This window comes from Macaca fascicularis, chromosome 16 (genome assembly GCF_037993035.2).
Source record: "Macaca fascicularis isolate 582-1 chromosome 16, T2T-MFA8v1.1".
NCBI lineage: Eukaryota > Metazoa > Chordata > Mammalia > Primates > Cercopithecidae > Macaca > Macaca fascicularis.
The window spans coordinates 15,260,179-15,332,267 of record NC_088390.1 but is presented as its reverse complement, the minus strand read 5'-3'; the positions used below and the strand labels follow the sequence as shown (position 1 = coordinate 15,332,267).

Here is a 72,089-nt window from a genome sequence, read left to right as displayed (position 1 = left end):
GGTTTGAAGACTCAGTCACCATTTTAGACATGGTGTTTTGGAGAAGATGTCGGGTGAAAAGCGGAGAGAAAACATCATATTTATTCAAAAGGTTCTTTTTCCCAGCTGCCAGTGTATGTTAAGACAGAAATAGGTGCTGGTGACAGGTCTGGCCTCTGGAAAAAACTGGATGTCACCTCTGTCTAGGAAAAGGGCATCTTTTAGCCATTGGATGAAGGGCTTGTTTAAGGCCTTGGAGGGTTTTTCCTCCCAGGAGAGGCCTGTCTAAAGCTCCTGGCTACTTCAGATCATGTCAGCCCTGAAGAGGGAAGTGAGGTATTCTTATGAATCCAGAGGCTCTCCAATTTCATACAGGTTCTTTTAACCCAGAGTAATGTAATGAGTGAAGAGGATTGTGTAAGATGATAAATGGAAAATAAATGCCAGTTTCGGAGAGGCAGTAGGGTCTGTGGGTAGCTGGTAGAATAGAACACATATCTTGCTATGGTAGAGACAATGCTCACCAGATTCTGTGTGCTCACCCACATTTCCCTGTCTCCTTTGCAGTTGGCTTGGGTCCATTGGATTAGTTTTGGTCAACAGGTTCTGAAGAAAAATGACACTTCAGGGAATTAAGAGCACGTGTTCCTCCCTCTACCTTCTCTTTCTTCCCCCAGTGACCTTGGAGGCTACTTGTTGATAAGGTGAGTCACAAGAAGGAGGAATCCTGGATCCCTGAGTCACTGCTTGGATTATAGTGCTTACCAACCCTCACTGGACTTTGAGTGACTAAGAAATCATCTTTCCTTGGATTAAACCACTAAGATTTGGATTTTATTTGCTATTTTAGCAGAGTCCATTCTATCTTGACTAATATACTACCTAATAGTGAGCCATTACTCAGCTCCAAATGACTCCTGCCATACAGTCATGTACACATGGCATTGCCAAATAGCCCAGTTTTTCAAGAGAAGCCAGAAGCAGGGATTTTCATGTGACTCTAGGTTTAAAATGCTGAAAATGAATTCAGTTTTAAAACACTGTGACCCAATACTGTGTAGACCAAACATATCAGTGAGCTGAGTTCAGCCTATCAGCTGCCAGTTTCTAATCTGAGTTCCCTCTAGCCTACTTAAGTATTTTGCAAACTGTTAATGCTACAGTCTCTTTGTAATTTTAGACATATAAGCACCAATTATGTGAAACAGTGGTGTAGAAAGAAATGTCTCAGAAACTTCAGTGTAGTGTGTTATGAGGCCATGACTGACAAGGGACAGTCCATAATCCAAAGTGAAACCACTTCTTCATCTTTTCTGTCTTCTCTCCCTGCTCTCCTATTTGTTTCTTTCCTTTTCCACCACCGTCAAGAAAATATGTGAGGTGGTGCCTTATGTCAGGTTTCCCAGAAGCAGACTCTGCAACAAGGATTGACAAGCAAGTGACTTATCATGCCAGGGCTCCCAGGGCAGACTGGTGAAGTGGGAGGGGAAACAGAGCAGGCAAGGAGAAGAAGCCGTGCAAGGGTATCATCTCAGATAAAAACCACAGATGGTAGCTTCAGCCTGAACCCATGAGGAGCATTGGAAGGTAGGTTCCAGCCCATAATTATCCCATCCCAAAGCTAGCAACCTGAGTTCATTTTCCTCAATCTGACAGTCCGGTTAATGGCTGAGGTGGGGTGGGGGGCAGGCAGGTGGGCTCCCATGCATTCCCAGCTCTCTCTGCCTGCAGGTTAAGTGGCTCAGAAGCCCAAACAGGCTCCAGAGAAGAGCTGCAGGACTGGCTATTGGAAGCCGAGTGATGAGAGCAGCCCAGGGAGCAGATACACAGAAAAGATCAAATGGGATTTGACAGACTTTGGGTGGAGCTTCAACGCTGTCACTTTAGGTATAAAAAAAATTAAGGCAAAGGGAAAATATAAGCCATGTCTGAAATTGCATCATTAGTGAGTACAGTTCTTTATATACACAAGGTAACTGTGTGATTTTGGACATCTCACTGAAGTTCTCTGAGCCTAAGATAATTTGAGATTACAGTGATCCTTCAATATCTGCAGGGCATTGGTTCCAGGAACCCCTGAGGATACGAAAACCTGAGGATGCTCAAGTCCCTGATATAAAAAGGTGTAGTATTTGCATATATCCCGTGCACATCCTTGTGTGTACTTTAAATGATCTCTAGATTACTTGTGATTGCCTAATGCGATGCAAATGTTACGTAAATAGTTGTTATACTGCATTTTAAACATTTGTCTTTTTAAATTTTGTTGCACTGTTCATTTTTATTTATTTATTTTAAAATATTTTCAATTTGCAGTTGGTTGAATCTGAAGAACCCTCAGATGTGGAGGGCTGACTGTATATGGCTACTCTGAAGGATGTAAGAAACAATGTGTGATACACTTAGGGCTTGGCACATTTTGGTACTTACTAAATTTTCTCAGCATCTTCCTTCTACATGCTCCTGGTACCCCTTATCCAAGCACCAGCTGCCTTCTGCTCTCCCCAACCTGCTAGAACATACCTGGGTAGGAACCTGCACTGCCCCCAAGCAATGCCTCCTTCCAGCTTTCCAGCCTTCTCCCTCCACATCTCATCTTTATCCCAAAACTTTGGATAAACTGAATCATGCCTGTTTAGCATTCCCAATCTAAAAATGACTCTCCAGCAATGACATTGAGAAGTGTTAAAAATCTAGGTATTTCAGGGCTGGGTGCGGTTCACGCCAGTAATTCCACCTCGGGTGGATCACCTGAGGTCAGGAGTTCGAGACCAGCCTAACCAACATGGTGAAACCCCATCTCCACTAAAAATACAAAAATTAACCAGGAATGGTGGCACTTGCCTGTAATCCCAGCTACTTGGGAGGCTGAGGCAGGAGAATCGCTTGAACCTGGAAGGTGGAGGTTGCAGTGAGTTGAGATCACGCCACTGAACTCCAGCTTGGTCAACAGAGTGAGACTCGGTCTAAAACAACAACAAAAATAAAAACAAACAAACAAGCAAAAAAAAAAAAAAAAACCTTCAACTTGAACTGGAATTGTAAAATTGACCTAGCGACCTGAGGCTCTCTCCATCTTACTCACTTCCAGTCCTCTAGTTCCAGCTATGACAGACGTCAGCAGTCAGCCTGGGGTCCCCCATCCCATCTCAGTCAAGGGCTCCCTCTGTGTGAAGAACGGCTTTGCACAGGCTCCCAGGCACACAATCTCTTTCAGGTCAGGTGACAGGATTGTGATGTTTGCAGTTTTGTGGGACAAGAACACATGCAACAAAACTTTGGCCAAGGGTTTATGTCTGTGACATGCTGAGCCACTTACCTTCTGCCCAGAACTGTAAGGTTAAAATTTACTTTTATGATTTTGCAGCCATGTATGGAGCATGTGGTATGAGTCAGAAATGGTGTTTTTGCCCAATTTAGAGACTACTGTGGAGGACAGGCGAAGAAAAAGACAACTCAGGTCTAATACATTGTGCTTTTTGTGGGGAAGTGTGGGGTGCTGTAGGAATACAAGAGACAGGTTAGCAACAGTCCTCTCAGGGAGTTTAAGAACTTTACAAAAAATAACAACCTGAGACCTGGAGGACAAATGAGAGTCAGGGAGATAAAGAGCAGATGGAGGTCACAAGAGAATTTCCAGGGTTAGAATGCCAGTGCCAGGATCTGAAGGTAGAGAAACCATGAGTATAGTAACCCACCCATCACGTAGAAGAGAAAATGTACTAGGACATAGTTCAATGCACCATCATGCTACCTTTTGGGTTACAGGAATAAAGGATCTTAATTGGTTAAGAAACAGGCCATAAACAGGTTTTTATTTTGTTCTACTTTGTTGTTTTTATTGCATGACTTCTCAGACCCTTTAAAGTCCTTTTATATGTTTATCAACAAATCCTCCAATGGGCCTTTTTCCTCCCTGACAAGTACTTAGTGTGCCCCATGGAGCCCAGAGAGGGCACAGCCATACTGGTAAAAGGGCTCAGCTAGAGTACAGGGAACAAAGTGGATGAGAACTCCAGCCAGCACTGGGAGGTCGTTCCTGTGGCTCCTTGAGCAGCCCTCACCAGTACTCCTTGCACCAGCTTCCAGGGACGAACTGGCACTTAATCAACCTTGCCATCAAGACTGTGGCTCATGGATGGCTGTAGAACAATGCGTCCTACCTCAACTACTTTTTCTAGTCAATGAGGTGCTGAATGATGAGAGTTATTATTATTACTTAGTGCCCTAAGTGTTCTGTTCTTTATAAAAATTTTCCTGTTGATATGGTTTGGCTCTGTGTCCCCACCCAAATCTCATTTTGTAGCTCCCATAATTCCCATGTGTTATGGAAGGAACCCAGTGGGAGATGACTGAATCATGGGAGTGGGTCTTTCCCATGCTGTTCTCATGATAGTGAATGGATCCTCATGAGATCTGATGGTTTTAAAGATGAGAGTTTCCCTGCACAAGCTCTCTCTCTTTGCCTGCTGCCATCCATGTAAGATGTGACTTGCTCCTCCTTGCCTTCTGCCATGATTGTGAGGCCTCCCCAGACATGTGGAACTGTAAGTCCAATAAACCTCTTATTTTTGCAAATTTTCCAGTCTTGGTATGTCTTTAACAGCAGCATGAAAACAGGCTAATACACCTGTTATCTGATTTTCCATAGGCCTTGCATTGGGCACTAAAGAAATGCCATATTGTTTCAGTGTTCAAAGAAAAATGTTAATGGTCAAACTCATTTCACTTTTGGGAGTTTGTGGTTCTAGGCCTGGGGCTGTATACTTAGAGGGCCCACCTCAGCTCTTTCTACAGCAAAGCTACTGAAAGTGTTGTCCCCACATGGGACCAGTGCCAATTCACAAACTTTTAAAGGGCTGTGGTGAAGTGAGTACAGATAGTGAGAATAAAACTTTAGAACATTTGATAGAAATTTGATGTTGTCATGGCATCCAAGTGCATGATAGTGGGCATGTTCCATCTCCCATGGCCCGCCTGTAGGTCATGTCACTGACTGTGATGAATTAGAAATAAAGAACAAACAAACACGGTGCTTCACCCTAGTTGGTTTGAGAAGTCCTGTTTGACACTATACCTCAGAGCACTCCACAAATCCATGGGACTCTCTACAGATCCATAGCATTCTCCAGAGAACCACAAGACTCTCAGAAAATGCCTGAGAGTCTCCATAGAGTCAAGCGACTCCCATAGAACTCCAGGAATCTTCTCAACCTCCCTGGCCTTAACCACTCTCCTCCTCTAGAGATGCAACTGAGCCAACTATTACAGTCCACTTTCAGGTCCCAGACAACCAGTGGAACAAGTGGAAGTCAATTTGCTACTGCGAGGGATAATCACCTCTGCCCCTGCTGGCATAGAGACCTATTTGTAGATATAATGCATTTGGTGTCTAACCCCAAGTCCAGGATTGTTAATGTATTGGTTAGCATTTGCTGTGTAACAAGCCACCCAAAACTTAGTGTGTCTTATTACAACAAATTACTCCTTTTCACAATATTGAGGGGTAGTTAGGCTTTATTTGGCATCCATTCTGGTCTAGGTCAGGCAGAGCTATTCTCTGCTGTGGTGGCTCACGTGTCTAGGACCTGAGCTGGGATGGCACAGGCGGTTCAGATCTCTCTGTGTTGCCTCTCAATATCCAGTGGTTTGTCCGGGCTTGCTCAGATGATGGTGGAAGGGTCCCCAGCAGCAACAGAGCAAATCCCAATAAGAATGTTCTGTTAAAGCCTCTGCTTCATACTGTTAGTGTCCCATTTGCTAAAGAAGATCACATGGCCAGGTCCAGACTCAAAGAGTGGAGGAATCAGGCTTCACCTCTTGATGGAGGGAGCAGAAATGCCACACCACAAGGGGGCATGCATACAGGGATGGGGAGCATTAGGGGCTACTTCTGCATGCTAATGAAGACAGAAGAGGCTGAATGATGTTTGCTTTTAACCTGTAGCTGTTGCTCAATAAATATCTATTGAATGAATATTATTTTAAGAGGACTTCAGTTTTCCTTTCCTTCACATAGTTGAGGTCATGATGTCCAAAATACACTTCTCCCAGACTCTGATTCTGGCTGTGGGTGACTTCGGATGTGAAAAACACTTAGTCATCTTCTGTTTACTCTCTCATCATGGAAGAAACTGCAAAGGCCAGTGACCTTAGTAAAAGGGATTATATGACCTTTGTTTCCTTTGTACAAGAAACCGCTGACGTAGATGATGAACAGACACTTCAATGTGCGGTTATTAAGAAGAGACCTGCCAGATTGGGTTCTATTGAGGTATTCACACATAACATCGTGTGGAAAAGGTAAGGATTGCTCAGACACTGAAACTGTTGGGTGAAAAGGGGTCTCTCAGTCCTCTGAGTGGGAGCATACCACATGGGCTGCCACTAGGCTTATGCACGGGCTGAGGCACAAGGTTATTTGCTATAGCTCCAAGACCGAGCAGTCCGTGCATTCAGCCTCCTAACAGGTCTTTGCTCTCAGCTTGCTGGGGTGAAGGTTTTTTCACAAGGCCTTCCAGTTGGGAGTGTATCCCTGGCAATCTACATGAACCACTTTCCCCTGGGTTCTTTGGAAGAAACTCTTTCCTGGGTGATGTGAGGAAGCTGGGAAGGCCTTTGTAATGAGGCCACCAGAATGCTTCTATTTCTCTGGAGGATTTCCTGCCCCTCCCTTATGCACAGATCCTAGTGGCACTGCGGGGTTTCTGTGCCTAGCTGCAGGTTCCTCTGCATCCAGCCTTTCCCGGTCCATATGTGGAGATTTGTTCCAGGGACTTTGGGGTCTGATCAGAAAAAAAGACAAGAGGTGATAAAATACAACAAACTTTATTGGTGTGCCTTGGACAGGGTTTCAGGATGGGGAAAATCTTTCACAGCTGCAGATCTTCCGGGGTGGCCACTATCCGGAAAGTTAAAGAGAACAGGGAACTCCCTGGGCAGGGGGACATGGAGACAGGGCTTACTAGTCTAGGTGATATCAACGTCACTCAGCAGTGTGGTGAGGAGTATCTGGGTCAGAGAGCTCTGAAGGGCCATAGCAGCTTGGGGTCTTAGAGCCACAAGCCTCTATGGTATCCATGGCAGCCGATGCGAGTGAGGTTTCATGGGGCATGCAAAGCAGGCAGGTTCCAAATGGCTAAAAAGGCTGCTTGTTTGAGCTAATGTAAAAATAACTAGATGTGTAAAAATTTGAATTTGAAGCCAGTGGGCTTTTGAGCTGATGGTTCTCAGCCGGCTGTGAAGAAATAAACCACCTAGGGGTCAATACCCAGAGACCATCGTGGGCTCATTTATAGAACACCTTACCTGGGTTCTGGGCAGTTCTTCCAAAGACTGTGACAAGGTCACTCCCTGAATTGAATCACTGTGTTCTTCCCCAAATGGGAAATAAACATATGATGAGGGAGAGCCTGAGCCCCACTGGGAACGACGTCTCTCTGTGGAGAACCGCATGACCTCAGACCACATCCACCCAGTTCCTTACTCGGAATCACAGCAACACATTCCTTTAGGATTTCTTTTCAATGTTGGCTTCTGTGGATGTTTTCTGTTCCCTCTTCGCTGGCCTGGAGTCCTTAAGCCTTTACCTCCTGCCTTCAAATCTGCCTTTTCATATTCTGAAGTGACTGTCGTCAGCTCGCCTCCGTGGTTGGAGACTAGAATCGTGGAGCCCAGTGTTTCCAACAGTGAGGTCCGTGGAACCTAAATCTTGCAGGTAATCTGGGAATAAAAATTCCATGGTCCTATACATTTAGAAAATGCTTTGTAATCGAGTTCCCTCCTAGCGATTCACAAGACACAGTTGCTGGTTAAATGATCCAAGATTAGACAGGAGTGAAGCAGGAGAGCATGGGGACTGTCCCCTGGGGAGGATGGGTAGAAACGCTTTACTGGGATGAGGAATTCAAAAATGACCTTGGGTCTCCCAATAATCAAGGAGCTCACAAAATCACAGAATTCAGATAGCCAAGTGATTGCAGTTTCATTACGGTTTCACATTGTGAGGCTGGAACATGAGAGAGAGAGAGAGAGGGAAAAAAAATGGAAGGGGATAGAGAGAGGTAAAGGGAGGGAGGGGTAGGGAAAGCCAGAGAGAGAGGGATTCTGAGAAAGAAGGCAATGCGGTAGGTGATAGACCATTGGCAACCATGAGAGTTTTCTCCCTCGGTCAAATTGACCATAAATGTCAGTGCAGTTTTACTCATCTGAACCACATGTCTGACCATGCTCTTGCTGTGGGTTGGAGGGATTCTCATATTTAAAGTCACATACCTAAACCAATCAACTGTTGGCTCATTCAGGCTCCCTCAAGATCAAGAAAGTACAAAGCCACTTCTCTTTTTTCCTTTTATTTTTCTTAATCTCCCAATGCATTTAAATAGGTATAAGGTATAGTTATTAAACTCATGGTCTATATAAATGCCTACGTTTTACCATCAACATTGTAAGATGCACAGCTCATTCCAATACTGCTATACCACCTCTGTGCCTGGAGTGACCCCACTTGGGGTCAGTGCAAAAGATGAAGCAAGACCTGGCTCGTGGCCCTCCCAGTGCCTGCCTGGGGTTGACCCAGTGTGTGTTTCCTACACTGAAGTCACAGAGTCAGACTCCTTATGACGGAGGCACGAGGCTGAGATGTGCGATCGCTCTCCACAATGAATCCTGTTATGTGTTCAGTTCCATGCGGTTATTTCTCCCATTTAATGTTAGAACTTGGAAACACAGTGTTGAACAAATTCAGTCGTATTGCATTCTTCTGTCTTTGCATTCTTTCAGTTTTACTTTCATTTTTGTCACAGTGGTACTCAAAGGCTGTACATTTGATGGAATTTAGTGGTCAAGAACCTACGGTCTTGGCTTCAAGTGGTCAAAGTTTATATATCGGCTCCACCATTTTCTCGCTGTGTGGGTGTCTTGGGGGTCATGGCAGTTCTCCCCTCATGGGATTGTTGTAGGTATTTAATGAGACGGTTAGCACAGTGCCTGGCACATAGCCAGTGATTAACAAATTATAGGTGTGTTATTTTGTATCCATCATGAATGGCTCTTCATTTCATTAAACCTTCTTCTTGGATGTTATTTTTAATACTTACATAATATTTCATCTCATGACTGTACCAAAAGTTACTCAATCATTTCTCTAGTATTTGAGATTTAGGATGTTCACACTTTTCTTTGTTATAAAACATGCCACCTTTATTTGGCTATAAATACCATTGTAGCCACATTTTTGCACATCCATGACTTTTTAAAGAGACATTTCTATAATTTTAATTTCTCAGCCCAAAATTTAAAGTAAAACAATTACATGAGGCCCAGGCTTACCAGTGAAGTCTTCTGGATTAGATATTTCCTAGTCTAACAATGAAGAGTAAACATTCTTGAAGCTTTGCCCAGCTTTCCCTTGAACGTCTCAAAAGGATTTGACCTTTGTCTGTGAACTTCCCTGGTTTAGCTGAGGTTTCACACTTGATAAGTGGTTCAGGAACTCGGAGATGAAGAAAACATCTGCTCTCCAGTTCATTTTAAGTACAACTGGTGCTCCCTAGGCTCAGAAGTGCACACAGAATGGTGCATTGTGGGGACTATGATGCATCATGGGGCTTGACCTCCCAGGGTCCCATCCAGGACTGTTTGCGGTCACCTTGTCCTTGCTGGAGATTAATGCCCCATTTCTTGGTGTGGTTTCAACTGCCTGAAGCAGGCATTTCCTTGGGTTACAGTGGTCTTCCTGTGCACCTGTCTCAATAAGGACAATCTCTCACATCAAGCCAAGGCTTCTCTTCTAGACATTGCTATGCCTGGTCTGCAGTGACCTAGAAAATCCCTGCATTCCTCCCCATTCCGTCCATTCCCATGTGGCAAGATTGCTCAGCTTCCCCATCTGATTTGAACCTATGCCCTACTGGAGCAGAAGCATTTTCACTCAGGAGTAAGCAGTCTTAGAAGAGTTTTAGAGTTTGCAATCCCAAGTACACGTCCATTTCTGACTCTCGCTTACATTGCTCCCGAATCCTCTAGCTGCTAGCTCGTGAGATGTCAGAGAAAAGACTGCTTTCTCCCCACTACTTGCATCTGTGGAATCTGGCTTTCCTAAGCAACAATGCATTTGTGAACAGAGAGTCCTTTGTACTTGGTCTGGTCCCACTGCCACAACATAATAATTCTGTGACTTTTCTCTCCCACAGGTGAAGGAGCTAAAGATACAATTTACTCCAAGATACCTTTCTGTATTTTTAAAGATGTTGTTTAGGGAACAGTCCTGTGCCAATGTGAGTTTTTTGTGTGTCTTTATGTTGCTTTCTGACTGTGTCTGTCTTGTTCATAAAGAATATCTTCTAGGGATTGAGACCTGACATAATTTCAAACTTGCTTACTTGTAGAAAATTCCGTCATGGAAGTCAAACTGGCTCCTTCAGTTCCTTTTATTCTCCCTTCTCCTTCTCTTCCTTCCCCTCTTCCTATCCATAGCTCCCTCCATCTCTCCTTCCTTCCTTCCTTCCTTCCTTTCCTTCCTTCCTTCCTCCATCCCTCCCTCCCTTCCTTCTTTCCCTCCTTCATTCCCCTCTGCCTTCTTTCCCTGCCTTGCTTGTTCTTTCAACAAGCTGCTCTCACTCAACATCAAAACAATCTAGCTGAGTCTAGATGAGGCAGGATTGACTTTTGAGGACCCTTCCAGGCCAGCTGTGTCCAGGGCTGGCCAAGAACTCCCACACAGGCTGCTGGCTATGAGGACAGAGGAAAGACTTCATTCTTAGTGTAAACACTCTTCAGATATTGATTGAGCACCTGGTGGGATAGATGCTCCAACAACAACTTCATCACCGGGACAAACACCAAATTCAGACTTGCCTCTGGTTTTCTCTCTGGGGAGCCTGCATAGTGAAAAAATTACAGATTTGGGAGTCAGAGGAATTGACATTTTTAAGCCCGAGCACTGGCATTCACTAGCTAGTCCCTGGAGGAAACATTGTAAATTTTCCAAGTCTCAGTTTCTTCACATAGAAAATGACTATAATGGTTCCTCTTAAATAAGATACTGCTATATGTCAACAGCATTTTATTAGCTATAAAGTGCAGAAGGGCTTCCTCCCTCTTCAAGAGTCTGCTAGGATTCCACTGTCATGGACATTTCACTCTTATGAAATTAAATTGTCACCTACAAGCAGGATTCTGCCAGTGCTGGTGCTGTACAGATGTATGGAATGCAAATGTCCCCAGAGGAGCACACAGTCTTATTGACAGGATGAGACAGGATTCTTGAAAGCTGTACTAATGTGACTGGTGCTGAAAAAATGGATGTCTTAGGATATGTCCTTGCCTTTTTAATGGAAAAAAAACCATGAATGCATAAATGTGTATAAGTGAGAATATCTTTCATACAAATAGGACATTAAATGATAGCGTCTATGGAAGCATGGTGAGAAAATATGCTAGGAACGTGCTGGGCACAATTAGGGGCACGGTAGAATGTGAGATAGCCCAGGCTGTGAGTATGGGATCTGTAGCCAGAATGCCTGATTGGAATCCAGCCTATCATTTCTTTGCAGTGTGTCTGGAGAAAGTGACTGAACATCTCACTGTGCCTCAGTTTCTCCCTCTTCTAAAAGAGGATGATGGGGTGCCTATTTCATACAGTTGTGAGGATTAAGTGATTTGACACATATAAAATGTTGAAGATGGCGCCTGGCATATGCTAAACACGACGTAAATATAACCTATTATCATCATTATCAAGGACTTGCGGACGATTGATGCCACTGAGCCGATGAAGCGTGGTGTAGCAGAACAACTCAGGTGCTGGAAGTAGCCAGTCTCATTGACTCAACTGTGTTTCCTCAGATAATCTCGATTCTCATTTTTCCTCTTCATAACTGGAAGGGAGGACAGTAAATAATAATAAATGTTATTTGGCGACTATTCTATGTGTTTATTTTGCAAGAGGCTCAGTGGGATATTGCCTACAGCTTTGCAGAGACATTGTCCCATTTGGCTGACAACAGGGTTATTGGAAATGGGAGACAGGGGACCAGGAAGGAATTTTCCTCACTTGGCTCTGGGAAGGGAAGAGAGTCTGGCCCAGATGGGTAAAGACAAGTGTGTTGGCATTTGGTAGACAGGGCCGGTGGAACACAACAGTAACCAGCTCTGGTGCTGACAGCCAACAGGGACTCTAGGGTTTGGCTGCCAGAGGACCTGGACAAAAGAGACAGGAGGCCAAGGGAGCAGGTCTCAGAATGTGGAGCTCATGGAAGCAGAGAGGTAGGGCTGATCAGATTGGTCCTATGTAGCCAGAAACCATGCCCCACACTCACTAGGCCCTGCCCCTTTTCCTCGGAATCTTTAGCTCTTAGATCAGAAATAATCTTAGATGTCTTCAGGCTTGATCCTGGCCTGAGGGAGAGCAGCCTCTGTCATGTAGCCTTTGGACCTGAACATGGCAGTAACCAGGAAAAGGCTGTCTGGAGAGGCTGCAAAAACCCATGCTCACTGTTCCCGGTCCCTGTACAGACCATGTCAGAGGAGGATTGAGGGAGGCTCCTCTTTCTCTCTCTCTCTGTCTCTCTCTCTCTGTCTCTCTGTCTGTCTCTCTCTCTCTCTCTCTCTCTCTCTCACACACACACACACACACACACACACACCTGTTTTGCCTGGCAAAACTGACCTATAACTTGCATAATCCTGCAGCAGCCCACACTGCACCTCATCTCCATTTGGGTTCCACAACAGAAGGGAGCTGGAAGGAAATCAGGGACAATCTAACCCCACATGGCAACCTGGCTGGATAACCAAACATCCAGTGGGGAGAGAGACACTGGAAATTACCCATACCTGAGCCCCATCCCACACCACCTGAGTCAGCTTCTCTGAGCATGGCCCAGGCTAGGTCATTCACAAAGCTCTTGAGTGATTCTAAAGAACCACTGCTGGGAAAAATAAAAATGATTTCAGCCAAGAGAGAAAGGTGAAACTGTTTCATCGGCGCTGGCTGTGATGGTGACTGTGAGCAGATGCTGGCTGTGGGCAGAACAGGAGAGAGGGCCATTGAGAGGCCCTTGTGACCGGAGAGTCCAACCACACATAAAGTGTGTGACAGGGAGGGACTTCTCCAAACTCTGCAGGTCTCTCCAGACTGGGGATCCCTGACACAAGAGGAAGTCTTATGCCACGAGTACCAGAATTGCAGGAAACTCATGCAATGAAACCAGTCCCCTTGTGTTGGAGCTTGCAGCTAGAAGCGGTTCAAGGGATGGAGGACTCTCTGGGAGCTGGAGTGGGTACGCTTCAAAGAACCTAAAAATGCCATAACTTCCTTTACCTCCCTCTCCAAGAATTTCCAATTGCGCTTCCAGCCTATCCTGCCTGACAGGTTAGAAAGCTTTCAGTAGAGGTTCGTTTACTTACACTGAATTATCTCATGAAGGTCAGCTTGATGAGGGCACATTAAAGACAGAGTCGGAAGAACCCATTTCCCTAAGTTTTATTCTAATGTACAACACATGTGATCGTTTGCGATGGGGTCTAGGCAGACAGAGCAGGCAACAGAGAGTCTTTCCAACCAGGGATTGGAGCAAAGCAGGCTTGATTTGGTGACTCCTGAGACATTTGGCTCACTGCTGTGATGCTGTGAGAGATTAGCTGTGCAATGTTTGGGCCCCTTAAAATGATGTTTATTTAAAATAAAACTTACCTGCACATACGTAACACTGTAGACACAGATCCTTCACAGAGTATATTTAATCTCTGCAAAATTCACTGGGAGGGGAGGGGAGCCAGTGGGGCCTCTTGGGTATTACACAGGTTGGCACTTCCAGAGAGAACAGCCTTGGCATCACAGACTTCAGGCATACTCAAAGCTCTTCTCCCTTCTGATTCCAGTTTCCCCATGCCCTGCAGGGCCTCTTGGGATTACTGTATTCTGGAAAGCACACAAAGTTGGACACTGTCTCTTTAAATAATAGAGGCTGAGAACCTCTCAGGCCACCATGACATATCCCAGCATTGGACCAGCCCCTGAATAAACTGGAAAGACGCCTGGTCTGGCTTCAGTTACAGGGAGCACCACCAGGGAACATCTCAGGGAGCCTGGTTGGAAGCTGCAGGCTTAGTCTGTCGACTGCGGGTCTCTGGCTGTCCTGTGGGGAGGGCCTTGCCTCAGCATCCCTTGCATTTGACTGCAAAGAAATCCGCTTGGAAGAAGGGGTTACGCTGTTTGGCTGGGTGAGTTTTATTGGCAACCTGTGCCTCTGGGTGATGCATGCCTATGCTTTACAAGAATTGCCTAATTCCCCACCCCCTGCAAGCTGCAAATGAAAAGGATTGCAGGAGAGATGGTGCATTTGTGTTGGAATTGACTGGACATTCAGGGGGTTTTTTATATCCTTGGTTAAGAGGTGGATATACACTCTGGCTGGGGAGGTGGGGGGCCATCTGAGAGCATCTAGAAACCCTAATGCATCCAGATTGAAAGGAAGAAAGGAATCTAGATGCTTCTTCCCCCATGGAAAATAGCTGTTCACACACACCCGGCAGGCGGCCTTGGTAAGCAGGTTAGGGAGAAGCTGCCACCTGTGGCAGAGCCTTGACCAGCCGGGCTCTGGGTGTGGCAAGCCTGGTCAGCAGGCACTGAGTAGCATTTCCTCTCCCACCATTGAGAGCCAGGCAGGAGACCAGAGGCAGTGAGGGACAGATGGGTTGGGTTTACCTGTCTGGCAGCGTATGGTGTCGCTGTGACCTGGGTGGTTATTGATTAAACTATTGGGTTCAAAAGAAAGGAAGAAGCGACCTGTAACACCCAATATGTACACTTTTTTTTGTATGTGTATTAGACTTTATTAAAAAGTTTATTTGAAAATCACAAAGGAAGGGAAAGAAAATCCTGAGTTAGATTTGCTAATATTTGTAAAGTGCTTACTTAGAACTGTCCTGAGTATGTAGTAATCACAAAAATGTTGGTTAAATAAATAAATGTCCAAACAGCATAAAACAAAGTAATAATTTCTAGAGCAAATCTAACCTATAAAATGACCCATGGAGGAAAGAAAACACTTCCAGGTCTTTAGACATTTTTTTTCTACTTGCCTATGCACTTTCATTTATAAATATCTATCAATCTATCGATCTACCTGTCTATCGATCGATCGATCGACCTACCTATCAGAGTTACAAGCTACTTTCATGCAGAGGTGGTCAGGTCTTCCCTGAAGAGTTGATGTGAGAGTTAAATGTGATATAACAATAGTGGTGGCAATTTGGGCACTGGGCCCTTATTATGTTGCAGACACGATGTTAACTGCTTTGTACATATTGTCTCCTTCAATCATCACCATAAACCTTTAAAGCAGGCATTACTAGTTCCTTTTGCATCTGAGAAAACTGAAGCTCACTGAACTTCAGAAATTGTCCAAACTCACAACAAAAGTAAGCAAGGTGATTAGGTTTGTTGGAGCCCAGAGACAGAATGCCTAACCACTGCCTCTCACAGACCATGCATACAAAAGTCCAGGCAAAGTGCCTGGCGTGTAATGGGAACTGTAAATACAATTTACAAGTACACTTCATTTTAATCTGATAACATGAGAGTTTTAAAAAGATCACCGTTTGAAGACTTTTTCAAATTTATTTTTACTTACAGTAAGAATATACAATTAGCTAAAGTAGCAGCTCCTTTCAAATTGTAAATTAATATAGAATTATTTGAATCATTGAGAGGGATGAGCTTCTATGACACAGTACACTAGAGGTAGGGAAGTGTGTGTGTGTGTGTGCGCGCGCGAACTGCTGCATTTTCAGGCAAAGACCTTTAACATCCACATTCCTGCTCCCCGTCCTGTGCATCAAGGCTGGCCTGCGCACGGGAGTCTCAGTTGGGCGCGCCTCTGCCAAGCGGAGACTGAAGGGCTAGCCTCTCTCCCTGTAACGCTGGGCGGGTCACGTTAGGAGGCTATGAATCAGCTGATTTCCTTGGCTGCTCCAACCCCACCTCAAATGGCCACCTCGCACCCGCCCCCTAAACCCCATGGCCAGGACGCCAGCCAAGGCCGACAGCCAAGCCCGACTGCTGCAGGAACACTTTGCCTGAGCTTATTCGGTGGTAGTCTGGTTTTGCCCAGGCTAGGAGGAGCCCAATCCCAGACCACGCTATCCGGTAGTCGCCGGACTTTTCTTTCCCTAATTCGCACTCAAGCAGAGCCCGCTAGATCAATCCCTGCCAATCCTAGGAAGCCGGCATGCTTGGTAGGTGCAGACAGTAATAGCGGGGACCGACGAGGTGCAGGTGTGCCCGGCTAAGACGCCAGGACAGGGCAGGGGCTCCAGGACCCGAGAAGAGAGGGACTTCCTTCAGCGCTCAAGCGCCCGCTGCCCTCTGTTAATGGGAGTGGAATCCAACCTCAGCCCCGCGCGGCCGCGGTCGGCGTCGGCGCGCCCCGAAACCCATCCTTGGGCATCCGCTGAGCTACATTTGGCTGAGTCTTCCCAGGGTGGGCTGAGGAGCCAGTTTCTCGGTCAACACTAGGTTTCCATGATCTCCACGGGGCCGGGGGAGGAGGGAGGTGGGAGGTGAGAAAGCTCGGCCGCCTCTGGTTTCGAGTAAAAGTCGCCGCGATTTTGCAGAGACCGACTTTTCCCTGAGGCGCATTTAAGGCCAAGTTAACTGTCTCCTGCCCTCCCTCTCTCCTGCCCTCTCTCCTCCCTGAGTCCCGCCCTCCCGCACACGCTGACCCAGGGACACACCCTACTGCAGCGACGCAAACAGGGCGTTGTTCCCGTTAAAGGGGAACGCCGGGAGCCTCCCACTGCCCCCTTGCTTCGCGCGCGCGCAGCCCCGCAGCGCAGCTTTGACCGCGCCGGCAGCGGAGCCAACGCACCCGAGTTTGTACTTGAGGCCACCCTGAGGATCGGGACAGCTGTTCCTTTGGGCTGTAAGTGATTTGGTGGGGACAGTGAAGGAGATGGAGGAGAAATGTGGGCATCTTCCAGTGAGGGTGTCAGAAGGCGCAGAGCAGGCGCGGGGCTTTGGCCAGCTCCCTGGAGCTTCTGTTTAGGGGCACAGGGTCCCTTGTGTGTCCTGTTCCCTTCCAATGGGGCTTGGAGTAATACAACGAGGGGAGCCTTTATGGTCTGTAAGACCTTACAGGGCAAGGGTGATGGTGCTGGTGTCTGGATAGAGCATAAGGGCGTCTCAGTTTTCGCCTTGCTGAAGAGGCGTTGACTCCGGGACACAGTGGCAAAACAGCCCCTGTGGCGGACATCCCGAGAGTGCTGGACTCTTGTGGCTCCCCAGTTCCCAGCCTCATGCCATCTGTTTAATTCAAACCCTCTGGGAGTCATCAGAAATCCTTGTTTATTTCTTCCAGCGCATTCCAGTGTCTTTGAATGTGATGCTTGTGGAGAGAAACGGAGGGGCCTGAGATTGGGTACTTTCCAAACTGGGTTATTGAAACGTTGTTTCCCTGGCCCAAGACTCTGCCTGAAATGGTCCCCAGAGTCTCAGTCAGATCTTCCACAGCCATGCATGTCCTCTAACAAGTCATCCCAGCCTTCACTGCCCCCAAAGTCTAAAATGAGGGGCGAGGACCGCATTACTTGGGATAGATGGCCTGCCAGCTCTGACCGGCTGAAATTATCGGACTCGGCCTTTTACTCTGTCTCTCTTTCCCATCCGCTGGACATCTACTCCCTTCGGTCCAGGCTCCTGGGCTCCTGTCCCACCGCGCCCAGACCGGAGCTCAGTCTTGATGGGGTCCGTGTCCTGGCTTTGAGTGCCTGGGGTGCAGACTGGACCCCTAGGCGAGCATGCGGGTCTAGCGCAGGAGCAGAATGCCCCCTGCCCCCAGGAGTCTCAGTTGGGCGCGCCTGGGGAAGCGCGCGGTGGACGGGAAGCGCAGGGTCCGGGCAACCCTCCCGAGCCATTTTTCCTTTCCACACTCCTCTGGCTCTGCACCGCCTCTCCGGAGCCGCCAGAGTCTGCGCGAGGCTGAGCTGGGGCCAGGACGGTTCCTCTACGCTGGCAGGATTGGGTGGAAACTTGGAGACGAACGGAATGCGGAGAGCACTGGGGTCTGGGAAACCAGCCTCCTCGCTGCTGTCTCTCCCAGCGCATGTCACGGGTATCTCCAGGTCTATCACGGAAATCTGGGCGCCTACTCCCCTCACCCCTACCTCCACCCCGTAGGCGAATTCACAGTCTGAACTGGGGTCTCGGAGAACGGGACCTCTCCCCTTACAGGGCGGTCTCCGGGAGGCGCTCGGGGTGGGTGGAAGCGTGCAGTGGCCTCTGGTCATATTTTCTGGAAACCCCTCTATTCCCTGGGTGTTTTTAGACGTGCGAACCGCTTGTTTTGTTTCTAAAAGCAAAGATGTTCCGTTGCAGGCGGGTCCGGCTGGGCGCTGGACGCTGGGCGCTGGTCCTGCAGGAGGCTGCTGCCCCCTCTCGGCGGCAGGCGGCGCGAAGGCTCCTGACCCGCGCGGGCGGGCGGGCGGGCTGCGGGCGCTGGGCCAGGCCGGGCCTCACGCTAGTGCGCGGGACCCTCCCTCTGCGCGCGCCTCCCTCGTTCGGCCCAGTGCGTTCGGCCTCACGCCCAGCGCTCTCCCCACAGGCAGAAACTCCGCTGAGCAGAACTTGCCGCCAGAATGCTCCTCCTGTTGCTGGGTATCATCGTCCTCCACGTCGCGGTGCTGGTGCTGCTGTTCGTCTCCACGATCGTCAGCGTGAGTGCCTGGCTGGGAGGCTCCCTGCGCGGCCCGCTCTTCCCTATCTGGGTTCCCAGCCCTTGCTCCTTCTGGTTCAGGACTGTGTTATTTGCAGACAGTTGGAAGTCTCAGACGTCCCAGGGAAGTTTCTGGCAATCTGCCCCCTTCCAGTTGCTTTGAGAAAACGAGAGCAGATTCAGTGATAGGAACGAAGCGAGCGCTGGGCTGGGTTAGGTGCGCAGGTCTCTATTTAAGCCAAATAACTTCACAGCAGATCTAGGGGCCCCGACCTTCATTTGATAAGATTGTTTAACTTTTTTTTTTTTTTTCTTGATGCAGCCTCATTGAAGAAGAGGGGTATTTATGGATTTTTTAAAATCCAAACCGTAGTCAGATGGGTGAATTAATTTATAAAACACCCTTTTAGGACTTGAAATTGGAAAGTTAAAATGGGCTTTTCTGGAAAAGAGTTCACTGGTCCCATGTCGCCTTTACGGCATGAACACAACGCCTTGTTAGTAAAGCTTCCACTGATAGAAACAGGCCATCAGAGTAACTTATGTTACAAAACTGTCCAGCCCATGAGATCTTAAAGTTATTTTCTTGGCGATGAAGATGAGCAGACATTCAGGCAGTTTTCCTATGGTGGCTTTCACTTCTTAATTTAAGGCACATTGTAAGCCTGATTTTCTTTTTCTTTTTCTTTTTCTTTTTCTTTTCTTTTCTTTTTTTTTTTGAGACGGAGTCTCGCACTGTCGCCCAGGCTGGAGTGCAATGGCGTGATCTCAGCTCAGTGCAACCTCTGCCTTCCGGGTTCAAGCGATTCTCCTGCCTCAGCCTCCCGAGTAGCTGGGATTACAGGTGCCTGCCACCACACCTGGCTCATTTTTATTTTTATTTTTTTATTTTTAGTAGAGACGGGGTTTCACTATGTTGGCCAGGCTGGTCTCGAACTCCTGACCTCATGATCCGCCCGCCTCCGCCTCCCAAAGTGCTGGGATTACAGGCGTGAGCCACTGTGCCCGACCTGTCAGCATGATTTTGTAGTCTCTGTGAGAGATAATTATGTTGGGGATTTGTGACTTGGTTTAACATTTACAAGCATCTTCACAGTATCTCCATGGTGCCTGGTGATGATAACATCAGATTGATAGGAGCTATATACAAGGAACTAGACTCAGAGAGAGGGGCTTGGGGAATGATCCCCAGAGATGCTGGGAGGAGAGAAGGCTTGAATGCAGGTGTCTCAGGTTGAGTTCATGGCTCCTTCTACTATAGTAAACATCTCTGCACATAATCGTTTCCGTGTGCATGGAGAACTTTTCCATTTACAACGTGCTTTTAAGTCATAAAACGTTGGCTGTTACCATGCAGGGGTGGGCGGCGTAGCTAGGTGCATCAGGGTGCTTTTCGCCATCCCTGGGCCTTTCTCCTTCCCCTTTTCCTTCACTCCTCACTCCCTCCCTGACTCAGGATATCTATCTGATTCTCTCTAGCAATGGATCGTGGGGAATGGACATGCAACTGATCTCTGGCAGAACTGTAGCACCTCTTCCTCAGGAAATGTCCACCACTGTTTCTCATCATCACCAAACGGTGAGGCTGGTTTTGTGCTCCACGAGCTTGTCCTCGGATGCCTGTAACACATTTCTCAGTCCAGAGCTGGAAACGCTTATTGGAAGACACAAGCCAGAATGCTGTTGCTGGAGTGGGTTGGGATGTGACGGGAAGCCATGAGTCCAAGGCAAATGGGAGGGGTGGTGATCTCACTGGGGAAGCTGAGATCCTGGGCATGATTATGGTTCACTCTATCTAGAGACATGCCCTTAGCGCCCTCCTGATCACTTAGGATAATGCTTTTTGTGATTTAAAAAAAAAATGTCGACATGGGAGCTGTAAAGGTGGTATGATAGCTAAGCCTTAGGCAGACCCCCTTGGGACATTGGATCAAACGTGTATCTTTGGTTTGGTGGCTGTGCCTATTCAGAAATGTCCTTCCCTTTTCTGCTGCAGTGACAGTGGGACTGCCTCACTGCACCATCAGTCATATGGACACAAGACTGACTGCCTTTCCAGGTCTTGGACCTCACTGATGCCACCTAGCATCAAAACCTTTGAATATTTCCTTGTTGCAAGATGGGGACTTGAAGCTGTTTGCAAAACCCTAAGCTAAGCCTTGGAGTCCTTAATCCAGAAGATTGTATTTCTCCTCTGTCCTCAGCATCTTTGCTTGAGAGATGTGGAAGCCAGGCTTCATGAGGGTCAAATTAAGGGATAGTTGGCAGCAGAAGCACCAACTAGATACCCTAAGCACCCAGAGGGAAAGGAATGCCCAGCCAGGAGCCCTGCGTGTTTGGATGCAGACAGGCGGAGGTAAACAGGATGAGCTGTTTTGGTGACTGGGTAGGCCACAGCGATTGGTGTTAAAAGTTCGTGGACCTGGATCCACATGATCTTTTGTTCCAAAAGATGTGTCCTCAGGCTGGAAGGACCTATAGATATAGCAGAGCTTTCCTAACATCCTGGGTTTAAAAGGCCACAGAAATACAACTTTAAATGTTGCTGCAGCTACTCATAGATCCAGTATATATGTTCAAGATGCTACACCAGATGAGAGAAACCAATTTAGATCCAGTTCAATAAAACAGGCAGTGAAGTGGCCTTTGGTCCTGGCTTTGCATAATCCAATTTCTTTGCTAGACTTTCCCTCTTACGGCTCTGTACCTAGTAATACCCGAGCATGTCCCAAGCTGAAGCATTATTAACCAAATTCCTTGAACCACAGTACAAATAGAAACTGCTAAAATACTCATTTGGTAATTTATACAGAGAAGATAAGCAAGGAGTGGAAAACCCTGCTTTATGTTTTTACCTTCTGGATTGGGGAGGGAACGGAGAAAAGATCCCAGTCCTATTGAAGTGAGAACAGTGCTTAATCTTGTCTCTGAGTATGTGAAAGACGTTGAATTAAAGCCATCCCAGAAATTGCATGGTGGGTTTGCATGGTGAGTTGGCAACTGAGTAAATGAAATACTCACGAGTGCCTGAGAATGTGACCATAGCACTGCTTGTCCCCAAAGCCACAGCATCTGGTTTCTCCCCCTTCAGGGTCTGGCTAAATTTCCCTGAGCACTGTGGAGAGGAGTCTCCGTCCTCGCTACTGACACCTGGTGGTTACAAGTAGTGACTCAGCCCGAAAAGGGCAGGCTTTGGTGCTCACAGGCGCCATCCCCAAGTGGCATCTGGCCACACGACTTGGCACGGAATCCTGGACTCTTGGGCCCGGAAGGGGGCAGTTTTGGCAGGTGTGTTAAAACCCGGCTGAGCTTCAGCAGAAACGAGGTGGCAGAGGAGTTGCTAAGTTGTGTTTAAACCATCTGCAGGAAAGAAAGCGATATTGACCTGTAGCCTGTTACTGACTTGCATTTGGTGTCTTCTGCGGTTGGAAATAGCTGTCAGTTGGTGCTAGAAGCAGATCTCAGAGGCACTAGGGTTATTTTAATCAGGAAACTTCTTATCTCTCAACTTGTTCCTTCTGTGCCAAGCTCCTGTTCTTGGGTTCATTTACAACGCCTCCTTAGGGTGGGTTTCAAATCTGTCTCATTGCTTTCTGAGAGCACCCCAGAGTGTCTGTTCTCCACATCTCCCTTCTCAGCTCCCACAATCAGGGCATTTTGAAAACATCTGGACGCTGTCCCTGAACACGCTGGGTTTGTTTCCACTCCACTCAGGCTTAATCTAAATTTGAAATTTCCGTTTACACTTCCCCAGTGGTGGTTATCTCTGCCGCTCTCTTCCCCAATGTGGCAGCACTTGCTACGACTTCAGCCTTAAGTGTCGAATTCTCGGGGGCCTCTTCGATTGAGTTTAACAATTGTGGCAGCAAACAATAAGCTGAAAAAGGTGTGTAATTTTTAAAACATTATACTGCCTTTACAAATGAACTATGCTCGTTGCAAACCATTTACCGTGTCTGTATTTCTCTTAGAAAGTATGTTTGAAAAAAAATACTTGTTAAGTAATCAAAAGTAACTCATTATTGACATCGATTTGTGAAGAATATGTTGCAAGTGTGAAAAAATATGTAGTGGTATGATCTCGGCTCACTACAACCTCCGCCTCCTGGGTTCAAGCGATTTTCCTGCCTCAGCCTCCTGAGTAGCTGGGATTATAGGCGCCCACCAACATGCCTGGCTAATTTTTGTATTTTTAGTAGAGAGGGGTTTCACCATGTTGGGCAGGCTGGTCTCGAACTCCTGACCTCAGGTGATCCGCCCACCTCGCCTCTCAAAGTGCTGGGATTACAGGCGTGAGCCACTGTGCCATGTGGCTTGGTATTTTTTTCTGAAAGGACTCCTTTTTCTGGTGCACGACCACGACACTGCACCTCTCTCTGGCGGTTGCCATTTATGTTGTTTTCTATATGAATGAGGCCTCCTGGCATCGTGCCATGAGGCAGTCTAACATCTAGGTTGTATAGTTTGAAAGAGATATACCAGATCTTGCCCCCAAACGACATCTTGATATTAGAAATAGTTTTAGATTTTTAACTGACTTTGACTCTGCCTGCCTTCTCGTTTTTCTAAATGTGTTTATATACTTTCTGGCATCCCCTCCTTATCTGCCTCGTGTAGGCAGAGGTGAGAGAGGCTTAGTGTGGGGATATTCATTATGATCTTGTATCCAGTTCCTTTCCAGCCCAGGGAATACGAGGATCTGGAAAGCATGGGCCTTGCCTTGATGGTCCCGAGCCTGGTCAAGGAGTCAGGAGATAACTATGGAAGGGTGAATCACTCTCCTGGAAGGCAGAGCAGGCCAGATGCCCAAAGGGAGGCAGGCAGACAGTGCCCGAATTCAGGGAGGAAGTAGAAGGGAAATCTCTGGTGGGAGGTAGAATTTGATCCATCCTCCAAAGGATGGGCAGGATTTAAGTCAGTACAGGCAAGGGGGAAGAGAATATTCCCTGTTAGAGCAATGACATGACCTAAGGTAAGGGTAGAGCAAGGCAGGGGATGGGGTAGACCAGTTGGCTAGTGTTCTGGTTAGGATTAGGGTTGACTGTGTATAAGAGAACATCTTCAAATGATAGGGGCTTAAATATGATCATTTATTTTTCTCTCTTTTCAAAGAAGTCTGGAAGTAGGTAGCCTGAGAGAGGTATGGAGGTTCCATGAAATTGTCAGAGATGCAGATACTTGCTAGCTCATTTCATAACCATCTCTTGGGTTTGGTTGTCATCTTGAGGAAACAAAAGGCTGCTAGAGCTCCAGCTGTCACATCCATGATTCAAGCAGTAGGGTGGAGAAAGGAGGTGGGGAAGAATGAATCCCCTTTTCTTTTAATGAAATGTAACACGGTCACACCTACACCTATTTCTAAGAGAAGGCGAGAAATATAGTCATTCGGCCTTGGGGGAAACATGGCTTCTCAAATCACAGAAACTTGACAGCAAGTACTTCTCTGTAAGCCTGGTGTGGAATACTTCCCTTGAGGGTTTGACCATCCCCTCCCATACCCAATCATACTCTTTTGCAATAGCTCAGTTGCACCCTCTACAGTTCCGTAAGTCCCGGTTATTTCAGCATTCTTCAAAGAGTCCATCTCTGCTTCATCCTGGGTTCTGTCAGCACCCCACCATTCTCATATGGACTCTTCTCAGAAACTTTAGGATCTGTCGAGGCTTCTCTCTATTTCTACCACCTCTCCAGGCACAAATGAAGTTTTACTATTATTACTGAGACAGAGTTTCGCTTTTGTTGTCCAGGCTGGAGTTCAGTGGCACAATCTTGGCTCACTGCAACCTCCGCCTCCCGGGTTCAAGCAATTCTCCTGTCTCATCCTCCCGAGTAGCTAGGATTACAGGCATGCACCACCACACTTGGCTAATTTTTTGTATTTTTAGTAGAGACGAGCTTTCTCCATGTTGATCAGGCTGGTCATGAACTCCCGACCTCAGGTGATCCGCCAGCCTCAGCCTCCCAAAGTGCTGGGATTACAGGCGTGAGCCACCACGCCCAGCCGTCTTGTTATTATTTAATGACGTCTCTTGAATCTCTATTTTCCTCCAGTCCAGACCTCTCTTCTGAATCCCAGACCTGTTTATCCAGCTATCTCCTGGCCACTTCCCTTGGGATATCGAAGAGAGACCCCCCAAGCCACTAGGCCAGAGAAAGAGTCCTTATCTCCTCTGCCAAATCCACCCCTTTGTCACTTTCTAGTATTTTAGTGAATGCTGCTTCACCAGCTGGCAAGCCAAATATCTAGGGTCTGCCTTGACGTGTTTCCTTCTTTCTCTTCTCAGCATTGTCACGGGTCCCTCAGGCCACCCCGTGGTTCCAACGCCTGTTGCCCACCTGTGGTCACACTGCTTCCTCATTTGTCAGAGGCGCCAGGGCAGCCTCCTAACTAGTTTGCCTGCACCCTTTCTTGCTCCTCTGTGACTCATTTTTCATACGGAATCCAGGCTGATATTTAAAAAACCACAAACCTAATTATATCACTCCTCATTTGGAAACCTTTCAGAGGCCCTTCATTGGTCTTAATCTTCAGAGGAAAATCTTTAACGAGGCCCATCGAAATCTACCTGAACGATCCACTCCTGCTCCTGTTAAGTCTCACCTCCCATCTCTCTTCCCCTCATCTTGGAATTTCAGCGTTTTCTCACTTCCTGAAACATGACCTTCCCACTTCGGGAGCCTCTTCATTTCTCTTCTGATCTTTCATGCGAGACTATTTCTTGAACAACTATCGTGTACCAGAGACTACCGTAGGTACTAAGGTTACAAGAGTGAACAATAGCTTATGTTTTACTGGACAAACCAGTCAATAAACATGGAGAATTTGGGGGGGGGGGTAATGGTAAGAACTATGTAAGACAGGTAAATGGGATAAAGTGGGATTGCAGTAGGTGAAGGGAGGTCTCCTTGAGGAGTGACCACTTGAGGGTGGCCAGGAGCCAGCCATATGAACATCTGGGGAAGGTTCTGTACAGAAGGACCATCAAGTGCAAGATCTCTGGGCGGGGAAGGAGGTTGTTAGTTGAGGGACAGAGGGCAGGGCAGAATAGTGGGAACAGAGAGTGAGGGGTAAGTAGAATCACAGACCATCTCAAAGTGTGTGTGCCCCCCACCCACACTAGGGAGGAGCTGGGTGCATATGCATGCATTTCTAATCTTTGTGGTTTCCTTAGACCTGCTGTCTCCATGGGTTTCTCAGTGGTCTGCTGGATTCCAAGTTGGAGTGATAGTCCCGAAGCCTCCATAAGGCAGAATATATCAGAAATTGTACAAGGTAGAAATGCATCGGTTATATTTTCAGTGATTATTTTGGGTGACAGGATTCTTATCACTTTGACTGTTTTCTTTTCTTTTGCTGCCTTACCTGTTTTCCTTATTGAGATCTTTTATTTTCACAATCAGAAAATAACTGTGAACATTTTATGCTAGAAAACTGGTTTTGAGTAACAAGTAGGTTGGCTTTGCCTTAATTAAGAGAGTGGAGCCCCAGGGCATGGCAGGCAGGGTCCATGGGTTAGCTTTGAATGAGGCCAGTTCCTGGAGCTTTAGTTTGCAGACTCATACAGTCTGGAAGGCTCTGGTGAGGGGGAGGGGTGTGCCAAGCCTCCTCCCCAAGACCCTATGGGCGAGTTGAAAATCTACTGACCCAGAGGATTCAGGCAAAATATTTGCCCTGCTGTTGAATGAGCCAGTGCTTTTCGTTTTTAAGTCTCCAAGATCCAAATATCAAGTCCAAGTTCTCACAAGCGTTCCCCTGCTCTTTATTTAATTCGTGTGGACCTGATATGCAGCAGGATGGGTCAGAATACTGGAATTAAGCCACAGGCGACGTGGGAGCCCAGGAGCTGGAAGGGCACAGTTCTGGCTTGCCCTGGCCCCTGGCTGGTCTTCGTCAGCTTCAGTGATGAGGCAGGACCCAGGCAGAGTTTGTCTTTGGTAAAATCTGTCTCTCAGGCCCTGTCCCTGCTCACGAAGTCCTCTCTTGTCTCAGAAGAAAAGGTAGTTGAGAAACTTTTTCATGCTGAGGTGTTAGGCACAAAAAGTGTGTCCCTTTTTGAATCACTTTTGTTTTTAAAGAGGAGGCCAGTGCTCAACACCAAAGCATAAGGGAATTATTGAGCTGTCCTCCAATCTGTCCCCAAACATCCTTGGCCACCTCCATTGTCTAAGGGCAGTACTTGCAGCCCCTCATTTCCCAGTGACAACAGGTGGGTCTCCTCTGCCACAGTATGTGGGCTGGACCAGCACCAGGCACTGAAAAGATGACCACTTACTACTCTTCTTTTCTGTTAAACAGCAGCAACAGCAGAAACAGCAAACTCGTGACTATTAATAGGTTGTGTGCGGCATTAGATCAGCGCCTTAGGTTGAAAATTAGAGAAACTAAATCTTGCCAGTCTCAGCAGCCCCCAACATGAGTCCTTGGTGGACTCCTATCATCTCTGTCTTCAGAATGATCCCAGGACTTATTTATCAATTTGGTGACACTGTCATTTTGGCAAGGACACCAGACAATTTCCTTGTCTGTGGCCCAGCTGTTGGCCAGATTTTAGAAAACACAGGAGACCTTCTGCATTTACGGGCCCATGTTTTACATTTTAAAACCTTTGTGGCTCCCTGAGTCAACCCGTAATCTCTACCCAAGTAATGGCTCTGGATTGTACATGCTCTTATGAGATGCTGAGGCCCTAGTGGTGCAAAGGAGGTACAGAGGATGGAATGTGCTGTCAACAGGCCAAAATTTCAACCCTTAGAGTTTCTCTAATGCCAATACCCAGGAATTAGTATTAAATGTTTGTTTGAACCTGTGTCTGAACCATATGACCTGGAAACTCTAGTCTTTGCTTTAAAAAAACTTCAGTTGTATCCCCAAGATTTCACCAGCACCAAGAAAACATGCCTTGCATTTCAGGAGCAGGGATTGGCCATGGTGCAGCCTGAGGTTGTGGATGTTGATCTTTGGTGCCCGAGAGAAGGCTGTCTGGGATGAAGCCTTCTGACTGTGCAGTCATCCACACACGTGTGGCCCCCAACACTGGCAGGGACCTGGAGTCATCTGGCCCATCCCTCCTCCCTGTCCCATCGAGCTGCAGACCTGTCTGCAATATGCCCTCCACATGTTCATCCTACCGCTGATAGGACACTCACTACCTTCAAGACAGCCTCTTTTATTTTTGACGAGCTAATAGTGAGATCCATTCATTTGTTATTCAACTCTACGGAGCCTGTCCTACATACTGGCCACTATTCTAGAAATGGGGTGCACAGAGATGAACAAGAAAAAGCAGGTCCCTGCCATTGTGCAGCTCACAAGGAGCTGGAGGAAACAGGCAATACACAATAAATGCATCACTATGGGTAGTGGAACGTGCTCTGCAGGAAACAAATAGGGTGATCCAATGGAAAGTCATCACTGGAGGAATGAGCTGCTCAGGGAAGGCCTCTTCCTTCCATAGTGATGTGGTCTGAGATTTAAAAGACAGGGAGGGACCAGTTATAGGAAGAACCATGGGAAGAAAATTCCAGGAGGTAAAGGGAAGAGCCAAGGCCCTGAGTTAGCTGAAGAAAAGAGGGTGGGGAATGCGGGAGAGAGGGATGAGAGCAGGATCGCTGGGGCCTCACAGGCTGTGGTACTGAGAAGGACAGTTGGGACATCATTGAAGGGTTTTAAGCAGAAGAGTGTCATGATTTGATTTGTGTTTTGTAAGCTCATTCTGGCTGTTGAGAATGAATTCTAGGGAGACAAGAGTAGAAACTGGGGACCAGTGAGGAGTTTGTGGTCATAGTCCAGACTGGACATGATGATGACACTGAGATGACAATGACGATGATGTTGAGAATACAAACAGCTCACGTAAGTGCCAGGCATTCTTTGAAGAGCAATGCATTTAATCCTTACAAGAACTCTAGGAGGTAGCTGGTGGCTTAGCTAGGGAGGGGAAGTAGAGAAGAAAACAGGTCTCATGAAAGGGTTTGCTGATGGGTTAGATGTAGGAAGTTAGGGAAGAATGATTCTAGATGACTCTAGGTTTTGGGCTTGAGCAACTGGTGTGTAACTGGATCTTGGACTGAGATGGGGAGACTGGAGGAGGAACAGAAGATTTGGGGCAAGGGGTAGAAATCAGGATTTACATTTTGATCATCAGAGAGATCAGCAAAGCACTTCAATTTAGAAGTCTTTAGCTCAGGGAAGAGGTCTGGGCTGGAAATTCAAAGTCCAGAGTCATTCCTCTATACCGAAGGGTATTCAATGTCATGGTGCCGAATATAGTTATTTGGGGAGGAGTTGAGAGCAGAAGACAGAAAAGGAGAACAGAGCTAAGTCTTGAGCATGCCAGGGGTTAATGAGGGTACAGGAAGGAAAGTGGGGATGAACAGCCAGTGATGAGGGAGGAATGCCAGGAGATATTGTCACTTAAGAAATTACTTCGTTAAACCCAACACTGCCCCTCTTTTGTCCAGTCACTTCTGGTTGCCTTCATTCATGCCTGATGTGCTGGACTTGGGTTTTATCAAGTTGCTTGGCTCGTCCTTAAAGAGTTTAAATCCCCATAATGCCTCCTGGACAATGACCGCAGGGTGACCCCGGTCTCTCCTCTACATGATGACTCTTCAAACAGTTGACGATTGCAGTTTTTCTTTCTCTTCTCCGGTGGTGATACCTCCTTCCTTCTTTCAGTGGCTTCTCTGGTGCTGGGGATTCCACTGGAGTCCCAGCTGCAGAAGCAAGGCCTCTACTTGCCCGTCTGTAGTTTGGTCAGTGGTTTGGCTTGGCAGGCTGATGAGCGGAGAATAAGGGGAGCCCCTCTCTCTTTGCCACACCATTCTCCTTCCTCCCTCTCTAGTTTGTGTGGATTCTAAGTCTGAAGAATGGTGGTAGAATCATTTAATTCATTAGATTTCAAACATATCATTGACTTCTCTGCACCCCAGTGTGTTGTAGTGGAAAAACTAGTAGTGTGGGCATCAGGGATTCCTTGTTTTTCTGCACCGGGTCTGCCTCTAACGAATTAGGTAATCTGGGGCAGGTACCCTGGTTTCCTAAAAGCAGAGTGGGCATTGAGGTAGGACCTGAAGTTGAGGTACGACCTGCACATTGCATGGGTCCCGGAGCCTCTGTTCACGTTCAGGATGTAATTGTTGCATCGAGGGATCCTAAAAGGAGGTGGCCTCTGAGCTGGGCCTTGGCAATGGGGTAGAATTTCAGTAGGCAGAGGGAGCAGGGATGGGTTTTGTGCTTGCAGATGGGCACTGGTTTACTGTCGCTGGGGGAGGGGAGCAGTTCTGTTGTTCTAGCTCTTAATTTCCATCATGCATGGTCTTTTTTCATACTTTGGGGGAAAGAAGGAGGAGAACTCTATTATTTCTATAGGGAGAATTCCTCCTAAACCTAAAGATCTTAAAACTAAACCAATTATTCCCTGTTCATTCTCCACTGATGCAGTTCATGACTGCAATTGCAACTGCCTTTCTCGTCATTTTCTGTGGCCAAACTCAGTGTTTTTAAGTGAGCTGTTCTTTTAAAAAACAGAAAAAAAAAAGTTTCCTGATAAATCAGTTTGAAAGACACTAAGTTTTGAAAGTTAAGCAGGCTTTGATCATTCATGGTACATTGTAAATTACCAAGGAGGGAGATTGATATCCTTGATCATGCAACCCACGCGCCTCCTTTTTCTTTTGTATCTGGTGGAGTAAGTCTTCCAAGAGCAATTCTTAGAGAAACAAAGCCTACTCTGTTTCCCTGTTTCTAGAATTTTCCAACAAGGGTATAAAAAAGCCTCAAACAGCTTACTATTATCCAGCAACCTCAGGTACCTCAGTGGCTGCATGTTATTCCCTTTAGAAGTCTAAGAACTCACTAGCAGAACGAGAATATGGATGCCAAAGTGCAAAACTAGAGTCGGACAAACTAGCTCTGTGCCTGCCACAAAGCCTCTTAATTAGGAATGCAGGTCATTGAACAACTGTATCAGCTTTAGCCGGAATGCCTTGACACGAAGATTCCTTCCACTTACTGAGCAGTTTGTGCCCACTAGTGGCCAGACACAGGCTTTGCTCTAACTAAAACGCCCCTAGAAATACCTGTTGAAAGAGCCGCCCATGTAGCCTTCATCGCCTTTGTGAGCTCCACGCTGGCACGCAGTTGTCTCCATCTGTTTTGCTTTCTGCATGAATCATGGGCAAAGTTAGCCTGACCAGCCAGCCCCATTTCAAAGCCACCAGCTGGGGGAGAAGTTGAAGCCCAGGGGGCAAGACCCACGCTGGGCTCTGGGCATGCTTGAGCGGGTGGGCGAAGCATATGGGCAAAGGCCACATTGTTTAGGATGGGGGCCTTTCAGAGACTCAGCTATTTCTGGAATGACATTCATACTGAGAAATAAGGAAAATGGCGATCTGTGTGATGGTTGTGGGCTGGGAGGTTTGGGCGTGGGAGTCCTGGTCTTGGGGTCATGTGTTTTGAAAACAGTCTAGCGCTATGCAAATGAGAAGTATTAATAACTCTGCCTCTGTGATTCACCCTTGCATGGCTTTTTCTCTCTTGGCCTCTCTAAGGTCTCTTCTGACTCTTTTGCAACTGTCCTTCCTTTCACTTTCAAAAAACCTATTCTCTTGACTCAGAACGGTTTTATGAATTGCCCAGAGTGGGACTTGATATGGGGCAGGGTTGGTGCCATGCTGGTAATGAAAGAGCACATGACCTGTTACATTGAAAAGTGCTTCATACTTTCTGAGTCCTTAACTCACTGGGTTGTAGGCCCTGGGCTAAGAATACAGCTGAGGGGGCTGATGTATTTCCTTCATTGCTCAGCTGCTCCTACAGCAGGAATCTGACCTTGAAATGAGCCTTGATTGTTGTGCAACTCGAGCTTCCCACTATCTGGGGGGGAGCTGGGTCTGGGTGCTGCCACAGCCCATGTCAGAAAGCTGTCAGCAGCTCTTGTACCGGACACTCTCAGAACAGGAGGCCTGCAAAGAACTTTTTTTTTGAGACAGAGCCTTGCTCTGTTTCCAGGTTGGAGTGCAGTGGCATGATCTCGGCTCACTGCAATCTCCGCCTCCAAGGTTCAAGTGATTCTCCTGCCCTAGCCTCCCAAATAGCTGGGACTACAGGCACATGCCACCACACCCAGCTGATTTTTGTATTTTTAGTAGAGACGGGGTTTCACCACTTTGGCCAGGATGGTCTCAATCTCCTGACCTCGTGATCCGCCCGCCTCGGCCTCCCAAAGTGCTGGGATTACAGGTGTAATCTGTAATCCACCGCGCCTGGCCAGAGCTTTAGTTTTTAATTCAGTGCTCAGCACCAAGGCTGGATATTAGCTTAAAACTGCCAATGGGAACTCCACGAATATTTACCAGGCCTCCACTTTGCACCAGGAACTGAGTGTGGCCTGGAGGACAGCAGGTACTCAACATAACCTCTACTATTTATTGCATACAAATTGCAAGTATGGGTGGGGGGTGGGGAAGAGTATCGCCACACTGGGGCTTGTGTTAATCTGTAGTTTAGCCACTTGGGATGTTGGTGTCACACGAGGTTTGATCTAAATAAAACAGGTTTGTAATTGACAGCATTTTTCCTTGCATTATATTTCTCTGAACTCGAATAATTATTTTCTGTACATCTGACTTGTTTTGCTGTAGCAGAGTGTGGCAAGTAATAGCTTGCATGTCGAATCCAACCTGCTTCTGTAAATAAGATTTTATTGGATATATGGCTGTTGGAGGAATGGGCCACACCCACTCATTTACATCTTGTCTGTGGCTATGGCTGATTTTGTGCTACGAAGGCAGAGTTGAGTAGTTGCTAAGAAGACCGTATGACTTGCAAAGCCTAAAGTATTTGCTCTCTGATTCTTTATAGATAGTTTGCTGTCTGTGCAGATATTTGCTCTCTGATTCTGTAGCACCTTTATGCTGGAGAGTAGATATGAATTGATGCCAAAGTTGTATCAAAACACTTTTTGGAGTTCTGGCCGATGTGCTAATAACCTGGCTTGTGTGAACATTGTAGCTCCCATTTTCATACTGCTTGGTGTGACCCAGATAGAAATGCTCCAGAACCTGGCCGCTCAATAACAGCCTGTAAGTGCTTGTTTACCCTGTTTCTCACATCAGCCTTTTAGGTGGAGTTATTTGCACTATCCTTTAACAGAGCTTCAATGACAACTCTTTTGTTTGATGATTATGACAACCCAGTAAAATATATTAGTGCCTCAAGTTAGTGAAGCAGAATTCAAGGCCAAAAAAATGTATGCGGCAAGTTAGACAGGTGGTCAGAAGAAATTGGCAACAGAGCCCAGCCCTGCCTGGACTGTCCTAATCGGAGCACGCAAATGCTGGAGAGAGTCAGGCTTTGCACTTGCTCACACGGGACCCTATCCTTGGACAGGATCAAAGCCCTGTCATTTTCGGAGTGTGTGGTATCTGCTGTCTCTTACTGCACTGGTTATCTGTCTATTCCAGTTCTGATGAATGGTTCTGACTGGGGAGCAGCATCATCTGAACTTAGAAATGTCCTCAGGGTCCTGTGGGCTTCCCTTTGAATAACAACGAGAGCTCTTGAATCTTGCTCCAGCCTTTTGGAGCTGGATGGAAGTTGCTTTCTTCTGGGCTGGGCTCTGTTTTTTTTTTTTTTTTTTTTTTTTTCTCTCGCTGTCACTGTGTAGCTTTTGATCAATGCTATTGGAGGATAGGAAAAGCCCCTGTTCTTTTCCTGGGCGTGTGGAAGCCCAGTCTTGCCCAGAATTCCAGTAGCCCTTTGAGTTTTGGAATCCTAACTCTTAATAAGTCAATAGACTGCTGCATCTTTTTTACCTATGTAATCTTTTAAATTGGTTTTCATTATTTAAGTAGTACAAGTATTATAATACATGAAAATATTCTCTACTGAAAGGCCTTCTTGACCAAACTCTTATTCATTGCAACAGTAGTTCCTGGGGGAACCCACTGACATCAATATGACACAACTTTGGCTCTTTCTCTACGAATATTTGCATGCCTGTGGATGTCTACATGCAATTATATAGTTTTTTGGTGTTTGTTTTCATAACGATGACATGTTGTGTATGCACCTTACTCTTTTCATTGTCTTGAAGATCTTTCAAAGACTCTTCATTTTCTAACTCATGATTTTTTTAACTACTGCAAAATATTTCATTGTAAGGATATACCATAATTTATTTTCCCTCATAGAAATGCTACAATGAATGTCCTTATTTATTTTTCTCTGAGTATATGTTCAATGTTTTTCCAGGATATAGTAGATAAGCACTTGAATATATATATTGTTGTGTCATTATGCTGGAGGTGTTACAATTTTTAAATTACTTTTAATGGCAAAAACTACAATTACTTTTTTATCAACCTAATATATTCTGCCACAAAACGGCTGATCACAAAAGGATTACAAGAATAATAATAATATTATTATTCCTATGAATGGTGTATGCAGGTAGCTGTCACTTATTTGTTCTGCTGATATTATCCATTTATTTTGAATTTTGCCTATTTGCTGGATGAAAATTGGTATCACCTTCCTCATAGGTTTCACTTGCATTTCCCTGATTGCTAGTGAGGTTGAGTACCTTTTACAATGTTTATTGGCTGTTCATATTTCTCCTTTGCTAATCATATGGCTCTTAAATTTTATACTTAGCTGTTTTCTCTTTGTTCTCTCTGTAGTTTAATTTTTTTAATTATGTGAACTAGAGATTTAATTTTATGTTTTACCAAATGAATAGCCAACATTATGTATTGTCTGTTGTATTTTGCTTATTATAGTATATGGTATAAATTAAATATACAAGCTGGGCGCGGTGGCTCACACCTGTAATCCCAGCACTTTGGGAGGCCAAGGCGGGTGGATCACCTGAGGTCAGGAGTTCGAGACCAGCGTGGCCAACATGGTGAAACCCCATCTCTACTAAAAATACAAAAATTAGCCGGGCATGGTGGTGCGCACCTGTGCTCCCAGCTACTCAGGAGGCTGAGGTAGGAGAATCGCTTGAACCCAGGAGGCGGAGGTTGCAGTGAGCTGAGATAGCGCCATTGCACTCCAGCCTGGGTGACAAAATCGAGATTCCATTAAAAAAAAAATTAGCCAGACAGTGGTGGCGGGTGCCTGTAGTCCCCGCTACTCTGGAGGCTGAGGTAGGAGAATTGCTTGAATCCAGCGGGTGGAGGCTGCAGTGAGCCGAGAACGCGCCACTGCACCCCAGCCTAGGAGACAGAGCGAGACAACGTCTCAAAAAAAATAAAAATAAAAATAAAAATAAATTAATTAAATATACGATAATTATATACTTTAGAATATATAATTATAGAACATATCATAGAATTATGATAGATAATTATATATTTTATTTATAAACTATATATTTTATATATTTATATATATTTTTAGACATACGAAGCTTTTATTTGTATTATAAAGTTTTAGCAATTCAAAAATATGGTATTAATCATGAAAGAAAAATAAAAGAATGGGACAGAATTAAGACTTTAGAAGCATACATGTAAATTTGGTATACAATACACAACATCATATGTGTGTCTATAAATAAAATACATTTTATTAATTATAATTATGTATTATATAATTGTAAGCACTTGAACATATATGATCTATATTATATAATTATAGATCATAGTTCTATGATATGTTCTATAATTATATATTATATAATTATAGATCATAATTCTATGGTATGCTCTATAATTATATATTATATATTTTTATATATTTATTTATTATATAATTATATATTATATATTATATAATTATAGATCATAGTTCTATGATATGTTCTATAATTATATATTATAAGGTATATAATTATTAACTGTATATTTAATTTATACCATATACTATAATAAGCAAAATATACATATATGTTTTAAATCTGGTAGGTGATATCTTGACTCACTGGTTTTATTTGTTTTTCTGACTTTCTTTTTGTTCGTTTTGGTTTTTAGTTGCTGTTGTGTTTACTTCAAAATTTTTCTTATCTGTCATTGTTCATTGAACCAGACATTTTTATTAAAAGTATTTTAATATTTTTTTCTGTCTCATTAGTCTGTGCTTTTATCCATATTAAGTCAATTAATTTTGGACTTATTTCGTTGTTTTATTTTCTAGCTTCTTGAGTTGAAAGTTTAGTTCACTCTTTTTAAGGATTTTTCTAGCAAATGCTTAGAAGTGTATACAGTGTCCTCTGAGAACTGCTTTGGCTACAACCCACAGGTGTGCCATGTGGCTCTCAATATAATTCCTTGCTGAAGAAATTTTTACTTTTCATCTTGATTTTTTTAATCCGAGGAATTATCTGGAGCCCTGTTTTTAAATTTCCAAATTTATTTTGGCTAGTTTGTTTTTAATGTCTAATTTCGGTTTGCCTTTAGTTATGTGTTGAGCCTATAACATTTCTGCTTTGGTATTTATTGCAATATTCTTTGTTGCCTTAAAATCAGTTTGAAAAGCTGTCCCATGTGTGTTTGAAAATAACTTATGGTTTTGCTGTATAGAAAATGTGTGTCTTTTGCTATATAGACACAAGTTTTCGATACATTTATTAGACCAAATTTGTTAACCCTCTTATATAATCTGTATTCTTTCTTATTTTTGGTCTACTTGACATCTAGTTTGAGGAAGGAAGCTAAAGTCTTCTACTGTCATTGTGGTTTTAACAATTTCTTCTCATATTTGGATTATTTTTTGGTTTTTACTTTTCCAGGCCATGTTATTATATGCATAAACATTTATTTTCTTCAGTCATAGATCATGTAAACCAGAAGTAAATATCAAATAAACCAAATCTTTCCTCTATGAAACAACCGAACAACTCTCTGGTCACTTTCATCCTTTCAACATAAATTCTATTTTTTATTATTAATTTATCTTCTTTCTTTTTTGTTAATATTTGCCTGAAGCTTCTTTTCAAAATCTTTTTTGTTTTTGACTGTTGCTTGTGTTAGGTGTCTCTATTATATTAGAATACAGCTACAAGGTCCTTTTTTTCTTTTTTAGACAGAGTCTCTCTCTGTGCCCAGGCTGGAGTGCAGTGGTGTGATCTTGGCTAACTACAACCTCCACCTCCTGAGTTCAGGCGATTCCCTGTCTCAACCTCCTGAGCAGCTGGGACTACAGGCGCCCACCACCACACCTGGCCAGTTTTTTTGTATTTTTTGTAGAGATGGGGTTTTGGCATGTTGGCCAGGCTGGTCTTGAACTCCTAGCCTCAAGTGTTCCACCCGCCTCAGCCTCCCAAAATGTCTTAAAGATAAAATTTCATATCTTATGAGTGCCTTGAACCCATTCACATGTAATGTGGTTGATGATATACTTACTATCTTAACGCATGTGTTTTATTTATTGTGCTTATGGTTGAAAACCATCTTCTTCATCTCTGGATCATCAGAGTCAACCAGAGGGCTTGGCTCCTAACAGTAGGTATTCGCCAAATGCTCATTGAATAAAAATGTCCTTGATCCTCTAACTCTGATTTGATTTGAGAAACAACTTATGACAAACAGCTCAGTTGTAATGGGGTTGGGACTAAAATTCAAGTTACTGTTGAAAGATGTTTCAAGAAGTGTTTAGGTTATATTATTAAATATTAGACACCTTCTGTTTATATAGATTTAACATAGAAAGATTTTAAGTTTTCTGTATATGTGAGGTCTCATAGTAATTCCTGCTGAAAGTGACAGGGGTGCGGGGATAAGGGTCAAGACAGTATCTCAGGACTGGAGAAGGAAAGCTAAGATATTGTCTCTATCAGCCATACTCCTCATGAGCATGCGCATGGAAGGACATTTCCCAGCCAAAGTGAGTCCCTTTATTTGTTTTAGTTTCAGATTTGAGTCTCAGATTTCTTTGTAATTCCAGCTGCATCTACCAAAGTGCTAGATAATTTTTTTATTTTAAGCAAATAATATTATGGGAACATTATCTTTATTGCAAAGTGCTCCTCCAGAAGAGCCGCTATGCTGGATAAAGACCAACATTTAATTAAGGTTATGTAAGAGTGACATCACGATGGCTTACAACCCCATTAGCCATTATTTTCTTACTTTAATTGACAAAGAAATTGAAAAAATAAAAGAAGCATATGTTGTGCTTGAATGTGAAGAGTACTAGACTAGAATCAAAGGCCTCTCAGATTTTTGGCTGTGTCATTTGGGCTCATGAAAAGACCTCTGGAATTCTCTTTCAATGCAAAGGAGCTGGACTAGTTGATCTCTCAGGTTTCTTCCAACTCTAAAATATTTCCAGTCTGTGCCTTGGAAACATCTTATGTCAAACTCTAGTAACAGTTAACCTAATTGGCACCCTTAAAATTCTGCCTTGAGCTGCTTACAACTCAAAACAAGTTTATCTTACTCAGTTTTTAATTATAAACCATCCAGATTTCAGAACCGTGAGTACTGGTTGAAGCATTGAGGTATGCTTTTGAAGACATTACATATGGCAGTTACTGAGCTGAAAGGATTAAGTGCTGCAGCTTCCCCAGTTGCTCTTCCTCCATGAGAGCGGTGCCTGCCCCCAGCATTCTGTGGCACTTGGAAGACAAGACAGAGGCCAAATGCAGCTTTTTACCCTGGGCTTCCCTCTACAGTGTGGAACTCAGGTTGCTGCTTCTTTCCTCCCTGAAATGACATGAATTTGCAGCAGATGGTGAACTGAAGAAATCATAGGAGGCACTGTCTTCTTGCCTGAATTTCAGTTGGAAGCTTGGAGATTTGGGGTTCAACAGAGATAAGGAATTGTAAGCCTTCATCCCGTCTGGTGGTTTGTGATCACACACCGCTCTGCGCTGAGGCTAATGGCCATGATCAGAGTTTCCAAAAAAAAAAAAAAAAAAAATACAGGTTTCCCAGGCAAATGGATTTCCATACCTATGGAGAGCATACCTTTCTTTATCAGTATTTTCTTCCATTCTTCTAAAAAATTAGTTTGCGCTCTAACAGCCATTCCCATGATCTTTACCTCTCCTTGGGGAATGCAGATAATTTGAACAGTGGTTTTAGACTATTTTTCTTGGAATGCAGAAGTTCCGATAAGCTCTTCAAAGACCCCTGAGGGCAAGAAGAGGGAAGGCAGTAGGCAGGGCTCAGGCCCTCTTTAACACAGACACATGTACACAAATAACACATTTGCACCAACACTGGAAGGAAATTCAATATATTTTAAAATGACTTTAACTCCTAGTGGTGGAACTATAGACATTTTTTTACAGCCCTTCCCTAAATGTTCATATGTGTTTTATATATATGTGTGTGTCATGTATTTGTATACGTGTATGTACACACATATATATAGAAACACATACATATATGTGCATATTTGTACATATAGGTATATAAATATGTAACGTGTACATATCAGTACATATGTGTGTGTGTATATGTATATATTGGTACATATATATGTATGTATATATGTATATATTTTTTCCTCCAATAGAAACTGAAATAAAGAAAGACTTTTTAGATTGTGAAAGTAAATTGAGTTCTGCTAAGGAAAAAGGGCTTCTGCTTCTGCTGCCTGTGAGGACTGTGCTGTCAGCAGTCACCGCCCCTCAGGCCCTGCACCTCGAGGCAGAGCCCTCCTCCAGCCGTGGCCAGCTCTCCTAACCAAGTGTCTCTTTTCCCCAGAATGGCTGCAGTCTGTCCAGGCCACGATGATCCTGTCGATCATCTTCAGCGTTCTGTCTCTGTTCCTGTTCTTCTGCCAACTCTTCACCCTCACCAAGGGGGGCAGGTTTTACATCACTGGAATCTTCCAAATCCTTGCTGGTAAGTTGTGGATGGTAAAGTCCGTGTGGAAGCGGGGCCTATCCAAGTCTGTGGAATGATTAGTTTAGTAGAAGGATGTGGCCTCAGAATGGCTGATGTTCATGAGTCTCCCCATTGGATGCTTTCCATAAAGCGAGTGTGGGTGCTTGTATGTGTGGGTGTTTACGTATATGTGTCTTAGAACTTGGGACTTAGAACTCTCTTCTTTTCCCTGGAATGAGATGCATATGAAAGAGAACTTAGAGGATCTGAAAGGAAGGTCCCCACCCAAGCCAGGCGTATCACCAAGAATGAAACGGCAATCTGGACACATAATCAGAGGTGAATACTGAGGCTATCCATAGTGCAAAGGTCAGGCTCGAGAGCTGTTTCCTGTAGATTACATTATGCCTCCGGAAAATGGCTAAGAACTGGCAAAGTTGTTATCAGGTATGTGTCTTCTACCAGTAGGTAGTGATGAAGTCACACTGACATTCTCACCTTCCTTGCTTCCAGTTCCTAGATTCCACTGGGCTTTGATTGACTGTTGTCATCCTCTGATATCTTCATTTTGGTGTTCTTGTGTTACATATTGTCATTTCCAAACATGGGGCCATGACAACACATGAAAACACATGAGAGGTCTCCTTAATCTCCTCCCCAAACTGTCTTCAATTTCCCTCATTAAATACGTTTTAAATATGCACGGTGTGCAGAACCTAGAAACTTCTATTACACAGGGTGACATCTTCCAACTTTTTTCTGGATTCTGCCTAGCATCTTGCTCCATTAGCTCTTATATGTCTGTCTGTTGACTTACTGTTGACGGAGCCAGCAGGGCATTGGACAGAAGTAAGAGCCAGATGTAGTGGTGGATTCCGTGGTCCAAATTCATGGATCACAAACTTCATATGTACCAGAGTATGTCTAGGTACTGTGAGATGTTCTCAATTCTGACCCTCTGAGAGGGCAAAGGATGTAACATCTCTTCTCTGAGCTGGTTGTCAGAATGCCTGTGGTACCATTTTACCACCCTGTGCTCAGGAGCAGTCATTGGAAGGTTGAAAGCAGCCCATGTGTTTTTGATGGATATAATGCCTTAAATAGGGTTGTATGGGAAGACACAGCCTGAGGTTAGAGTTGGTGACCTTGTCTAGAAGCCAGAGAGTTCCCCTTTCCTGAAAAAAGGAAGTGAATGATTAACCACTTCTCATTAAATACTTAAATACAACATTTCAATACTCACGGTTTTGAGATTTCAAAACCAGACAGTGCTTTGCTACTTACCCATGTCTTCTGACACCAAGCCAAGCTCCTGGATGGTTGCCGGCTCTGTTAAATGACTAATTATGCAAGGAGATATCATTTCTAGGTACGTTAAAGTGAAGAGTTATCCTTACTCACTCAATTTTCAGTTGTAATAAAGACAACTGTAACATATTCTGGGTTTTTTTTTTTTTTTGCTTACTTGTTTTAATTTGATATCAAATCAAATAATGATCATATCCATTGCATCAGTGGATATGCCCTCAAGATAATATGGATTTAGAACCAGAAGTTTCATAATGTATTTATATTGAAATGTTAGTTTCATAAGCGATGACTGGGTTTTCATGCTCATGTGTGAGATGTGCCTCCCTCAAACCTTGTTATGATGTTGGCACATTACCCCGTCTGATGTGAAAAAAATCACATTTTATTTGTACAGGCTCATTATTCTACTGATGAATAATTTGAGCCCACCAGAGGGTAAATGAATGCCCAAGGTCACCCAGTTCATGACAGGGATGAGTGAGTGTTACGCTGAATATAGTGAGGTACTTCTCCTTATATTTTAAAGACAGAATCCACCAAAAAATTTAAAGAACACAAAATCCAAGGCAGAAGCTCTGGCTTTTATATTATCTTTTATTGGAACTGATTTACAGTGCAAGGTAAATGCAAATTTGCATCATGTATTATTCTGAAGTTCCAAACATCTGTGATGAATACAAGCCTGTAGCATAAGACCCAGTCACACTGAAAATATGGAGCCAAGAAGAAGCAAGCTGCTGTTGAACGGGCTCCTTGGGTTAGCTAGTACCTTCATCTTCATTCATCCTGCTGAGCTGTCTCGGCTTTAAGTCCTTTAGCAATGTTTTTCTAGCAACATCATTACATCATTTTAGGCCAAAACTCAAAGTCCAGAGATAAGAACACTTAGGTCACTCATGTAACTGCACTGTGTGTTAAAAGTATTTCAGTTCAGCCAAACACTCTTCTAGGTATTGCAATTCAAGTATGTTTACTAATCCACTCTTGCTTTACTATCTTCATTCTCCTCCCAAGTCAATACAAGATGTTTAGAACTGTGCTGGAAGTGCAGAATTCCGAATGTAAAAGCACATGACTTTGTCCTCTTTATCCCCTTTACATTTAGCTGCTTACCTCTCATGAGACTGAATTTTCAGTTATCTGTTGGTCCACATTTGAATAGGAAGTTATATTGAATTTGAAATGCTGAGCTGTAATAGCAGTTGTATTTTGTAAGTCCGGAGAGTGTCCTGTCCTCCGTTGTTAATCCCAGTCAATGTCCTCTGAGAGTTGGTCTCCAGGGAACCTCAGATCTCTAGGATGTTGCACTGGAAATGGTTGCAGGGTCTTTCCACTAATGCTGAGAACTGAAAGAGTTCGGAACTCTACTTGGAGATTTCCTGGTTCTCTTATCGTGTGACAGTTCTAAGTCAATTTTATCATGTGGTTTTCTGACTCACAGACTAGTAAGAAGTTAGTAATTAAAGAGCTAATTAGAGTAGGGTTGTTGGAGATGAGAAACTCAGGTTTTGGGAAAACCTGGGAAGGGACAACTTAACGTCAATGAAATAGTTAGAAAAGCTAAAACTGACAAACAGAAGGAAAGAAAAGAAAGAAGGGAAAGAAAGAAAGAAAGAAAGAGAGGGAGGACAGAAGGAAGAAGAAAGTAGCTCCACACTCATGGGATGTAAAATCTACGAGCGTGCATGCCCGGCAAATGCCTGTCCAATGCACTGGAGCATTTTAAGTGAAAACCACTAGAATCTCTGTGTAGTCTCCGGAAGTGGCTATTATGGGCTGCATTATCTCTGCACAGCTTCCTCTTGGTGGACCCAGCTGTGGTCTTTATGGATGGCACACATGAGCTTTCAGGAAAGCACATGAAAGACGTTAGGGGTCTTGGAGCTGACTGTAGGTTTGGGAGTTGTCTCTGTCTCCTTGGTCTAGATTACAGCTCTGGGTGTCGTGTGGGGTCTCCATGGTTTGCCAAATCATCTCTTCCTTACTTAGCCACCAGGCTCACAGTTAGGAACTATCTCTTCTTGATTGCATTAGGTTGGCTGCTTCTTAAATGCATATCAAAAGCCTCCTTCCTTTAGTTCAGTGCTTTCAACCTCAGCAGTGCATCAGAATCACCTGAGGTCCTTTTTTTTATTAAAAAAGTGACAGTGGGCTGGGCGTAGTGGCTCACGCCTGTAATCCCAGCACTTTGGGAGGCTGAGGTGGGCAGGTCGCTTGAGGTCAGGCATTCAAGACCAGCCTGGCCAACATGGTGAAACCCTGTCTCTACTAAAAATAAAAAAAAAACCCGGTGTAGTGGTGCGCACCTGTATTCCCAGCTACTTGGGAAACTGAAGCAGAGGAGAATCACTTGAACCCAGGAGGTGGAGGTTGCAGTGAGCCAAGATTGTGCCACTGCACTCCAGCCTGGGTGACAGAGTGAGACTGTCTCCAAAAAAAAAAAAAAAAAAAAAAAGACAGTATTCAGGCCTCATCCCTGGAGACCCATTTAATAGTTCTGGGATAGATACACTGCCTAGGTGACTCTGACGTGCATTTAGGGTTGGGAACCACTGACATAGCCATTAAACTGTCCCTAATCCCACTGTGAGGTTTTCTAGGATATTTCCCCAGAAATAGCTAAACCAACTTCTTAGAGAAGGAACATCCTGATCCTGTGTCTGGACTTTGGAGTCATTCTTATTTTCAGAACCTATAGCCATCTTTTCCTAGACAGTAGTTATCCGTGCCTTAGCTCTGTTGGGTTGGGTCACACTAGACTGGAAAACATCTAGAAATTAACCTAGACACAGACCTAAAAGGAAGATTTGCACGTTTTGATTTATTTCACTGCTTATACCCAGCATCAAGCTCCATGTGGGGCACATAGAGGAGCCTGAATAAAACTATTGGTTGGATGATTAGATAATTGTGTTTTCTTGGCAGAATCAAACTCAAGTCAAATGTGTAGTTAGTGGGATTAAGAACAGAAAGAGTAGAGGGCACTCGTGAGTGAGTTTCACTTTCTCTTTTTGTTATTGTTGTTCATTTGTTTTGTTAATAGAAAGATCAATATAGCTATAGAGCATTTAGAATAAAAGGATTTGGGACAGATGTGGTGGCTAATGCCTGTAATCCCAACACTGTGGAAGACTGAGGCGAGAGGATTGCTTGAAGCCAGGAGTTCGAGACCAGCCTGGGCAACAAAGCGAGATGCCATCTCTACAAAAAATGATTTAAAAATTAGCCGCGTGCCTTGGAGCACGCCTGTGGTCCCAGCTATTCAGGAGGCTGAGGGAGGAGGATTGCTTGAATCTGGGAGGTCAAGACTACAGTAAACTGTGATCAGGCCTCTGTGCTTGCTCCAGCCTGGGTGACAGAGTGAGACCCTGCCTCTCTAAAAAAAAAAAAGAATTTGGTGGGGGGAATTAATAAAAGTTCTGTGCCATCCTGTTCACAGTGATTCAAAGATGGCTTATGTAGAATACCACATTTAGACATTTTTGTTAGGGGTAAATGATTATGGATGTCTCACTGGCCATGCCCAGATCAGAGTCAATGCTATGGGTGGCTTTGTAGGCAGCAATGGTCACTCGATACCGAAAATGAAAAAGGAGTGGGCTTCAATCACAGAAACACAGAGAAGCTTCTTGCTTTCAGAGGAACAGGCCTCACAGCCCCTTCCTGCCCTAGCTTATTGCCCTGAGGATGAAGTGGGAGGGAGACAGAGGCACCCACTCATCAACCCAACATCATAGCTGCACCTTCCAGTGACCACCCCGGTGGTCTCACTGACATCCCTTTCTAACCAACTTCTCTCTGGCTTCTGCCCCAGGCTCTCAAATGAAAGTGCTTTTGCTGAGGTTACCAAAGTACACTTTGAAGTCTTTAATTTGTTGGATCACTCTGCTCCTTTCAATACTGTTAGCTACTCACTCTTTGAAGCTTTATTCCCCTGGCTTCTGAGACATCGCCGTGTTCCCACTTGCCTGAGTGAACACACCAGGCGGTCGTGCTGGCCTCTCTTCTATCCCTCGCCCCACAGTCAGCCTTCTACTGAGTCCTGTGTTTGGTCAGCATCCTCCGTAGGCATTACACTCATTTCTTTTGTCTTGACTCACTAACCCCAGTGCAGCTATGCAAAGGCCTCCACATGCGCCTTCCAGCTGCCTGCCTTGTCCCTGCCCGTGAATCCATTTTCTGCACTGTGGCCAGAGTGATCATTCTGAAACATGCATCTGATCATGTTTCTCCTCTGCTGAAGCTTCCTCAGAGGCTTCTCATCACAACTTCCTTAACATGTCATGTAAGGTCCTCTCTTTCCTGACCCTTAGTGAGCTATCAGCCTATTATATGAGAGTCCGTGTGGCTTCTCCAGTTCCCCAGTATGGACTCAGTGCCCGTCTATGCTCTTGGGGCATCTGCTGCATTTCCTTCCCTCTCTTGAAATTCCATCGGATGATCTCGAAATTATATGCAAATGTCTGTCTTCTAGACACACGGTCCTTAAGGTAGGAGCCACGTCTCACTTACCTTGGTGCATCTAGAACAGCAGCTAGAAGAGTGCCTGCATGCAGTAGGCACTCATTAAATGTTCACTGAACCAAAGGGAGTGGAGATGATAAAGATGTACTGGGAATTCCCTCGGCTGCTTCCTTTGACCTTGGCTCCTTGGGTGCTCCCTTCCAAAAGCTCTGGGCTCTAATCACTCACGTGGAGTTGCAGTCACTGTTAAAGGAGCTTAAGACTTTCTCTTCAAAGGGGCTTTAGGGAGAACTTGCAGGAAGTTGTTGCAGACCTAGCCATCCTGAGACAGGGAGAAACTCTTGTAAGTTGAATGCCCAGCGCACATTTGTGTTGTCTGGACAGGGTCAGTGTCCTTCTGCTTAAAGCCGACCTATGCTCCCAGACTCAGGCCCCTCCCAGGGAGTCCCGGTCATTGCCAAAGAGCAGAACATCTGCCTGTGCCTCAGGGCCTCACTTACCCTTGCCACGGGGACCTGGTGATGCATCTCCACCTACTGGTTGCTGAGAAAGTGAGTGACAATCCACTTATTAGGAGGACTATTTGGCTTTTGGAGATGACCACTGGATGACATTAACTGCATTGGGTTGCAGACAGCAGGAACCCAGCCAAAGAATCATTCTTCTCTCTTTCAGTGTGCATCTATTGCTTTACATGCAGACAATCTCGTAATAATAGATTCCCTAAAACATCAGTCTCCTGACAACAATCATATCAAGTGTGTATCCTCTCTTTGGCTTTGTAGGTATCTGAGTTTACTGCTTATCACAGTTCAGCTTAGAGTCATTCACTGCTGAGATTCTACTAAGATGAGAGTCATACACATTAAACTGTGTAGTCACTGCACTTCTGTATATTGCCTCTTTCTGTCCCTCTTGTTCAAGGATGGAATCTGATATTTCCTCTTAGCCAGTGAAATCGGGGAGTAGCTGGTCCATTCAGCTCCCGAGGCATTTCTCATGCCAGATCTGGTTAGACAGCCCATTTGGGAGCCCCGCCTGCATGATAGTAAGTGTTGTCCTGCCCTGCTAGCACTCTGTTAACACCTTGCTCTCTGCCAAGATCATACTTCCTTTTTTATAGCCCTGCCCTCATTAGATAAATCAGACAGAGCCCAAGAGACAACTTCAGTATTTCTTTCTTTTTTTTTTTTTTGAGACGGAGTCTCGCTCTGTCGCCCAGGCTGGAGTGCAGTGGTGTGATCTCGGCTCACTGCAACCTCCACCTCCCGGGTTCACGCCATTCTCCTGCCTCATCCTCTCGAGTAGCTGGGATTACAGGTGCCCGCCACCACGCCCGGCTAATTTTTGTAGTTTTAGTAGAGACGAGGTTTCACCATGTTGGCCAGGATGGTCTCAATCTCCTGACCTTGTAATCCACCCACCTCAGCCTTCCAAAGTGCTGGGATTACAGGCGTGAGCCACCGTGCCTGGCCAACTTCAGTATTTCTTAAAGACAAGAGTTAGCACTTTGGAGAGACAAGCCATGGAACAGTGGGACAAGATAATTAAGGATCCTGGACCTCAAGGCAAATAAAGTGTGTCCCCAGCAGATCAAAACTGCTGTTTTCCTCAATCAACAATTAACCAGCGATGATTTTGCTCCTGACATGGCCATCTTTGCCGTTTTCTGAACTTCCTGTAGGTGGCAGGTCCTGGATGCTGTCCCATCTTGGTTCCAAGACTATTGTATGGCTCTCTTGACGGGGGCCAATCGAGCAGGAGTCTTCTCCTCTGAGTTGCAGGAGGAAGGCTTAACAGGGTGGTTCCTGTGGCGTATGCCCACTTCTGTACTGTCCTCAAACAAAGTTGCAGTGTCCAGTAAAACAGCAGCCCAAATAGCAGTGAGGTTAGATGTAGGTGGCCGGGGGGCGGGTGCATTGGGAGCTCTGGAACTGCATGAATCCCACACGGCATACTGGATTTATAATAGAGTCACTCAGAGCTTCTCAAATACCCTGTTTTCAGGGAGGAAACAGACCAGGCTTTGTGCAGCTCCAGGCTGGGGTGCTGACGTCACTGGACCCCTCCTCGTGGGGGAGCGCTGACTGTCACGTGGGCTGGGGCCATCAGTTTGAGCATGGCTGCTCCACAGGGCCCAAGGTGGAGGTCTTTCTTCTCTTTCCCACACCGAAGGGCTGCACTGGTGGGCCAGGGAGGGTCGCTTGACCCGCCTGCGTATCCAATGCCCTTTAGCCTTCTTTGGGCTTCAGATGCAACCTTGGGACACCCAGGGAAATAGAGCTTGCCTTTGATCATTTTCCCCCTCCACAGCGTGACTTCTCGCTCGTACTGTCTGCTGTGTCCTCATCTCTTCCTCACTTTCTTTTTTCTCCTCCACACATTTCTTTGTCTGTTTGGCAGTGTCCATAGTCTTTGCTTGCTTCACCTGGTACGTGGCAACGCTGCTAGGGGGACCATAGGCCCCTGTGGTCTGCATGGAGCTTAATCCTTTTACCATGGCCTGACTCCAATAGTGGTAAAATGTCACTTCACTTCCATTGGCTTCAGATAATGCCACTACTCATTTGTAGAGTGGCGCATAGATTTCCAGGGGCTTCCATACCCAACCACCCTTGCAAAGAGACAGGTAGATTTTTCCTGCAGCCTGAATGCCTGCTGGCCATGTAGTGTGGCGTGGGAATTGGTGATAGTTATAGAAAGAGAAATAGGGCAGAAAGGGTAAATAAAACCCTCAGAGATTAAGGCCTGGATGGCCGAGATTGGAAGTAGAGAGCAAGTCATTTTCCTTGTTTCCATATTTTTGAGCTACCTCCTTTCAATTCCGGACCTGGAAGTAGATTTCTTGCCAGAGGTGGAAATGTTCTTCCTATCCTGCGTTTGTCAGCATCTGGGGTGGCGGAGACGGGGCCACTCTACCATGGACTCTCCCTCACCCAGCTTGTCCCTCTCCTCCCCCAGGTCTGTGTGTGATGAGTGCTGCGGCCATCTACACGGTGAGGCACCCGGAATGGCACCTCAACTCGGATTACTCCTACGGCTTTGCCTACATCCTGGCCTGGGTGGCCTTCCCCCTGGCCCTTCTCAGCGGTGTCATCTACGTGATCTTGCGGAAACGCGAATGAGGCGCCCAGACAGTCTGTCTGAGGCTCTGAGCGTACACAGGGAAGGGAGGAAGGGAAACTAGAAAACAGAAAAAAAAAAAAAAAAAAAGAGCTAGCGGAAAATCCCAAACTCAAACCAAACCAAACAGAAAGCAGTGGAGGTGGGGGTTGCTGTTGATTGAGATGTATATAATATCTCCGGTTTATAAAACCTATTTATAACACTTTTTACATATATGTACATAGTATTGTTTGCTTTTTATGTTGACCATCAGCCTCGTGTTGAACCTTAAAGAAGTAGCTAAGGAACTTTACATCCTAACAGTATAATCCAGCTCAGTATTTTTGTTTTGTTTTTTGTTTGTTTTGTTTTACCCAGAAATAAAATAACTCCATCTTGCCCCTTCCTTTTCATCTGAAAGAAGATACCTCCCTCCCAGTCCACCTCATTTAGAAAACCAAAGTGTGGGTAGAAACCCCAAATGTCCAAAAGCCCTTTTCTGGTGGGTGACCCAGTGCATCCAACAGAAACAGCCGCTGCCTGAACCTCTGTGTGAAGCTTTACGCGCACACGGACAAAATGCCCAAACTGGAGCCCTCGCAAAAACACGGCTTGTGGCTTTGGCATACTTGCCCTTACAGGTGGAGTATCTCGGTCACACATCTAAATGAGACATCAGTGACAACAAATCTTTGAAATGGTGCTATGGATTTACCATTCCTTATTATCACTAATCATCTAAACGACTCACTGGAAATCCAATTAACAATTTTACAACATAAGATAGAATGGAGACCTGAATAATTATGTGTAATATAAATGGTTTATAACTGCTTTTGTACCTAGCTAGGCTGCTATTATTACTATAATGAGTAAATCATAAAGCCTTCATCACTCCCACATTTTTCTTACGGTCAGAGCATCAGAACAAGTGTCTAGACTCCTTGGGACCGTGAGTTCCCAGAGCTTGGCTGGGTCTAGGCTGTTCTGTGCCTCCAAGGACTGTCTGGCGATGACTTGTATTGGCCACCAACTGTAGATGTATATACGGTGCCCTTCTGATGCTAAGACTCCAGACCTTTTGATTTTGCTTTGCATTTTCTGATTTTATACCAACTGTGTGGACTAAGATGCATTAAAATAAACATCAGAGTAACTCACTGGTCTCTGTTGAGTTTTTGTGGGGACTTGGGTGTGGGTACAAGGTGCCTTTTGGAGCAGGATGAAGAGCGTCAGTGGAAAGCAAAGTTGAGCTGGAGATTTGGGTTATAGGATGGTGCTAAGGCACCAAAATCATAGCTGTTTTACAAGCTACTATGAGCACATGGTGCCTTCATGATGTCTGTGCAAACGTCTGCTCATTGGAGACAGTTGGGAATTGTAGCTGAAATGGAAGCTGTAAATGGACTGGAAAGAACTTGAGTATTCATTTAGTTCAACCCTTTCTGGTGCGCTGTTGTCTGATGACCCACATGGAAAACATGGAGGCATGTCATGAGCTGTCATGATATACCGGGAATGTTGGCATAAGCATCTCAGATCCCTAACCTTGAGGTATGATATGGTGAAAGGTCTGAATGATGGTGACTTGAGGCCACTCTTGCAGATAAAACATTGGTTGGCACCAACTGAGCTCCTAGTGCCATCCTGAAGGAGAGAAAAGGCCACCATTGTCACCCAGCTCAGGGTTTCTGAGTTGTGTCTCTTGCGTCTATATTTTTACCCATTGACGTTTTATTGTGTGTCTGCAAAATAACAAGCAAATGATGCACTTGATAGTCCTTCATATGTTTTGTGCAGCTATTTTGAATTGGGTGCCAAAGATAAAGAAGGAATGACATATATCTTAACATTGAAAGGTCACATTTTAGTGAGAGGTACAAGTAAACAAGTGACTATATTATAATAGGGTTAAGAGCATAGAAATGAGAGCCTGGGTTTGAGCCTGTCCTTTGCTGCTTACCAGCCATAGGAGCCTGAAAAGGTTACTTAAACACTAAGATTCCATTTCCTCATCTGTAAAACAGGGATGCCAATACCAAGGGTATAGGGCTGTGGGGATTTAAAGGAAGTTATATGGATAAACTTGTTCAGCATAGTGACTAGTACCGAGAAAGACTCTTAAGGATTAGAGTGGTTATCACACATGTTACAACAGAGGTGTATTTGTTTTTTTTTTTTTTTTTTTTTTGAGACGGAGTCTCGCTCTGTCGCCCAGGCTGGAGTGCAGTGGCCGGATCTCAGCTCACTGCAAGCTCCGCCTCCCGGGTTTACGCCATTCTCCTTTCTCAGCCTCCCGAGTAGCTGGGACTACAGGCGCCCGCCACCTTGCCCGGCTAGTTTTTTTTTTTTGTATTTTTTAGTAGAGACGGGGTTTCACCGTGTTAGCCAGGATGGTCTCGATCCCCTGACCTCGTGATCCGCCCGTCTCGGCCTCCCAAAGTGCTGGGATTACAGGCTTGAGCCACCGCGCCCGGCCTAGAGGTGTATTTGAAAGAGCATGAAGGAGAGACGTTGACTGTTATGCAGGATTCTCAGTATCAGTCTGCACATTGGAATCTCCCATACAGGAATTCCCATTAGAGATTTGGATTCCCTGTTTCCATGATGGGACCTATCCCAGACTGTGAGGTTTAAAGAACACTTCTGGTGATTACAGCATGCAAGTGGGGACGACACCTCTGACCTAGTGCGGGAGGCCTCATACTTCAACATGCTAGTGAATCACCTGGGAAATAGATAGCATGCAGATTCTGAAACTTCAGGCCCAGGTGGGGCGTGAGATTCTGCATTTCCAATTAGTGCCCGGGTGAGGTGGATGCTGCTTGTCCACCGACCACACTTTGAGTAGCAGGGGCCTAGCATAAAGCCACCTTCAGGTACCTTGTGCTCTTCTGTCTTCGGGTGTCTGTGATGGCAGGACTTCTCTTTTCTGAGGTTTTCAGTAGTGACCTGCTACTCTGCTTTTGACTCAGATAGTTTTAAGGTGGCACAGGTGGCCATGAGATGCGTGTGAGATTAAGAAAACTAGGAATTTTATTTCACAAGCTGATACTTTGAAAACATACACTTTTATTTCATAAACTTTTCTAACATTTCATTAAAAATTAATATGGATAAGAACAAAGAAGAAAACCAAAAATGGCCCCTTAATCTCCCTACCCAGGTAACACTCTTGGCATTAAAAAAAAAAAAAAAAAAAATATATATATATATCTAGGATTATAACATCCTATCTTGTATCTAGAGGGAAAAATACAATTTGGAAGCCTCTTTCCCACCTACCCACAGTCTTTTGCCAAAGGTAACCATAAGACAGAGTTTCTTATGATTTTTTCCAGGAAAAAAAAATTGCCCACATACGTATATCCATCTATGTACTTTTAAAATGTACACAAAAGTGATCATACTGCTCACACTGTTTTGCACTTTTCATTTAATGATAAAAATTTCAGATCATTCTATACCATTCTATACCAGCATATACCTCATGCTTTTTAGTGAACACTATTTTATTCTTTCAAAATTAGTATTTAATTGTATTGTTGTACAAACCTTTATTTAATATGTTAAATAAAGCCCTCCATTGACAGACATTTTGGTTGTGTCTAGTTTTTATTATTAATCAAAATATTTCTGTGGACATCCTTGTACGTGAATATTGGTGAGTTTTTAAAAGTATGTCCAAATCTTAAATTCCTGGTAAGGATGTTGCCAAAACAAAGGGCATGTATATTTTGAAGAATCTAATAGGTATTTTCAGCTTAGTCTCCAGGAAAATTACACCAAGTCAGATGACAGTCTAGCCTTATATTCTACATGTAATTCATGGAGTCCCCCCAAACAGAGAAGGGTTAGAATAAAACACCTGAGTAGAAACAGCTTATCTGCTATCAGTTCCTTTGGTCATGATTGCTATTGATCTCTTATCTATGGGACAGCTTTGCTTCCTTGGGAACCTGTCTGCCTTGAGGACCTGCAATGATAGAAGGGACATTATACTGATCCTCCACAAACAACAACACAAAATTATGAAGAAATGTTATGAATAATTGTATGCAACAAATTAGACACCTTTGATGAAATGGACAAATTCCTTAGACACAATTACTGAAACTGACTCAATATGAAATAGATAATATGAATAGGCCTAGAATGAGTGAAGAGATTGATATATTAATATTACTACTAATACATTATTCACAAATAAAAAAACCCAGGCCCAAATGGCTTCACTACTGCTGAGTTCTGCCAAATATTTAAAGAAGAATTAATACCAATTCTTAACAAACTCCTCTAAAAATAGAAAAGTAAGGTAGGTAACACTGGTCTCTTCTTATGAAGCCAGTGTTTCCTTGGTAACAAAACCATAGATATCAGAAGAAATAAAAACTACAGACCAATATTTCTTATGAATATGAATTCAAAAATTCTTCACAAAATAATGGCAAACTATTTCAGCTATATGTAAAAGGATTATACACCACAGACAAGCGGGATTTATCCGAGGAAGGCAAATTTCACTCAATATCTGAAATTGAATTCATGTAAAACATAAACAGAATAAAAAGCAGAAATCACATGATCATTTCAATAGGCTCAAAAACCCATTTGACAAAATCCAATATCCTTTCATGATAAAAACACTCAACAGACTAGCAACGAAGGGGAACTCCCTCAACCTGATAAAGGACAATTATGAAAAATCCATACCTAACATCATGTGTACTGGTGAAATATTAGATGCTTCCTCTCTAAGATCAGGAACAAGACAAGGATGTCTGCTGTCAACACCTCTATTTAACATTATACAGGGAGTTCCACCCAGTACAATTAGACAAGAAAAAGAAATACAAGGCATCCGGATTTGAAAAGAACATTAAAACTATCTCTATTCATAGATGATATCACCTTGTATATAGAAAATCCTAAGGAATCCACTAAAAACCATTTAGAACTAGTAAATTCAGTAAGAATTAATATACAAAAATCAATTATATTTGGTGAGCTGATTCTAAAATTCAAATACTTGCAATTAAACATTTAAAAATTAAATTAAGAAAACAATTCTACTTATAATAGCATCAAAAAGGATAAAATAAATAGAAATAAATTTAAAGAACTGCAAAACTTATACTGTGAAAATTATAAAATATTACTGAAAGACATTTAAAAAGATCTAAATACTAGGAAAGCCATCCCAGGTTCATGGACTGGAAAGCTTAACATTGTTAAGATGGTAATGCTCCCACACTGTTTTCAGATTCAATGCAATCCCCAATGGAATCTCAGCATATTTCTTTATAGAAATTGGCAAGCCAATTCTAAAATTCAAATGGAATTGCAAGAGAGCAAGAATAACCAAAACAATCTTGAAAAGAAGAACAATGGAACAATGTAGCAGGATTCAAACATCTTGATTTCAAAACTTACTACACAACAATGGTAATTAAGACAGTGTGGTATTGGCACAAAAATATATGCATAAATCAGTGGAACAGGATTGAGAGTCTAGACGTAAACTCACATATCTACAGTCAGCTGATTTTTGACAAGGGTGTCAAGACCATTCAATGAGAAAAGAATAGGCTTTTCAACAAATGGTGCTGGGACAAGTGAAAATCCATAAGCAAAAGAATGATGTTAGACCTTTATCTAATACCATATACAAAAATTAACTCAAAATGGACCAAAGACCTAAATGTAAGAGCTAAAATTAGAAAAATCTTGGAAGAAAACTCATGGGCAAACTTTCATGACCTTTGACATGAAAGTTTTTGACAAAGGATTCTTAGATATAGCACCAAAAGCATAGGCAACAAAAAAGTTGGTAAGTTGGATTTCAACAAAATTCAAAATTGTTGTGCTTCAAAGAACACCATCAATAAAGTGAAAACACACTACATAGGAGAAAACATCTGCAAAGCATATGGCTGATAAGAGCCTTGCATCCAGAATAAGTAATAAACTCTTACATCTCAGTGAAAAGACAAATATTCCAATAAAAAGTGGGCAAAAGCCTTGAAAAGGCATTTGTCCAAGGAAGATACACAAATGGCCAATAAGCACAGGAAAAGATACTCTGTGTCATCAGTCGCCAGAGAAATGCAAATCAAAACCACAAGATATCGCTTTACACTTAACGTTAGCCAGAATAAAAAAGACTGATAATAACACATCAGATATAGAGAAATTGGAACTCTCATACACTGCTGTTGGGAATGTGAATGGTGCTACTGCTTTGGAAAACATTCTGACAGTTCCTCAAAAGATTAAACATAGAGTTACCATGTGACCCAGCAATTCCTCTCCTAGATAAGTACCAAAGAGAAATGAACACGTATGTCCACACAGAAATTCATACACAGATAATCAGCATTATTATATTAATGAAAGGTGAATTATCTAATACTATATAGTATTACAGAAATTCATGGATATGCAGCATTATAACAGCATTTATTCATAATGCAACCCAAATGTCCATTAACTGTTGAATGGATAAACAAAATTTGATATATCTATATGCTAGAACATTATTTGATGCTAGGAATGACACTAAAACATTATTTGTCCACAAAAAACAATGAGGTACTGATACGTGCTACAACATGGATACACCTTGAAAACTTTAAGCTAAATGAGAGAAGCCAATTGCAAAAGACCACATATTATGTAATTTCATTTATACAAAATGCCCAGAACAGAGATATCCATAGAGAAAAAAAAGTAGACTAGTGGTTGTTTAGGCCTGGGGAGTTGGAAAGGGAATGTCGGATTGTACTAGCTAAATGGTACGACATGTCCTTTTACGAAGATGAAAATGTTTTCATAGTCACTGTGGTGATGGTTGCAAATCCTTTAAGAAATGTGAATATACAGTGGCTGGCAAGATGGCCGAATAGGAAGAGCTCTGGTCTGCAGCTCCCAGCAAGATCAATGCAGAGGGTGGGTGATGTCTGAATTTCCAACTGAGGTACCTGGCTCATCTCACTGGGACTGGTTAGACAGTGGGTGCGGCCCATAGAGGGCAAGCAGAAGCAGGGTGGGGCATCGCCTCACCAGGAAGTGCAAGGGGCTGGATAAGTCCCTCCCCTAGCCATGGGAGGCTGTAAGGAACTGTGCCATGAGGAACAGTGCATGCTGGCCCAGATACTATGCTTTTCCCGTGGTCTTCACAACCCACAGACCAAGAGACTCCCTCCAGTGCCTATGCCACCAGGACCATGGGTTTCAAGCACAAAACTGTGCAGCTGTTTGGGCAGACACAGAGCTAGCTGCAGGAGTTTCTTTTCGTACCCCAGTGATGCCTGGAACGCCAGCGAGATAGAACCATTCACTCCCCTGAAAAGGGGGCTGAAGCCAGGAAGCCAAGTAGTGGTCTAGCTCAGTGGATCCCACCCCCACGCAGCCCAGCAAGCTGAGATCCACTGGCTTGAAATTCTCACTGCTAGCACAGCAGTCTGAAGTCGACCTGGGATGCTCAAGCTTGGTTAGGGGAGGGGCGTCAGCCATTACTGAGACTTGAGTAGGCAGTCTTCCTCTTACAGTGTGAACAAAGCTGCCAGGAAGTTTGAATTTGGCACAGGCCACTGCAGCTCAGCAAAGCCACTATAGTCAGACTGCCTCTCTAAATTCCTCCTCTCTGGGTAGGGCATCTCTGAAAGAAAGGCAGCAGCCCCAGTCAGGGGCTTATAGATAAAACTCCTGTCTCCCTGGGACAGAGCACCTGGGGGAAAGGGCGGCTGAGGGCACAACTTCAGCAGACTTAAACGTTCCTGCCTGCCAGCTCTGAAGAGAGCAGCGGATCTTTCAGCACAGTGCTCGAGCTCTGCTAAGGGACAGACTGCCTCCTCAAGTGGGTCCCTGATCCCCATGCCTCCTGTCTGGGAGACGCCTCCCAACGGGGTCAATGGACACCTCATACAGGAGAGCTCTGGCTGGCATCTGGTGGGTGCCCCTCTGGGATGAAGCTTCCAGAGGAAGGAATAGGCATCAATCTTTGCTGTTATGCAGCCTCCGCTGGTGAGACCCAGGCAAACAGGGTCTGGAGTAGACCTCCGGCGATCTCCAGCAGACCTGCAGCAGAGGAGCCTGACTGTTAGAAGGAAAACTAACAAACAGAAATGAATAGTATCAGCATCAACAAAAAGGATGTCCACACCAAAACAACATCCAAAGGTCACCAACATCAAAGACAAAAGGTAGGTAAATCCATGAAGATGGGGAGAAACCAGGACAAAAATGCTGAAAATTCCAGAAGCCAGAACGCCTCTTCTCCTCCAAAGGATCACGACTCCTTGCCAGCAAGGGAACAAAATTGGATGGAGAATGAGTTTGACAAATTGACAGAAGTAGGCTTCAGAAGGTGGATAATAACAAACTCCTCTCAGCTAAAGGAGCATGTTCTAACCCAATGCAAGGAAGCTAAGAATGTTGAAAAAAAGTTAGATGAATTGTTAACTAGAATAACCAGTTTAGAGAAGAATATAAATGACCTGAAGGAGCTGAAAAACACAGCATGAGAACTTCGTGCAGCATACACAAGTATCAACAGCCTAATTGATCAAGCAGAAGAAAGGACATCAGAGATTAAAGATCAACTTAATGAAATAAAGCATGAAGACAAGATTAGAGAAAAAAGAATGAAAAGCAATAAACAAAGCCCCCAAGAAATATGGGACAATGTGAAAAGAACAAATCTATGTTTGATTGTGTACCTAAAAGTGACAGGGAGAATGGAACCAAGTTGAAAAATCCTCTTCAGGATATGATCCAGGAGAACTTCCCCAACCTAGCAAGACAGGCCCACATTCAAATTCAGGAAATACAGAGAACACCACTAAGATACTCCTCAAGAAGAGCAACTCTAAGACACGTAATTGTCAGATTCACCAAGGTTGGAATGAAGGAAAAAGTGTTAAGGGCAGTCAGAGAGAAAGGTCGGGTTACCCACAAAGGGAAGCCCATCAGACTAACAGTGGGTGTCTCTGCAGAAACCCTACAAGCCAAAAGACAGTGGGGGCTAATATTCGACATTCTTAAAGAGAAGAATTTTCAACCCAGAATTTCATATCCAGCCAAAATAAGCTTCATAAGTGAAGGAGAAATAAAATCCTTTATAGACAAGCAAATGCTGAGAGATGTGGTCACCACCAGGCCTGCCCTAGAAGAGCTCCTGAAGGAAGCACTAAACATGGAAAAGAACAACCAGTACCAGCAACTGCGAAAACATACCAAATAGTAAAGACTATCAACACTATGAAAAAACTGCATCAACTAACAGGCAAAATAACCAGCTAGCATCATAATGACAGGATCAAATTCACACATAACGATATTAACCTTAAAAGTAAATGGGATAAATGCCCCAATTAGAAGACACAGACTGGCAAATTGGATAAAGAGTCAAGACCCATTGGTGTGCTGTATTCAAGAGACCCATCTCATGTGCGAAGACAGACATAGGCTTGAAATAAAGAGATGGAGGAATATTTACCAAGCAAATGGAAAGCAAAGAAAAAAAAAAAAAAAAGCAGGAGTTGCAATCCTAGCCTCTGATAAAACAAGGCCATTACATAATGGTAAAGAGATCAACGCAACAAGAGCTAACTATCCTAAGTATATATGTGCCCAATACAGGAGCACCCAGATTCACAAAGCAAGTTCTTCAGAGACCTACAAAGAGACAGACTCCCACACAATAATAATGGGAGACTTCAACACCCCCCTGTCAGTATTAGACAGATAAGCGAGACAGAAAATTAACAAGGATATTCAGGACTTGAACTCAGCTCTGGACCAAGCAGACTTAATAGACATCTACAGAACTCTCCACTCCAAATCAACAGAATATACGTTCTTCTTAGCACCACATGGCACTTATTCTAAAATTGACCACATAATTGGAAGTAAAACACTCCTCAGTAAATGCAAAAGAGCAGAAATCATAACAAATAGTCTCTCAGATCACAGTGGAATCAAATTAGAATTTAGGATTAAGAAACTCACTCAAGAGATCAAGACCATCCTGGCTAACACAGTGAAACCCCATCTCTACTAAAAAATGTACAAAAAAAATTAGCCAGGCATGGTGGCAAGCACTGGTAGTCCCAGCTACTTGGAAGGCTGAGGCAGGAGAATGGAGTGAACCTGAGAGGCAGAGCTTGCAGTGAGCTGAGATCGTGCCACTGTACTCCAGCCTGGGCGACAGAGTGAGACTCTGTCCCAAAAAAAAAAGGGAAAAGAAAAAGAAAATCACTCAAAACCACATAACTACATGGAAACTGAATAACCTGCTCCTGAATGACTACTGGGTAAATAACAAAATGAGGGCAGAAATAAATAAGTTATTTGAAACCAATGAGAACAAATACACAACATTCCAGAATCTCTGGGACACAGCTGAAGTATTTAGAGGGAAATTTATAGCACTAACTGCCCACAAGAGAAAGCAGGAAAGATCTAAAATTGACACCCTAACATCACAATTAGAAGAACTAGAGAAGCAAGAGCAAACAAATTCAGAGGCTAGCAGAAGACAAGAAATAACTAAGATCAGAGTAGAACTGAAGAAGATAGAAACACGAAAAACCATTCAAAAAATCAATGAATCCAGGAGTGTTATTTTATTTATTTATTTTTTTTTTTTTTTGTGAAACAGAGTCTCGCTCTGTTACCCAGGCTGGAGTGCAGTGGCGTGATTTTGGCTCACTGCAAGCTCCGCCTCTCAGGTTCATGCCATTCTCCTGCCTCAGCCTCCCGAGCAGCTGGGACTACAGGCACCCATCACCATGCCCAGCTAATTTTTGTATTTTTAGTAGAGATGAGGTTTCACCATGTTGGCCAGGATGGTCTTGTCTTGATCTCCTGACCTTGTGATCTGACCACCTTGGCCTCCCAAAGTGCTGGGATTACAGGTGTGAGCCACTGCGCCCAGCCCAGGAACTGGTTTTTTGAAAAGATCAACGAAATAGATAGAATGCTAGCCAGACCAATAAGGAAGAAAAGAGAGAAGAATCAAATATATGCAATAAAAAATGATAAAGGGAGTATCACCACTGATTCCACAGAAATACAAACTACCATCAGAGAATACTATAAACACCTTGATGCAAATAAACTAGAAAATCTAGAAGAAAGGGATCAATTCCTGGACACATACACTCTTCCAAGTCTAAACCAGGAAGAAGCTGAATCCCTGAACAGACCAATAACAAGTTCTGAAATTGAGGTGGTAATTAACAGCCTACCAACCAAAAAAAAAGCCCAGGACCAGTCAGATTCACAGCCAAATTCTGCCAGAGATACAAAGAGGAGCTGGTACCATTCCTTCTGAAACTATTCGAAATGGTAGAAGAAGAGGGAATCCTCTGTAAGTTATTTTGAGGCCAGCATCATCCTGATACCAAAACCTGGCAGAGACACAGCAAGAAAGAAAATTTCAGGCCAATATCCCTGATGAACAGTGATGCGAAAATCTTCAATAAAATACTGGCAAACTGAATCCAGCAGCAAATCAAAAAGCTTATCCAACATGATCAGGTTGGCTTCATTCCTGGGATGCAAGGCTGGTTCAACATACACAAATCAATAAATGTAATCCATCACATAAACAGAACCAATGACAAAAACCGCATGATTATCTCAATAGATGCAGAAAAGGCCTTCGACAAAATTCAACAACCCTTCATGCTGAAAACTCTCAATAAACTAGGTATTGATGGATCGTATCTCAAAATAATAAGAGCTATTTATGACAAACTCACAGCCAATATCATACTGAATGGGCAAAAACTGGAAGCATTCCCTTTGAAAACTGGCACAAGACAAGGATGCCCTCTCTCACCACTCCTATTCAATATAGTGTTGGAAGTTCTGGCCAGGGCAATCAGGCAAAAGAAAGAAACAAAGTGTATTCAGATAGGAAGAGAGGAAGTCAAATTGTTACTGTTTGCAGAGGACATGATTGTATATTTAGAAAACCCCATCATCTCAGCCCCAAATCTCCTTAAGCTGATAAGCAATTTGAGCAAAGTCTCAGGATACAAAATCAATGTGCAAAAATCACAAGCATTCCTATACACCAATAATAGACAAGCAGAGAGCCAAATCATGAGTTAACTCTCATTCACAATTGCTACAAAGAGAATTAAATACCCAGGAATAAAATGTACAAGGGATATGAAGGACCTCTTCAAGGAGAACTACAAACTGCTGCTCAAGGAAATAAGAGAGAACACAAACAAATGGAATCACATACCATGCTCATGGATAGGAAGAATCAATATCATGAAAATGGTCATACTGCCCAAGGTAATTTATAGATTCAACGTTATTCCCATCAAGCTACCATTGACTTTCTTCACAGAATTAGAAAAAACTATTTTAAATTTCATGTGGAACCAAAAAACAGCATGAATAGCCAAGATAATCCTAAGCAAAAAGAACAAAGCTGGAGGCATCACGCTACCTGACTTCAAACTATACTACAAGGCTACAGTAACAAACAGCATAGTATTGGTACCAAAACAGATATATAGGCCAATGGAACAGAACAGAGGCCTCAGAAATAACACCACACATCTACAACCATCTGATCTTTGACAAACCTGACAAAAACAAGCAATGGGGAAAGGATTCCCTATTTAATAAATGGTGTTGGGAAAACTGGCTAGTCATATGCAGAAAACTGAAACTGGACCCCTTCCTTACACCTTATATAAAAATTAACTCAAACTGGATTAAAGACTTAAACGTAAGACCTAAAACCCTGAAAACCCTAGAGGAAAACCTAGGCACTACTATTCAGAGCATAGTCATGGGCAAAGACCTCATGACTAAAACACCAAAAGCAATGGCAACAAAAGCCAAAATTGACAAATGGGGTCTAATTAAAATAAAGAGCTTCTGCACAGTGAAAGAAACTATCATCAGAGTGAACAGGCAACCTAGAGAATGGGAAAAAAATTTTTGCAGTCTATCCATCTGACAAAGGGCTAATATCCAGAACCTACAAAGAACTTAAACAAATTTACAAGAAAAAAAAAACAACTCCATCAAAAAGCAGGCAAAAGGTATGAACAGACACTTCTCCAAAGAAGACATTCATGTGGCCAACAAACATGTGAAAAAGCTCATCATCACTGGTCATTAGAGAAATCCAAATCAAAACTACAATGAGATACCATCTCACGCCAGTTAGAATGGTGATCATTAAAAAGTCAGGAAACAACAGATGCTGGAGAGGATGTGGAGAAATAGGAATGCCTTTACACTGTTGGTGGGAGTGTAAATTAGTTCAGCCATTGTGGAAGACAGTGTGGTGATTCCTTAAGGATCTAGAACCAGAAATACCATTTGGCCCAGCAATCCCATTACTGGGTATATACCCAAAGGATTATAAATCATTCTACTATAAATATACATGCACATGTATGTTTATTGCAGCACTGTTCACAATAGCAAAGACTTGGAACCAACCCAAATGCCTATCAGTGATAGACTGGATAAAGGAAATGTGGCACATATACTCAATGGAATACTATGCAACCATAAAAAGGACGAGTTCATGTCCTTTGCAGGGACATAGATGAGGCGGGAAACCATCATTCTCAGCAAACTAACACAAGAACAGAAAACTAAACACCACATGTTCTCACCAATAAGTGGAACTTGAACGATGAGAACACACGGTCACAGGGAGGGGAACATCACACACCAGGGCTCATTGCGGGGTGGGGGACTAGGAGAGGGATAGCATTAGGAGAAATACTTAATGTAGATGACAGGTTGATGGGTGCAGCAAACCACCTTGGCACGTGTATACCTATGTAACAAACCTGCAAGGTCTGCACATGTATCCCAGAACTTAAAGTATAATAAAAAAAGAAATATGAATATACTAAAAGCCAATGAATTGCACACTATAAATGGGTCTATTTTATGGTATGAGAACTATATCTCAATAAAGATGTTAAAAAAGAAGGCCGGGCGCAGTGGCTCAAGCCTGTAATCCCAGCACTTTGGGAGGCCGAGGCAGGCAGATCACGAGGTCAGGAGATCAAGACCATTCTGGCTAACACGGTGAAACCCCGTCTCCAGTAAAAATACAAAAAAATTAGCCGGGCGTGGTGGCAGGCGCCTGTAGTCCCAGCTACTCAGGAGGCTGAGGCAGGAGAATGGCGTGAACCTGGGAGGCGGAGCTTGCAGTGAGCCGAGATCGCACCACTGCACTGGGTAACAGAGTGAGACTCCGTCTCATAAAAATAAAAAAATAAAAAAAAAAAAAAGGAAAAGAGACCGCTGTTTGCCCCAGCGGTTGCTAATTACCTGATTAAGTCTGTTCTTTCAGTTTAAAAAGTAATACACCTTTTATTCTTGTGGTTTTGGTTACTTCTTTTTTTTTCTTTTTTTTTTTAAGGGATGAGATTCTTACTCCTTCTGAGCAACATAAAGCAAAACAGGATATTGGAGATGAACGTATTTCTTCACTAACACAATCTTGAGTTTCCCCAGGGGATTGTTTTGATGACATTTATTTTCCATCCTTGGGCACTTCTGAGAAATATTTCAGTCTCAGGAGTTTACAGAAACTGAGTTTTGATTAGAAACTGCCCTCTTAGCAGCTGCTTTCTGCTCTGCTTTCGGACTTCAGGGAGTGGCAAATGCCTGGAGGGAAATAGCTGCCCAGGGTATCCGGCTTGCTCCTTTGCCTTTCTTTTCTTTCCAGAGTCATGTACCCTTCACGCCCTTCACGCCTAGCAGACCACAGCTCCAATTTCTGTCTCCCTAACTCTTTTGGGTGTTGAAAACTCTGCTTGGTTTTTCTGCCCTTAGCATTTTCTTTCAGGACTTTTCAACCTCTTGGTCTGTTGTTTATTCATTGGCAAATTTTCTTAAGGGGAAGTTCAGGAAAGAGTGTTGGGCTAACTTCAGTGGGTTTCCTTCTCTCTAACCTGCTAGTCCCTCAAGTCTTGGTGCCTTTGGAATCTCTCAATGCTTTTAAGTAGATTTTGTTTTGTTTTTGGTATTTTACCCAGATTTTCCAGTAGTTCTCAGCCAGAATTTATCTGCTGTAAGATATTGTACAAGAAGGACCTTCCATTTTAAAAACAAAAATTCAGTTTTTATTTTGAAAGAGGTCAAACATAAATTAATTGCGGGAAAATCAGTATCTTCCCATGCAGGTATATAGTATGAATAACTCTATTCAGTTCTTTGTTTATACTTTACTAAAGTTTTTGTTTTCATTATAAAGATGAATATATATATATATTAGTGAGTTTCATTAATAAATATGTTAATATGTATTAACTTTGTTTCTAGGCATTTACATACCTTGTGGCTTTCATGAATTGATTTTATTTCACTATATCTTATTGTTGGTTCTTGTGGGCATGTTGGAAACCAGCTGAGTTTTCTTTCTTTTTTTTTTGAAATGGAGTCTCACTCTGTTACCCAGACTGGAGCTCTGTGGCCTGATAGCCACTCACTGCAACCTCTGCCTCCTGGGTTCAAGCAATTCTCCTGCCTCAGCCTCCTGAGTTAGCTGGGATTGCAGGTGCCCACCAACACGCCCAGCTAATTTTTGTATTTTTAGTAGCGATGGGGTTTCACCATGTTGGCCAGGCTGGTCTCGAACTCTTGACCTCATGTGATCCACCAGCCTCAGTCTCCCAAAGTGCTGGGATTACAGGCATGAGTCACCGTGCCTGGCCACCAGTTGAATTTTCTAAACCAGTTTTATACTTGGTTCCCTTACTGAACTGTGTTTTTTCCTTTCCCTAATATTTTTCCAATTAATTATTTTAGCTTTTCACAAGTTAGTAAATAATCACTGCATGAGCAAAAACAGAAAAAAAGATATAATACGCCTCTTCTACCTTTCCTAAAAGTTCTTAATTTTCTTTATTGCCTTACTGATCACCTAGAACTTCCAAAACATGCCAAATAATAGATGTGATAATGAACATCATTTTCTTTCTTTTTTTCTGAATTTAATGGCAACATTAGTGCTAACGTTTCTTGAGTCTCAATAGGGAATTTAACCAATAATTTATATTAAATGTTAACATCTTTTCAGATTTTATCAGGAAGACTGTTTTATTTTTCTGCCTTTAAGCAATTATTATGGTGAATCCTATTAATGGTTTTTTAAATATTGAATGGTTAATGAAATACAGGCCCCTTCCTATTGGTGCATCATTCTTTTAATACATTGATTTTTTTTTTTTTTTTTTTTTTTTTTTTTTGAGACGGAGTCTCACCCTGTCACCCAGGCTGGAGTGCAGTGGCGCGATCTCGGCTCACTGCAAGCTCCGCCTCCCGGGTTCACGCCATTCTCCTGCCTCAGCCTCCCGAGTAGCTGGGACTACAGGCGCCCACAACCGCACCCGGCTAATTTTTTTTTTTTGTATTTTTAGTAGAGACGGGGTTTCACCGTGGTCTCGATCTCCTGACCTTGTGATCCACCCGCCTCGGCCTCCCAAAGTGCTGGGATTACAGGCGTGAGCCACCGCGCCCGGCCACATTGATTTTTTTTTTTTTTTTGCTAGCATTTTATTATGGCTTTTTTGGTGTTCATAAATGAGACTGATTTTTAAATTTGTATGTGTGCTATGTTTCATGGGTTTTAATTTTAGGGTTACATAGCCCTAAAAGTGCTGCAGTTACAGGCGTGAGCCACTGCACCCCGCTGCATGCCTTTACTTTTAACATTCCCTCTTTGGGCATGAATTATGTATCCTTTACTATGATCTCTTTTGCAGTGTTTTGGAGGACATATATCTTTTTTTTTTTATGTTATTGCATTTTTAAAATGCCGTTGAACCCGTATTTATTTAATTTTCAGACTTCTATGACATAGAAAAGTGTCATAAACTTTTCCTGTCTTCTCACCTCTTTTCCCTTTATTCACCATTTCTCAGGTTTTAAGGGTGTCACACGACACAAGTACACATTTGTGTGTGTGATTAAGGGACTTAAGTAACATAGGTCTTACTGGTTTTCTTGACAATTTCATAGAACTCAGCAGTGGAAACATCTTGGCTCTCGGATAATTATCCTATCAAGTAAAGGATGACAATTTGATAGCTTTCTCAAACTTTTGTCCCACGATTTGTGTCCTACTTAAGCATTTGAACTCCTAATTTATTTTGATAATTTAGATTTTTTTTAGGAAGTGGTACATTTTTTTCAGATTTTCTATTTTGTTTTCATGAAGTTATACGTGCTTTTCTGACAGTTCTTCTAAAGCTCCTGTACCAATGTTCTTGTTTGTGATTTTGCACGTTTGTGTTTTCTCTTTTTCTTGATTAGTCTTGGTAGTGGTTTTCTCTCTTAATTTATTAAAAAGTATTATATTTATCAATTTCATGTATTTCTTTGTAATTCATTAGCACTTCTATTTTTCTTGCTTTTCCCTTCCGTCTTTGAATATTCAGTTTATTATTCTTTGCCAAATCTTCCTTTGATCTCTAATAATTTCTTGCTTCATTAGTATTGATACTATGATAGTTATGCATAAGGAATTTTTATGGTTATAGCCCTGTCTGAATTATCCCGGTCTGAATTGAGAATGTAACATGGCCCTATTTGTCCTAATCAACCTCTATTGCTCTGGATTTTACTTTGTGTGAACTTTACATTGCCATCCCATTTCTTTTTGTTTACATTTCTGCGATATCCTTTTGTGCATGCCTTTACTTCTTTTTTATTTTTTATTTTTATTTTTTTTTGAGATGTGGTCTTGCTTTGTCGCCACGCTGGAGTGCAGTGGCAAGATCTCAGCTCACTGCAACCTCCCTCTCCTGGGTTTAAGCAATTCTCCTGCCTCAGCCTCCCCAAGTAACTGGGACCAGAGGCGTGCACCACCGCGCCCAGCTAACTTTTTGTATTTTAGTAGAGATGGGGTTTCACCGTGTTGGCCAGGATGGTCTCTATCTCCTGACCTCGTAATCTGCTTGCCTTGGCCTCACAAAGCGCTGCGGTTACAGGCTTGAGCCACTGCACCCCGCTGTATGCTTTTACTTTTAACATCCCCTCTTTGGGCATGAACTGTGTATCCTTTACTATGATCTCTTTTTCAGTGTTTTCGAGGACATATATCTAGGTATTTTTATGTTATTGCATTTTTTAATTGCCGTTAAACCCATATCTATTTAATTTTCAGACTTCTATGAAATAGAAAAGTGTCATAAACTTTTCCTGTCTTCTCACCTCTTTTCCCTTTATCCATGATTTCTCTGGTTTTATCAAGATGAATTGGGTTTTTGGCTGAGCATGGTGGCTCAAGCCTGTAATCCCAGTGGTTTGGGAAATTGAGGTGTGAAGATCACTTGAAGTTAGGAGTTCAAGACCAGCCTGGGCCACATTGCAAGCTGCCATTTCTACAAAAATAAAAAAAGTTAGCCAGGGATGGTGGTGTGTGCCTGTAAACCCAGCAATTTGTGAGGATGAAATGGAAGGATCCCCTGAACCCAGGAGTTTGAGGTTGTAGTGAGCTAGAGTCGTGCCACTGCACTCTAGCCTGGATGACAGAACAAGATCCCGTCTCAAAAAAGAAAAAGAAAAAGAAAAAAAAAAGGTGAACTAGGTTCTTAAAATTCATATTATTGCATTTGGGAAGAAAAGGTAATATATTTTCCTCATTCATCACAAGGTTTGTGGCTGACACTCCTATAACAAAGACAGACTAACAAGAGAAAAGCATAAAAAATTTATTTTACCAAAGTTTTACATGACACAGGAGCCTTCAGAAATGAAGACCCAAAGACCCAAGAAAAACTGTATTTTTATGCTTAGGTTTGGTAAAGAATGGATAGATAGCGTATGATTGGACAAAAAGCGGATGTGACCTAGTGGTGATAAACTTGGGGGAACTTAGTGAAGCCGGTTTGTTCAGATGCTTTCTTGGTCTCTCTGTGTACCATTCCTTCCCTGCAGATATAGGGCAGGACATCTGTCACTTAAGGGTCTTCAGGAGAGAAGGTGAGAGAGACTTCTCCGCTTCCGTGGTTTTCTCGATTTTCTTCAGCTTAAAATATTCAGTATGACAAGATGCCACATTTAGGGATAGTATCTCCTGTATCCTATCACATACATATACTTGGAAATAGGTTGTATCCTTAACAATCACTTGGCCGGGCACAGTGGCTCACGCCTGTAATCCCAGCACTTTGGGAGGCTGAGGCGGGCGGAACACAGGGTCAGGAGATCGAGACCATGGTGAAACCCCGTCTCTACTAAAAATACGAAAAATTAGCTGGGCATGGTGGCGGGCGCCTGTGGTCCCAGCTATTCAGGAGGCTGAGGCAGGAGAATGGCGTGAACCTGGGAGGTAGAGCTGCAGTGAGCCGAGATTGCGCCACTGCACTCCAGCCTGGGCGACAGAGCAAGACTCCATCTCAAAATAAATAAATAAATAAATAAATAAATAAATAAATAAATAAAATAAACAAAAACAATCACTTTTGTAGTTTTGTATCTGTCTCGGTAAATATTTTTACTATCACTCTTCTCGTGGCTTTCAGAACTGGTCCAGTATTTTATGCCATATCATCTTCATTCTTTAATCCTTAAGTGGGCTTAATTTTTTAGTTTGTTGGAGGACATCTTCAGCTAATTAGTCAAGAAAATATGGATGTAATATTTTTGAAATCTGTGAATAATTGAAAATGTCCTTCTGTTAACTGAATACCTGAATTGATTGGAAATAAAATGCTTAGTTCACACATTTTCTCCACAAAATGCTAGAAGACATATTACTTCTTGGTGTTCAGTGTGGCATCTCAGGAGCTTAAAGCAACAATATTTTGTTCTTTTTGGTTACCTTATTTTTTCACATGTTGCTTATAGAATTTGATATATATCTTTAATAAATATTCATGTCATGAATAAATGAATGAGAAAATGTTTTTGGCTGGGTGTGGTGGCTCACGCCTGTTATCCCAACACTTTGGGAGGCCGAGATGGGAGGGTAGTTTGAGGCCAGGCATTTGAGATCAGCCTCTGCAACATAGCAAGACCCCATCTCTATTCTTAAGAGTAAAAAATGTTTTTTAACACATATATCAATGTGTTACAATACTGAATATAAAAACTTGTTGCCAATCAGTAAAAAATAATGCAAATACTGGTAGAGAAATGGATGAATGTAACCAGGCGATTTGCAAATGAAGAATTATAAAAGGTGCCAAACATGAATCGAAAATTGCAAATTAAAATAAGATTGTCTACTAAACAGGAAAAGAAACATTAGTATATGATCATAAATTGATACACTTTCTCTGGGGAAATATTTGTGAATATGTATCAAAATTAGTGGCTCATACCTGTAATCCCAGCACTTTGGGAGGCTGAGGTGGGCAGGTCACTTGAGGTCAGGAGTTCAAGACCAGCCTGGCCAACATGGTGAAACCCCATCTCTACTAATAATACAAAAATTAGCCAGGTGTGGTGGTGGGTGCCTGTAATCCCAGTTACTCAGGAGGCTGAGGCAGGAGAATCTCTGGAACTCGGAGGCAGAGGTTGCAGTGAGCCAAGATTGTGCCACTGCACACCAACCTGGGCCACAGAGTGAGACTGCATCTAAAAAAAAAAAAAAAATTAGCACATGTGAAAATATCCTTTGACCTAGCAATTTTTCCTGTTGGATTTTACTCTAAGGGAATAGTCAAGGTCATGTGCAAAGTTTTAGCGTCTTCAAAGGCGTTCATTTCAGATTTGTTCATAACAGGAAAACTTGGAAACAACAATAAAATATTATTTAAATAAATGATGATGCATCCTTAAAATGAAATGCCAGTAGCTGTTAGAAATGTTGTTGTAGAAGAATATTTATCAAAATGGAAATATAATCATAATACATTGCATTACATATCACATTGTAAAATGATAAAAGCTGGCTATAAAACAGTATTTCAGTATAATTCTCATTTCAACTTAACTCAGAACATTTTTGTTGATTATCTACAATACCACAGTAGGTTTAGTGGATCCAACTTTGAGCAGGCTATATTCTCTGTGAGGAAGATCCCTTCTGTAAATTGGATTATGTCAGAATCAAGGTGTTAATAGAATCATGGATCTCCAGTTCAGTGTAAAAATGAATACTCTTCTTAACTCACACTCAAAAGTTTATTTGTGGACATATCATATGCTCTTCCCCCTTATAATCTTTTAGACATGGCTCCTTGTTACAAATCTCCCATGAAGTCCACAGAAGGTACTCAGCAAATGATGCTGAATTGAATCTTGATTTCTCACTTTGATGTTCAAAGTGAGAAATGCAGTCTCAGCTGGTTAGACAGCATAAGTGTTGTTAGGGGGTGTGTGTGTGTGTGTGTGTGAGTTGAAGAGAGAGGAGATGTGCTATGAACTCAATCTCTATTAGTACAGAGAAAAATGTCAGTTTGTCTTGCTGGCCACTCTATAGGAAGAGTCATTTCTATACACTTGGCAGTGTTCGCATCGTTGCACTCTTTTGCAAGGAGCTGTTGTGAATTGCAAGAGAATTCATGATTGATTTATTGATTTGACATAGTGGATAATGCCTTTTAGACCGTATCACTCACAGTCTAGTCTGGGCATTCCAAAATTTAAATCTACATGTTTAGAATTTCAAATGATACTGTTTGGAATTTATACTGGTGCGCTCTCTCTCTCTCTCTCTCTCTCTCTCTCTCTCTCTCTCTCTCTCCCCCTCCCTCTCCCTCTCTCTTTAAAAAAAATTCAAATGAAGCCAAGGTAACATAAGAGTTTTAAATGGCTAAGCTGTATTACTGCATCACAGATTTAGGATATAAAATCTTCAACATGTTGATTCCTCTTGTTCGGGCCAGTAGGTTTAAGAGTTGGGGAGATATGACGATCATCTTGAGATGCTTACATGGCTAGGACCTAAATTTCTGAGAAATACAAGGTGAGTCTATATCTCAGATAGACTGCAGCTGAAAAAGCTTGCCTAATTGTCTATCAGGGTGTTGAGTACAAAATCATCCCTTTTACCCTCTTGCTCTTTTGGGTTCCATTAGATATTTTCCAGGATAATTCTATTGCTCTGCCAAATTAAGAATAGCAACAGCAACAACAAGAAAATCATTTTCTGGTGCATTTTCTTAAAATTTATAACCCCATTCTGTATTCATTCTATTCATCCTAAAGCAGATGAATCTTCTTTTATTTATTTGAACTCTAGAAGTATAGGAAACACTTTCATTACCTATGTAGATAGATGATATCAGCCTTAAATGTTTAAATGTTTCTCTTGTTCACTGCCATATAGGTAATTGAAGAATTCCACTGTTTAGTGCTTTTCTTGTTCCACTGCCATATAGGTGATTCAAGAAGACATCATTTACAATGCATGGGTTTCAAAATAGATTTCCAGCAGGGGGAGCCCCTGCTTGGGTAATAGAACCATTGGCTCCCTTGTTCCTCTTACCTATCTTCAAACCCACAAACTAAAAATTTTGAATAGAATTCTTTTTCATTTTTTTTTCACTCCTGGCTATATACTTGTGCACTAAGCAAAAGATACTTTTTTAATGGCTGAAATGAACTAAATGACCATTTCTACATGTAGACTCCAGGGCAGGAGGCTCCCAGGGGTCAGCTGCTGGATTTGGGGGCTGGCTAGTTGACCATGAACCATCTGAGGGTGTTTGGAATTTCTTCCATCTGTTTCCAGGGCTTGTTGATCCCACAGTCTTTGTCTCGCAGTGAAGAGACATGCTTTTAACAGACTGGGAAGCTTTAAATAGGTGTCTGGTTTGTCACTTTGAGTCATTTTCACCCAAAGCCTTCTTAACCATCATGCTGCTTCAGATGAAGCCACAGATGAGAAAACTGAAGCGTGAGATCGATAATTTACAAGGCTCAGCACTAAAGTCCCTCCCTGGATTTTATCTAGTCCCTTCAGGGTCGGAGTGTTCTAGGTGGTCCCTCCTTAGGGAAAGAAATGAAAGCGGCCTTGTAGCGATGTCTCTGGATTAGGGAAAAAGAATGCCTAGAGTTCATAAATTCAATCCCATCGTTGTCTCCACAATGCCAAACAGTGGTGTTTATTTGTTGTTGTTTTCGTTCTTGAATTGACTGGGAAGTTAGCTTGCTCTAACTTGCCATTAAAAAAAACCATGTAGCCCGGGTGTGGTGGTTCACGCCTGTAATCCCAGCACTTCGGGAGGCCGAGGAGGATGGATCACGAGGTGGGGAGTTCGAGATCAGCCTGGCCAATATGGTGAAACCCCGTCTGTACTAAAAATACAAAAATTAGCCAGGCATGGTGGCGGGTGCCTGTAGTCCCAGCTACTCAGGAGGCTGAGGCGGAAGAATCACTTGAACCCGGGAGGCAGAGTCTGCAATAAGCCGAGATCACGCCACTGGACTCCAGCCTGGGTGACAGAGCGAGACTCTCTTAAAAAAAAAAAAAAAAAAAAAAGCGATATAAGCCTCAAGAGGTGGCCGGCCCTGTGTGAGGTGGAGGTTAAGAGCATGGGGTTCAGGCATCTTGCATTCAAATCCAGCTTTTTCACTGGCTATGGGATGTTGTTTGACCTTTCCAAGATAATAACAGTATCTACATCACAGAGGTGAGTGCTGAGTGACACAGTGCTGGCAAATAGTAAGCACCTAATATGTGTTAGGTATTATTGCTACTGCTGTGTTTATTAGGCCTTGTTTGTCTTTGGGAACTTAGAGTCTTTCATTTGAAGTCCTTTAATTCTCTTCCTC

At 43.4% G+C, this 72,089-nt stretch overlaps 1 protein-coding gene and 1 non-coding gene across 4 annotated transcripts; both read left to right on the top strand.

Annotated features, from left to right (window-relative positions):
• The first annotated feature begins 14,032 nt into the window (after nucleotides 1–14,032).
• On the top strand, nucleotides 14,033–49,516 carry PMP22 (peripheral myelin protein 22). Of its 3 annotated transcripts, none has more exons than XM_005582942.4 (5): nucleotides 14,033–14,205; nucleotides 18,585–18,696; nucleotides 20,175–20,274; nucleotides 39,354–39,494; nucleotides 48,213–49,516. In XM_005582942.4, exons 2-5 carry the CDS (start codon nucleotides 18,619–18,621, stop codon nucleotides 48,374–48,376), a joined length of 483 nt encoding a protein of 160 aa, XP_005582999.1. In that variant the 5' UTR covers nucleotides 14,033–14,205; nucleotides 18,585–18,618; the 3' UTR covers nucleotides 48,377–49,516. The 3 variants fall into 3 exon arrangements, with proteins under 3 accessions (XP_005582999.1, XP_005582998.1, XP_045231255.1); XM_005582941.4 differs by lacking the exon at nucleotides 14,033–14,205 and adding an exon at nucleotides 16,784–16,907; XM_045375320.2 differs by lacking the exon at nucleotides 14,033–14,205 and adding an exon at nucleotides 17,948–18,105.
• LOC123569645 (small nucleolar RNA U13) lies at nucleotides 41,055–41,153 on the top strand. Its single transcript, XR_010582359.1, has one exon. It is a non-coding gene; the product is annotated as a small nucleolar RNA U13 (small nucleolar RNA).
• Nucleotides 49,517–72,089: the final 22,573 nt, after the last annotated feature.

Bases quoted from the DNA above. Each gene is read 5' to 3' on its own strand.
- PMP22 (XM_005582942.4), top strand. From the start codon at position 18,619: ATGCTCCTCCTGTTGCTGGGTATCATCGTCCTCCACGTCGCGGTGCTG. The intron at 20,275-39,353 runs GTGAGGCTGGTT...TCTTTTCCCCAG, and splicing joins TTTCTCATCATCACCAAACG to AATGGCTGCAGTCTGTCCAG. The intron at 39,495-48,212 runs GTAAGTTGTGGA...CTCCTCCCCCAG, and splicing joins AATCTTCCAAATCCTTGCTG to GTCTGTGTGTGATGAGTGCT.